The 72,089-nt window shown below is 31.8% G+C and overlaps 1 protein-coding gene across 1 annotated transcript; it reads right to left on the bottom strand.

Moving 5' to 3' along the window:
- Window positions 1–9,700: 9,700 nt before the first annotated feature.
- LOC136040739 (uncharacterized) lies at window positions 9,701–43,905 on the bottom strand. The gene is made up of 3 exons (XM_065725046.1): window positions 43,527–43,905; window positions 20,976–21,234; window positions 9,701–11,234 (listed from the first exon to the last, which is right to left on the bottom strand). The coding sequence occupies exons 1-3, from the start codon at window positions 43,899–43,901 to the stop codon at window positions 10,747–10,749; spliced, it is 1,122 nt and encodes a 373-aa protein (XP_065581118.1). The 5' UTR covers window positions 43,902–43,905; the 3' UTR covers window positions 9,701–10,746.
- Window positions 43,906–72,089: the final 28,184 nt, after the last annotated feature.

A 72,089-nucleotide genomic window follows, 5' to 3' on the forward strand; every position in this document is an offset into this window, starting at 1 on the left:
TTGCCAAAGTCTCACATTTTTGTTAAATTCTAAAGAAAAAATCCTAACATACAAGAGCCATGCAACTGTAATGAGCTGCTTGTTTGAAGCACTTCAAAGTATTAGTAAACAAATCAGGGGTGTATTATTGGGATGTCAAAAGCAAAGACAAAATAATTTTGTTCTTTTTAAATCTTAATGTTGCCCCTTTTACTCAATTCTGAGTATTTTCAGTTGAAAATTCAGTATAAAAATACTTTACAAGAAATTTTTTTACTCTATAGCCTGAAAACAAAAATATTAAGATTTCCACTTTATTTCTACTATTTATACTACTATTACTTCATTCCAGCACCAAGCCGTCTGAGGCCAACAGAGCCAACAGAGCTACCCACACTCGTCCTCAAGCAAAACTTATTCGAGACCTCCCTCTTTAACCCTCCCAGGAAGTTTCAATTGCCTTTAAATCTTTATTTAAGACATCTTCCCAGACCAGACGAGCACGACCTGCTATCCTTGAAGCCCAAAACGGTTTGCCAAAAAGGACAGTCTTCAGCAGTCCGTCATACTTCATCCGCACAACGTGACCTATCCATCTCTACATTTATATCATTATAGCCCAAAAAAATGGATTGAACCACACTTTTCGTACAGACTACTGTTTGAAATATGGTTAGTCAGTCAGGTACCCAGAAGAATCCGTAGGCAATTTCTCTGGAAAACATCTGGTAAATTTTCACCACTTCTCGTAGCACCCATGCTTCAGAGCCATATTTGACCACTGTCATCACTCAAACCTTCAATATTCTAATCTTGGTTTCTAGACTTATCTTCCTATTCTTCCAAACACTTTTTAGCTGTGAAAAAACACCCTGACCCTTAGCTATTCTACCTTTAAAGTCTTTACTGCTCCCATAGACCTTACTAATAATATTGCCAAGATAAGTGAAGCTACCAACCTGATCAATCTTTTCGTTACCCAACGTCACCTTTTCATTTCCACTTATTCCTAGCCTTAGTGACTTGGTCTTTTTAACATTAATTTTCAAACCTTTTCTAGCACCCTTAACTTTCAAAATCTCTAAAAATTCATTCATTTTGCTCATACTTTTTTCTAATATGCTTAAATCGTCAGCATAATCCAAGTCCAGGAGCGTTTTACCACCCAATTTGAGTCCATGGTCTCCAAATGCCTTTCCTCTGTTCCTCAGGATGAAGTCCACCAAAATGATCCATATAAAGGGGGATAGAAAACAACTCTTCTTAACTCCTGGTCTAATAAGAAACAAGTTTCTAACCTCATTTCCTACATTAACCGCAGCAGTACTATTCTCGTACATAGCACAAACCACTTTAATGTATTTGTCTGGTATACAATATAAGAATGAGACCTTTGTTAACGCTTTTCTATCAACAGAATCGAAACCTTGTTCATAATCGTAAAGACTAAGGACCAAAGGTGTTTGGCAACGAAGGGACTTTTCAATTATTAACCTAAGAGTGAAAACTTGGTTGACACATACTCTACCTTTTCTCAACCCGCAGTGTTATAAAAAGTTTATCTACAGCATCTTTCCGTCTAAAAAGTATCATATTATTAAGTAATTTCATACCTACAAAGACCAGACGAATGCCTCGATAATTACGAAACTCACTCTTGTCACCTTTCTTATACAGTGGTTCAATTAAAGTTTTCCTAAAATCGTTTAGATGCTTCGCCTTTTTCAGAAATCATATTCATAATCTTCAGTAGCTTATTTCTAGCCTCAGAGCCACCATGTTTAAGAAACTCATTGATCACACTATCAGCACCTGGATCATTATTATTATTTTTCGTTTTGGTACTGTCGCTAATTCTTCCTCACAAAACAAATCTTCCTTCACATCCAAGTTAGTAACTATTGAATAGATAAACTTTTAAGTGAGATATTAATGGAGAATAAACAGAATCAAACTAGTAGGAAAGAAGATTTAGACACTGGAATGGAATACACAATTACAGAAAGAAAAAGCGTTCCAACTAAATATGGAAAGAAACTCTTTATCATTATTGATTTTAGGCTAAATTGTTGATCTATTTAAACCTAAGTGTTTTGAAGAAAAAGTAACTGATCTTAAAAGAAATGAAAAAATAATATATGATTTAAAAAGTGATTGTAATAAAAATTAAGATAATAAAAATTATTTAAATTTTGGTATTGAACTATCTGCTAAATATCAAATTATTACATTTTATTGGTAGTATCGGAAAAATGGAATATAATTAAACTCTTATTTTAGAAATGAATCACACCTTTATATAACAATACCTGTTTGGATGTTAAAAATCTGATGGGAAATTATAAATATTTTGTAAATCTTCATTTAAAATGGTGTGAGCTCAATTCAAAATTGATTTCAATTTATAGGGTGATCTAGGTCGAGCTAGAACCCGTGTTCACACTGAGGAAAGTATAAATTAAGACAAAATTTGATTTTCATGGACCTTGTTTCATTCAGGATGTAGGGGTGGAAAAAGGAAAAAACGCGAAAATTTTCGATTACAATAGTACAAATTCAAAGGAAAAGGGGGTAAGTTTAATTCATTTGATGAGTGGTACAGAACCCAATTTACTTAACTACTTCCAATGTTTTGACTGGAACTGAATTTTAATTTAAACCAAAAATCTGGATAGTCCTTTAGTTTTATGGCTATCTACCTCAGTTCCACCCTAAGGTGTATGGGTGGATAATAGATAATGTCAAACAACAAGTGAAAATGACTTCATTATTGACACAATCCTGAAAATACTAACGCCAGCTTTGTCGTTCACTCCAATTCTCTGTCTTGGCTTTGTGTTCAATCGGCTTGTGGCTTGATAGAAACTTGATTTTAATTTATAGAGAGAAAATACCCCAATCTCATAAATGTCCAAAAAAGAATAAAAAACTCAATTCATAAAACTCGATTCTTATATGTAACTGGATAACCAAAATGTTTTAGCAGTTGTTTTTGCAATAGAAGACTCTGACTTCAAAAAACTCGCAAGTGAGAGTGGTACCCACAAGCAGCTTTTCACGTATGATGCACCTCACAAATTGTAAAGAAATTCTAATTTTTAGAAATGATTATGACTTTCAAGAAATATCTCCGAGAAAAATAGCTACAGCAGACTCGAGAATAGCTGGTCAAGGCTATGTACGCCGCAATTTCAAAAGGTTGTATTCCATAAACAAATGTAGTTTTAAATACAAGGATATTGTTTGGAATTCAAAGTGACATAACAGCTTAATATGTTGCTATAAATATGATGATATTGCAATCGGATAATTGATCAGATTTCACGTTTTTTCAATATTTTTAGCATTTGGTACTTCAGCAATATAGTGATCACATAATTCTAGAGAATTCAGTAATAAATTCATACTCGGAATGGGTGTTATGTGAAATTTTTTATTGCTACAATTTCTTCTCTCATCAAAAATGTACTGCTTGTCTTATGTTCTTAGTCATTTATATCCGAAAGACTGGCGCAGACTCTCTCGGATATAATATTCATATTATCTATATGATTTTTAGCTGGAAAAAGATTATGACTTGAGCTGGAAGCGAGTATTTACTAAAGAAAGCATTTATTACCATTATTGTTTATATTAATGTGACTTTTCTTATTATTTACAATTTCAGGCAATTCTGTATAAGTACTTCCCAAATAATTTGGTAATCTTGCCAATTGATGATCAATGCCATCGACTCTTTCAAGTGTAAGCCCTGTCTTGATATTTTCTCTATGACTATTGTTTTCATATTCCTGTGATTAGTATTTGGAGGGCCTTGTTCATTGTTACTATTTTTAATACTTTTTACTATTTTTAAAAGTTTTACTATTTACTATTTTTTATTTTTACTATTTTTCTATTTTACTATTTTTACCAGGAATAGCTATGATAATAGGTAGGTTCAAGCTCTTCTTTATTCTTTTAAGAATGAAATATTTAACGGGCTGTAAATTGAACTCAGTAACAATCTTTATGGTTCATTCTATTTTTGAAATCTCTAACACCACTGTCAAAAAGTGGTCCAGTTCTACCAGTTACATCTTGAATGAATTGTCAATTTTTATCGAAGTCCGTCTATTGACTTCTATTTGATTATTAAAATAGCTTTTACTTTATTCATTTCTTCATTATAATATCCAGCACTTGAAATCTGTTTTGATTTTTAAATTTTTTTAAGTTTAGTAATATATTGATGTCATAAACTATGAATTTGAATATTTAAATTCGAAATAATTTTATTTTTTTCTTTGATTTTATTTTCTAATTTTACTACTAATTCAGTTTCAATATTTAGTTATACTGCTTTCTGTATATTTCTATTTTTACATTTCGTTACCATTGAATATAGTGATAGCACATTGATATTTTGTTATTAAGATGATCATTGCTGGTATTGAATATTTTGAGGTTTTTACACTTATCTGTAAGTTATGATCTTTGGCAAATAACTACAATTCATTAGTTGCATAATTGGATAATCGATTTTTTATCTTAACGAGATTGTAATTTCGTTTTAAACAACTTTTAATCACTTTTGCAATGTCAGCCTTCTATTAGGAGATGACTTTCTTAAGAAAATTACTAATCCTATAAAATAGTCAAGCCTGAGGAATTTTGTTGCTTACTATTTACTACTCTTGAGACTTTCTTGAGAATGTAGAAATCTGTTAGTGTGTAATAATATGTTTAATAATTTAAATTTACTGAATAATTTATATCTGTAATAAAGGTCGATTTATTATATGCGATGTAAAAAGTTTACAAAAAAAATTGATTTTGAAAATGTAAGCAATGAGCAAAAACTCTGGATAAAAGGAAGTGGTTTTTTAATTGGCAAGAACAACGTAGAAAACAAACAGTTTAAACTCTATTATTCACACTTTTCAGTGAATAATGATCTATATAGTAAATTAAAAGAACATGGTTTCACTGTATAAAACCAAAATCAAAGAAATGTTGCAAAATCAAAATAGTTTTTCTTTACCCCATCCAACTTATCATTGATTTAAAATAAGACGCGTTTACAATCATAGTGTCGATGACAAGTGGCAAGATTTATTTAATATGCAGCAGTACATAGGTAAAGATTATGATTTCAACTATATTCCTACAGTCATCGACTGTCTTAGTAACTATTTGTCTTACTAACATTTAAAGGCAATATTGGCTAAGGAAACTATTAATGCTGTTATAGAAATACTTTAAAATAAAAGAACCAATGAATTTACAAATAGATAAAGGAAAAGACTTTGTTAAGATAAATGTTCAAGTATTTTGTAAGAGTCATGAAATTTATTGGTTCTCATCTGAAAGTGAATTATAAGCTCTAATTTTTGAACAGTTTAATAGAACAATCAAACAGAAATTATGGAAATATTGTACTCATTACAATACAAAACGTTGATTAGATGTGTCACCCTCTTTCGTTGACACTTTCATCAATTCTTATCATCGATCCATCAAAATGAAACCAACAGAAGCGAACAAAAAAGAAATGGAAACAAGGTCTACATAAATATATTTCATTATTTCTAAGTTCAAAAGCCATCCATAAGCAAATTCAATATTGGTGATTTGATTGGGATTTATAAAATTATGGATGTTTTTAATAAATGTTACCTGCCAAATTATACAACGGAATGTTTCAAATAGCCACAGTACAACCTTTGTAATGCATGAACTATAGGATAAAACTGGTACACTCATTATTGGTAGTTTTTACGGAAAAGAAGTCTAGAAAGTTATTCAATAAAAACTTACATTCTATAAGTGGATCCTATATATTTGAATAAATTATTATCGAGTATAGTGAAAAGTAGAGAGATAGAAAGAAATAATTTTATTGAATTTTCTTTAGAGCAAGCTAGGTTTTGGGACCACGCTGAAAAGTTGGGTGCTCCAAACGTTGAAGGAGAACATAAAAATACGAATATGATTACTGATAGGTTACATGAAAATAGCATAAATTTAAGAAGATAATTACAACGATTGGATCAATTTTCGATATATGTATTAAGTTTACAAGATAGCAGTCACGCTCACTAAATTCAAGGTATTTTACAACCAAGTAAGCCATATTACATTGCTAATGTTTATTCTGAGATAGATCTGAGATCTAGTGAGTTAGAAAAAGTCTCAGTTCGTAAAGATCTACAGAAAAAGGTTAGAATCTATCAAAGTTAACTTTTATGTTATAAAACCTTAGCAAGGAACTGGGATCTACAGGAATACAAATGATATGATTGAAAGATTATATAGTTTGCTAAGTAGCAGAGATACTGGAAATACAACTGATGTAATGAGAAATAAAGCTATTGACCTGCTTGATTCATTATTCAAAAATAAAACTATTAATGAAAACGACTAAAATACTAATTACAACAATTATTTCGTAATTTGAATTTTATGAAGGAAAGTGCTTTTCTAATAAATGATTTTGATTTTTATTAATGGTAACCAAAGTGAAATTAAGCAGTATTATACTATTAATCTGATTATGATTATTAAAACCCTGATTATGAAATAGTTTTAACTCAATATGCACAATGGTACCCATGGTATAATATTCATGATCAATTTAAAAACAGCGAGTTTGAATACAGGGAAAAAAATAATGATGAATTGGTTAACGTTGTTATTCCAAATGTGTTGCGTGATGCAGAGGGTTTATTTTATTTCATAACTTATTTCAATTCATCTTTATTTCGATGCCCGATCATTATAGCATCCGATCTAACTACAGTGCAAATTGTTGTTTCTTAGAATTTAGATTTTTTTCAGGATTTAAAAATGATGCTGAACTAAGTTTTAAATTTAATGAAGGTACTAAATTTTCTAATATTACAAGATATACTGATGAAATACATGTTCACTGCTCATTATTGGATAGCTCAATTGTGAATGGAAATGCAACTTCTCATACGATCTGGAGTCCTTCTCTAAAAACAGAACTGTGAACGCTACTCTGTTAGTTACCTATAGAAAAGCGATTTATTTCAATCAATCGAAACAAATATATCAAGGCTTTAAAACTGACTATAAATGAACAATTAGTTGGGTTAATTGATGTGAATGGAGAGAAAATTCAATATATTTTGGATTTGAAAAAAAAGTTTAATGAAAATAAATAGTAACATTTATCCATACTAAATGTCGATCACTAAGAAACAATTATTGTATGACTTGGAAGCAGGATTGGTATTTTTTTTTTTAATATCGTCAATTCTCAATTATTCAGGACATCATAAAATACAAGGCTTCCTCCATGTTTAACACTATGATTAAAACCTTGACTATGAAAATTCAAAAATAGAGCAATAGAGTATCGAAGAGACTGGATAAATTGTAGTCAAAAAGATTTAGATCATGTAAGATCCCTAAAAGATACTATTTAAAATTATAGGAAATAGTTCACTAAACTTCTATGCAATGATTTTAGAGAAGGGACATAAACTATATTCCCGGTAATGCTGTTGTTAACACCGTCAGTGAGAGTCGAAGATCCACCTGATTAAAAATATTTTAAGGGCTATTTAATATTTTCTTCTGTATATAAATGGCATTGGATCAAGTTGCTTTTCATTATAGGTCAATATCAGAAAAGCCTATTAATGATGATCGTACAACCATATATGAATCTACAAAAATTAGCAAAAACAATGTGTATATATCTCAACAATCAAATTTTATTTTCATTTTAAGAGATTTGGAATCCTGGATTTTCATATCCTTATTCAAAAATGAAAACAAACCGATTGAATGGAACAAATTTACGAAATAATGATAAAGATACTTTGACAAATAATGGATTTAATTTTGAAGAAATGCTGAATATAAATATAATGCTGAATTGAAATTATTGATTATGTTGGTATAACGACTACTGTTAAGAACTCATTAGAATTTGCAGATGACTATGGTTGAAGCGTGGCTACTAATATGTCTTAGTATGATGAAAAAACCCAATCGTTATTTCCTTTCAAGCACAAAATGTGTTTGAAAGCACTTTTATACCTGCTGAAGCTGGTGGTGGAACCATTGCAATCAAACAAAATAACGCTTTTAATAGTGATTTATTTAAAAGATTTAATAAAACCAAACAAATTTGGCTAGTAATAATTTAACGTTATCACGATTATTTGGATTTTGTCCAGATATTAATCGTACTTTTACAGATATTAAATATCAAATAATATTAAAAAGAAGTAATTTTTTCAATCTGAATATAAAATCTGAAACTCTAAATTTTAAAGATGTAATGTATTTATCATAGATATTACCAGTATTGCATCCCAGTTTACCCATAACAACTCAATTAGAATCCGGATTAACGAAGAAGGCAGAACAATTAAAAGTTAGATTAAGAAAGTGCAGCTCTTTTGAGTTAAAATGAGAAGCGTGTAATACATGCAAAAGTGATAGTAAAACGGATAAAGAATTTACATGGAGGGTAGTCATTTAACGCTATAATACAACTCAAATTGTTGTTGTGTTACAAAAATCTAAAAAAACACTTATACGCAAAACAATACGGTATTTGATCTTTTGAACACTGGTTTGAGAGTGAATGGATATAAATATTCCCAAGAAGATATGTAATTGATTTCAGTAATGCTAATGAAGATTGTTCTAATGCTTAATAACGATTTTTAGAGTGATGATATAAACATAAAAACGTTAATAGTTAAAAATTGTAAGTTGCGATGATTTTAAAACAATATTCTTAATTTTGTTTGACGTTACAAAGTGTGAGACAAATATTTATCGAAGTGGATCAACTGCTGATATAGAAATAAAACTTTTTTCTAGATAAAGTACCTGCTAATCCACATAGCATTTACTGCATTATATTTTCAGAAAGAAAGGCATTCATGGAGCTCAAGGAAAGTTAATTATATGCTAGTATATAAATTATTTTCGATTTGGAAATTCGCTTTTTAAAAATAGCAACTAATAAATGGATAAACTCTTAAGCAAAATTAAAATTGAAAATAAATATAATCGAACTATTATGAAAGAAAATCTAGAAATTGGAATGGAGTACACGATTATAGGAACCAAAATTATTAAAACTAAATACGCAGAGAAACCAGTTATCAGTTATCATTACTGATTTTAAAGACTAAATACTTCTATTTGCACCTATGTGTGTTGATTTTAAGGTAGCTGATCTTGAAAAGAAATTTCAAAAATTAGATAAATGTATGATTTTAAAGGTTATTGCAAGAAAAAATAAAGATAATAAAAATTGTTTGAATATTAGTATTGAACTATCGACTCAATATTAAACTATTAAATTTTATCGGTAGTTTCGAAAAAATTGAATATAATTAAACTTTCACATGTATTTATATATATATATATATATATATATATATATATATATATATATATATATATATATATATATATATATTTATATATATATATATATATATATATATATGTATATATATATATATATATATATATATATATATATATATATATATATATATATATATATATATATATATATATATATATATATATATATTTATATATATATATATATATATATATATATATATATATATATATATATATATATATATATATATATATATATATATATATATATATATATATATATATATATATATATATATACATATATTGTATCAAATATACCATGAAATCCATCCATAGTTTTCTTTCAAAGTATCGTTTTCCGTTCCTTTATTTTTTATTTCTTACTGTTTAAATTTCTTCTTGATTCTAATTCCCAATTTCTTCCAGTTATACTGAAGAGACTTTCTATATAATTTATATAAATTCTTTAAATGAAGTTATCTTTCAGGGTCTGAAAATCAATCGAAAAGAAAAGTTTTAACTAAAACGTTATCCTATTAAAGCCCAAAAAATAATTATGATACAGAGCAAAATTATACCAAGGATGAGTTGAGACAACTTATTAAGGAAGCAAAACCAAAAAGTAACATTAATTTCACTAATTAATATTTTCAATTATTTTCAGCTCTTTAACATTATTTTTACGAAAAAAACCATTTTAACACATCAGTGCAAAAACGGATGATAAGAAAACAAAAATGAAAATAGATAATATCAAATAATTTCGAGAGTGTTTGGCTAAGCCCTGCGTAGGAAAATCCAATCTTGTTTGTTCGGACTAACTAAAAACTTGGTTCATTTTTCTCCAATGGTCACAAAATTATAGGACAGTACAGAGGTTTGGAGTAGCTGATCCAAAGGAAGCTGTATCTTCCATAAGTTGGAAAAATAATATGAAAACAGTTAACTACCCTTGATACCCGTGACTTTTGGATCGTATTTAGTTTAAAATTATTAGTTTGTAAAGTTTAGCGTATAATTTATATAGCGTATAATATAACTTAGGATTTTGCTATTATTGGCTGCTTATGGTCGCGCAGTTTAAAATTATTTGATATTACATATTTTCATTTTTGTTTTCTTATCATCCGTTTTTGCACTGATGTGTTAAAATGTTTTTTTTCGTCAATAATAATGATGATAATTTTTCAAAATATAGGTAGTCAAATTTTGCAGCTTGAGAATAATAAAACATTATATAAGCATTTATGTGTTTTGTTTGATTATGTTTGCCTCGGATTTTGATGTTTTGTTGCAGAAATATGTTTGAAAACCATTTGTTTTCTATTTTAAGAGTCTTAAAATCATTTAAATATATTACCAAAATGAAAATTTAAGCTATTGGATTAGAAATCCCCGTGAAATCTGGTCAAAGAAGTCTACTTCAGTATAATTAATACTGGAATCGTCAAACCCAGTAAGAATTTTATAAATATCGGTAGTTGTTAACTTTTTTAAGATATTTTCATCCTTTTTTCCTGTGTAAAATTCATTCTTAATTAGCAGCCAGAAGACACTGCCCTGATATGAAATTGAATCGTAAAACGCATACTTTTTTAATTCCATAGATAATCTAAGGGCGAGTTTTTCATCACTGGAAAGATTTTTTACCTCAATTAGAAAAACAAATATAAGTATTTCATCAAATGGTATTGATGTTATAATATTTAAATCATTTCCATAGTTCTGAAGTACAATCAGGTCTATTTTTGTCATATTGGCCGCTATCAACAAAGAATACATGGGAAAACATTCCACTGCAATAGATTGTTTAAATTCTGTATGAAAATCATCTTTCTCACTTCTATAGCCGTCTAATTTGGTATCTGAAAAAGAAGTTAAAAGGAATAGATTAGCTACAATAGAAAAGTTATTTTAGGATGATTAATAGAATAAAATAAGTGCACTAAAATAAAGAGGTAGTAAGAAGAGGAGGAACGTTAAGAAAAAGAGAGATACAAAATCAAACCGTCGACTTGTTGAATAAGAAACTATTGAAAATTTAACTTTGTGCTTGTGACAAGAAAAAAGCTAAACAAATAGTAACTTGGAAAATTCGCAGAACAATTCCAAAACAATCTTACAACACTTAACTTAAGATGAAAAAGTATTTTAAGTCCTCCCGACTATACACAGTAATGCCAAAAGTAAATATTGTGGGAAGTGTGTTAGCAACGAGCAAAGCAAATCTTGACTGAAGCAGAGGCAGGATCCTCAAGAGAAATTTTACAATAACTAAAAGCCAGTTACAAGTTCCAGGAATCCTTGAAGCTAAGCCACCTTCCATTTCAAATCAATGCCTTTTACCTCAATATGCCTCAAACAATGATAGTAAACAGGTTTGTCCGGTCCTTTTTCTGATTAAAAAAATTAGTTGAATTACCTAGACCTTTGTTTCTCAAGTGGCTCCAGGGGTACACAAGGTGTCAATGAGTGGCCAATAATCTACCCTCAAGTTGTCCACCACAAAAATGTCGTCATTCACTGAAAAGGTACTCATCTCTAGGGTTATTCTGCCACGTTTGTAGGTTCACCGGATCGTCTTCATTGGTTTTCCTTCTTGAAAGACACCTTCTGGTTAGCAGTGGAGGAGCATTTTAGGTAGTCTATCACCCGACATAGAGAGGATACGTTCAAGGTGCCACCGGCTTCTATGCCTCACAATGGAGATGATGTCAGGGTGGCAGGTGAGAATACGGCCCTCAGGCTGATATCTAGGATTCAGCAAAGACTATTTTGTTCGAGGGTGGTAAGATGTTTCTCTTGTCCATCATTAGGCCTTAAGAATTCCAAATTGTAACTTAGAACAGAAAAAATATTGCTCTAAAACAGTCTAAGTTTCACCTTCTTTGAGTATACTAGGAATTTCCAGACTTGTTGGAGTGTCTGAAGTGGTGTGGTAGCTCGGGTTGATCTGGTGCGAGATTCTTTTCCATATTCCCACTGAAAGTTACAGCACTGCCTAAATCCTGAAATTTTGACTCCCATTCGATGTTATTATCTTCTAGTTGGATTCTAATTGGTGAACTACTGATAGACGTAGGCTTAGTTTTAGAGCAGTGAAGTGTCTTGAAAACTACTCAGATATCTTCGACAAGATTGTTCAGGAGTTCCTAATGTCTGGCTTTTCGGTTTCTATAAACCTAACATCGTCCGCAAAATTATTGTCCTGGAGAAGCTGTCCTGAAATTCAGATTCGATGTCAATTTATCTGTTTTAAAATCTAGTTTATAACTTGGACAAAGAAAAGAAATGAGAGAAAAGGTCTTGCTTGACAACATTCATCTTTTGGGATTTTAGTGTTTGCTGCAATCAGGGATTTTAACAGAACATTCCATCTCTTCGTACAAGGTGACTTTTAGACACACTAGCTTCTCAAGGATGCTTTAGTCCCATGATACTCTCCGTGACGTTTGAGGTTTCACTGGGTAATACAGTTTTTCAAAGTCCGAAAAGATTGTGTTCAAATGTTGTTCCATTTATTACATTTTTCCAGCCTAGTTTTTAGAGTATAGCACATATCGGAAGAGGATCTTTTTGACCGGAATCCATTTTTTCTTCATGCAAGTGGGAGTCAAATGCAGTTTGGAGTCTTCCTGGAATTATGGTCAAGAGAATCTTTGCCATAATTGAGACATGATTGATACCTCTATAGTTTCCGTATTCCTTCAATTTCCCTTTCTCGAAGAGCATGACTATAGTTTCTTTTCTCTATTCATTAAGGAATCTCTTGGTCTAGCACAGGAGTGAGAAGAAGGATAGCAAAATTTTCAAGGTTCTTCTAAGGACAGACTTGATCTTTTCTGCTGAAACTTGGTCTGTACCAGGAGCCCCCATTTATTTAGCAATCCAAAGTATCTCTTTGTTTGTAGACTTGTCGTCACTGTTGCTGAAATTGACAATTGTCTGGTTAGGTATATCAGGAGAAACTTCAGGTTCGGGTTGATTTAAAAGAATTTTTAAATCACTAGCTAATTGTTCCATTTTTTCTTCTAAATCTGTAAGGAGCCTCACTCGTTCATTCTTCACTGGGCATTTTTGTAGACTTCAGTTGCCTCTTTTCTCTTTGGAAAGGCAATACACTTTTCCATTTTTTCCCCGGTAAGCTGCTGCTTTGGCTTGAAAAGCCTTTTAGTTCGTATATTACCATGTATTAGACCTGTCATTTTTCTTCGCTTTCTTATCAGCTTCGTTTTACACCAAGCTATAGGTTAACACCAAATGACCATCTCTCACAGTAAAATGTTGCTTCAATTTGTAGTAATTTGTTATAAAATACCAGGTCTTAGTGGATACCGGCTGTAGGTAAACTAATTTTCAAAGCCTAAGGTATTTCTCATCTAAATCTTTGTAGTTTGGCCGATCGTACCCCAGGCTTCCCTGAAGTTTTCAGAGAGTTTAATGAGGGCTTCGTATTAATTGAAAATCTCTATATTGAATGAAGATCCAACTACCGTGTCATTTGCTTTTTTAAGCTAAGACTTCTGAGAATGTGCGTCCTCTGTTTCTAATTGTTTGCTTCCATATAAATTTTAGTCTGGTGACCACCAGCTTATGATTTGAACCAAATTCAATGCTTCTGAGTTAGGAAATGGTTATTTTTTTTGCTGTATCCAGAGGTCTAAGTGTGTCTGTGGAAATTATATGTTAAAAGAGCGTACCACCAATTAGTAAATCGTTTTGCTTGGCAAAGCTGAAAAGTCAAAATATACTTTTGTATACAATGCCAATTACGTGATGTCCCATTGTTCGAGAGCAGTAGGATTTATCTTGGCCAAGTTTGACATTAAGGTCCTATCCAACACTTGAAAAGCCTTTTAGTTCGTATATTACCATGTATTAGACCTGCCATTTTTCTTTGCTTTCTAATCAGCTTCTTTTTACGCCAAGCTATAGGTTAACACTAACTGACCATCTCCCACAGTAAAATATTTCTTCAATTTGTTGTAATTTGTTATAATATACCAGGTCTTAGTGGATACCGGCTGTAGGTTAACTAATTTGTAAAGCCCAAGGTATTTCTTAGCTAATCTATGTACTCTGGCCAACTGTATCCCAGGCTTCCCTGATGTTTTCAGGGAGTTTAATGAGGGCTTCGTATTTACTGAAAATCTCTATATTGAATGAAGATCCAACTACCGTGTCACTTGCTTTTTTAAGCTAAGACTTCTGAGAATGTACTTCTTCTGTTTCTAATTGTTTGCTTCCCTATAATTTCTAGTGTGGTGACTACCAGCTCATGATTTGAACCAACTTCAATGCTTCTGAGACAGGAAATGGTTATTTTTTTTGCTGTGTCCAGAGGTCTAAGTGTGTGTGTGGAAATTATATGTTGAAAGGCGTACCGCCAATTAGTAAATTGTTTTGCTTGACAAAGCTGAAAAGTCAAGCTATACTTTTGTTTACAATACCAATTACATGATGTCCCATTGATCAAGAGCAGTAGGAGATATCTTGTCCAAGTTTCACATTAAGGTCCTATCCAACACACAAGATGTCATGGAGGTGGGTGGGATCAGTCATGGATTGAAGGTGATTATAGAACTCATTTTAAATTGTATAATCTGCATCATTTTCAGGTGCAAAGTATGAAATCACTTAAAATTTCGTATGGTTGGAAGCAAATCTTTTATACAAAATTCTTGCATTGACTACCTTCCATGAATAAAGGCCGTTTGTAACTTTTGGACCTAATTTTGCTGCTGCTCTGGCAAAGTTATTCATATCCTTTCAGCACTATAGGACTTTGAAAACTGTGCTGTCAGTGCTAATTTTCTTCTTGCCCGAGCCTTTCCATCTAGCTTCGGAGAGATTGACTTTGGAAAATTCAAATTATCACCTTCAACAAGAACTTACTCGGTTTTTGACAATGCTGATACGGTTGTATAATCTTTACTGTTTTTTTCACGTCCAAAAATGTTTTTTCGCGGGGCGTACTTAAGTTCTCCTTAGATCGAGAGCCTTACATCCGAAACTTATCATTGAAGTTTATTTAGTTTTATTTGCTTTACAAGGACAGCTTGCTAAACCAATACCAGATCCTCAACCAGCAATTAGCTTTTTTCTCTCGTAAACGTCTATTTATTGTCTCATAAAATGCTATAAACTTGAGTTTTCATATTTTGGGCAAATGTGATTAATTAAACTGCTTAACAAATCAGTTTTGTCATTCTTTTATTTTCTTGTTGCTGTGGTGTCGTTGCTATTTACTTTTAACTTTCTACGGAAACTAAGGGTTAGTTGTTTACGGTAAATACTCCTATTATGGCGTCCATTGTAATAATTTAAGTTTTTGTTATCGGAGGTGGCTAGAACTTGACCTGTGTTCATTTTCTCTAGGGATAACTTTCCGTATAACTTTGAATTGTATTTAGGGTTTGTACAACTACTATCCGACACCACGCAAACTTGTCTTGTAAATGTTTTTAATTTTGCTATGGTATTATATTTATTATTAGTTTACAAAAATCTCACATTTTCTTATTACGTCGGGTAACTAAGATATTTGCGGCAGCTTCCTCTCCTCTTCTGCTAGTCACCAAAGATAAATTCATGAGACTACTGACACACCTTAAATGTGCAAGTTTTGATGATGATTCGAACAAACAATATAGATAATTTGGGTGAATATAGAAATAGATGGCGTCGATGAAAGAATAAAAAAGAAAACTCAGTGTCAATATTATCAGGAAGCTAAAACACACCACTTCACAGTAAAAGATAGTAACTAATCAAACAAGTGAAATTATTTTTTCAATATAGTAAATCAGCTACTCATCGATACAAATAAAAACAAGTCAGCCACAGTATTGATTTACGGCAACTATTGACCACGGCAACTACAACTAAAACACTTTCACCAATATAACTCTTGTTATTCTGATTTCTGCAAGAATAACTAAAACAACGATGCCTGCAAGTGCTGCAAGTATTTCCACTGCGATAACTAGTATTACTGCAACCACTACCATTGAGACTGCGTAAACTGTGATTAATAATGTTTGATTTACTACTGTGACCACTGCATTAACTGCTATTAATACTATAATTGCAGCCAATTGCTTCTATGAAATCGAAGTCATCCAAAAAAAAGTCATCAGAGTATTTTTACTGGTCAATTTTGGATTACCTATAATGATTTTGTTTGCTTCCAAAAGATAATAAGATAAACAGTTTTTCAGTAATTTATATAAGGAAAAAAGTAACAGTAAATGATGTTAAGTAAAATGCTACGACTAACATAACCTCTGACTACTATTTTTACTATGAATATTAATACAATAAATGTTAAAATTTTGGCTAATACGACTGCAATTAATACTGATATAGCTACTACTACTGTGACTACTACTTTAATGACTGCTAGAAGTGTTACTGCTGTTATTTTTACTACTATTTCTAGAACAAAGATGACAATTACTATTCTGATGACTTTTTACTGCAATTCCCTCTAAGAATATAAATACTAGCTGAAAAGATTGTTAATGACAACATTAAATTGATTAGTTTTCAAAGTGGTAATTATTGCCGAGGTTAAAATTATGAGATAGCCATTTTTCAAAATAGTCCATATATTATGTAAAAATGCTTCCTGGTTGAAACTACCCGTAGATGGGGAAGGTGTCTTAAGCTTAAGGGGAAACAAAACCCATTCCTTTTAAGGAATGGGTGGCCGTATTTTATCTCCAAGAGACTTCTTTGATTGGAAATTGAAAGTAATAGTTCCCTTTTTAACAATCAAGAATTATTGGTGGATAATTATCTCCCCCATACCCTCTTTTCCACAAATACATCCAATAGAAATCTTGATATAGTAATTTTGTTCGAAATAATCTAAAAATCATATAGCAATGCCTTGAGGTTTGACAAAGTCCCAGAAAACCCAGGCGCGAGGGTCAAAAATTATGTTTCGAGGGCTTAAACGTTTGTTGTGAAATAGATAGTCGCTTAAACTTTATAAGGAGGCTCATTTAATTAAAAATTGAAAATTCTAGTTCATTTTTCGAAATTCATAGGTGATCCAAGGGTAGCCAGCCTCATCCTTTTTTCCCCAAAATACACCTAATCAATATTTTGAAACTCATTTTTTTTTTAAATAATCTACATGTCAAAACTATATAATTTAGAGGTTGCAAAACTCCCCAAAACCCCCATGATAATTACTTCACCATTCATAAAATTCTCATTTTTAACATTTATAGTAGTTTTGGAAGTGGTGGTCGTATCAGCTCTAGAGAGCGCTCATTCCATTAGAAATGGAAAATTTCTAGTTCTTTTCTTAAGAGTAAAAAGCGATTAAAGGGCAACCAGTCCCATTTTCCCCACCCTATTTTTTCTCCAAATGCATTCTTTCATAATTTTTGATTTTTTTTTCAAATATTTCAAAAGCCAAATAGCTATGCTTCTGGGATTGACACTCTCCCACCAGCAAGGTGAAAATGCTGTATTTTAAAAAATTTACTTATTGCTGATTTCATACTATGATTTGCTGATTTTTTGGGCAACTTCGATTTACGGATTAAGCACTGTAAGCTCTACAAATTGCTTGATGTTAATTTATTACTTGGATCCTTTGATACTTAATTCTTTTCTTTACTGTGATACTTTTTTATTTAAATATGTTACTTTGATACTAGTTTTGATACTTTGATGAAAATATAATGCTTAAATATAGTTCGATTTTGAAATGGAGAATATTGAAAAACAAAAAAAACATACCAAAAATTGAAGAGAAATTTTGAATCGAGAACTTTTCGAAAAGAAATACTTTTAAAAAAAAAGTAAAAGCCATATTAAGCTGAAGATTAGCAGAAACAAAAACCAACAGTACTTCAAAGTCAAAACGACCAGACTTTAGTAATAAAGTGAAAAAACTTTCGATGTGAGGTATTTTTATTTATCGTATGCTTTATTTGCATATTCAGTTTAAATTTATCGTATTATGAGATCTAATATTGATTTACATTAATGTTTTTTGTATGTTTGTTTGTAATGATTGTTCATATAAGTGGTGTTCATTTTGGACTTCATTTAATATTGAATACCAAGAAAGTTTTGTATGTTTTAGGCTAGATTTTTATACTGAATTTAAGTTTTACTCTTTTTAAGAATTATTTATTTATCTATTTTAGTGCCTGACTTATGTTTGTTTATCATTATTGTTTATTGATTTCTATTTATCTATTTCATTTATTTTTTTATACTAGCTTCTAGACCTTTTTAGTTTTAATTACTAAATGTCTATAATTATGTTTATTTTAGGTTTAATATGGCCTTAAACTTTTTTGGAACTCTTTTTTTGGATTTTGTCATTTAATACCTTAAAATGACAAAAAATCATATAATTTTTTTTTTTTGGGGGGGGGGGGATCAATATTCAGCTGAATTTATTTGTTTGTTTTGTTTGTTACTACTGTTTTTTTTGGTCAACTTAGACGATACCACTATAAAAAAAAACTGGGGCTAAACCAGAAAATGACTCACAAAAAAATTCAGAGTTTTTGTTAATACCTAGCATAAATTTACAAATCAAAAGTGTTGTGTTCTGCCATTTGAACACAAGCAATTTTACAACAAAGAGGACACTAATTAAAGAAAAGTCAATATGTCGCTATAAGATAAATAGTTTTCAGACTGTATTCATGCTTCAATTAATCAGGCTGACTAACTGAAATTCTCAAAACTGATTATGAGTGGAGCACAATTGACCATCAGCTATGATGAAGAAGGGGCAGGGAGTAAATATGTTGGCAGTGGTGGTTGGGGTGAATACCTCAAAGAGAAAATTTAAAGGACAAAAATTCCAGACTATCTTTAAGCCTTCAAGCAAATACAAAATTAATTTTGGGGAATATGGACTGGGTGAAAAAATTAATTTCATGTTTCTCTTCTTCACAGTTAATTTCTCTGGATCTACAGCTTGGATATTTGTGCTTCGGGTTAATACCAGCCCTTACTTTGCAAAAAAATTTATTTGGCATAGAACATTAAATTCACATACCAATTGGCATATAGGAGAGGAAAGTGCAAAATGATATCAAGATAATTTCTCAAGAAAACACTAGAATGTGGGGTTGGCCGATGCTATCTCAGTCTTTCTTTAAAGGTATCTCATTTACTATTTACGATATGTGTTTGTTGTGGATTGTTCTTTCTAATTGGTGTGCATTAGAGAAATCCCTAAAAAGCTAATTTTGTGCAATGAATCTACTTTTAAAACCAAAGAAATGGTGATCCAATAAGAAATATTACATTTAATACTTCAATATTAATATTTATATATTATTTAAAAAGAAACATGCGATGAAAGGCTTTTTCTCCAAATATTGCTGCACAAAAAATAAAATGAAAGAGCAACACTATGGCTTATGAGATACAATGAACCAGAGGGGATAACCTTTTGTCATCCCCTCGCTCTTGATACCAAGTTTTCGGTTGAAATTACTTCTCATTTAACTTCTATAGCCTTTGTTTTATGTAGAAAAATTGAAACAGCTTGAGAAAAGATATATAATAAACATTCCATTTTTCTGCTAAAATATTGATCACTTCGTTAAAAAAATTCCTTCTATAATCTAAATATGGAGTTCATCTCCAAGTGATTTTCTATTATCAGAAGAAGTTTAAAGTAGCATAATTTTCTGTTATGATTTGATCATGATATAATTTGTTTATAAATCAGCCTTATCTAGAGGAATAGAGGAATAGAGAAAAATCTATTTCTCTGTGTTTCAAAGTCACTAGATCCTTATGAAATTAAATATAAAACACTATTTTTTTTCAACTGAAAGTAAGGAGCGACATTAAAACTTAAAACGAACAGAAATTACTCCGTATACGAAAGGGGCTGTTCCCTCCTCAAAGCCCCTCTCTTTACGCTAAGGTTTGACTCTTTCTCTCAACTCTATTTTTTAAAATAGTATAAAACTTTAGCGTAAAAAGTAAACCGTTATTTTCCGGGAAAATATATTATTCATTCCATCCTGCTGAAAGCTTAATGCACTTGCAGTAATCAAAGGTAAAAATTGCAAGACATTACTTGAATGCCTCTCTTTGAGTTTTTCAGAGAAGATTTCAAGACTTCTAGATACTAAATGAACTATTTACCTATACTTTTAATTTATTTTTTTACAAAAAAAGCTTGTTCAGTCCCTGAAAATAATACATAGGAATTACTTAATGTAAACTAACATTTCATATTCCAATATGATTTGTGTAAGTATCTTTGCTGAAGTCCTTTAAATTCTTACCAGAATCTTTATTTCAGCACCTTAAAAATTAAAACCGAGATTTTTGACAGTTTTGCACACATATGTTTATGAGAAAGATTTTTAATGTTGAAAGTATTAGGTTACAAATCAGGTCTCTCTTAACTGATTAAAAAGTGACAGGTGGTATTTATAAGAATCCAAACTAGTAAAAAGGTCTTAATGAATCTTATAAGAAAAAAACTTAACCATTCAATCAGCTATGTTCTTCTGATTGCGCATGATTCTACTCTTCGATCAGAGGAGCAATTTAAATAAATCTATAAATAATAAATAAATAAGTAAAAACCGTTAACTTACGTTTTTTTCTATAGCCAGTGTAAATATTTCCTTCAATGATTTTAACTGGTGCTACAAGTTTTACCATTGGAGTAGCTGTAGGACTCACACAGGCACGAATTGCATATGCCTTACGATGCATTTCTAGTATGTTTAAAAGAAGATGAGGGTCAAACTCTATTAATAATCCCGTCCAATTAAGAAACTTTTCAAGATGTAATGTAGATGAATATGTCTTTCCATCTAATGCTCGATATTCAAAGAATTTTCGTTGCCCTATCTGAAAAAGGAAAATTGCACTTCTTCAGCTTTCATATTGTAATTAGCTGCATAAAATTCAATATAAATAAATTGCCATAGTTTTTAAATATAACGGTATTTTTCTGAAATTTAAAATATCACTGGCTGACTAAATTAACAACAAGACTCTCCTGTCCAATTCTATATATGTATATATATATATATATATATATATATATATATATATATATATATATATATATATATATATATATATATATATATATATATATGTATATATATATATATATATATATATATATATATATATATATATATATATATATATATATATATATATATATATATATATATATATATATATATATATATATATATATATATATATATATATATATATATATTTTTCAAAAGTGTATTTTCAAAAGTCCAGATGTTGAAATAACCCGCAGTTTTTAGACAGAAATGGCTAAAACAACAAACCTCTAAAACAAGATATAAAATAGCACCAAGTGATGCTGAAAGCTCTTCAAAAGATTCAAGCATGACATATGTTACTGTCAATGTGCAAAATCAGTTTAATGTCAAAATCTACAGGTGAATATCCCAAATTCCTATTTCTCTCCTTGTTCTCAATAGATTTACGAATCAACTTTTTCAGTCATATGTAAGTTTTGATGGTAAAAGTTAGATTGGGTAGGGTTAGGCTTATTTGGTTGGGTTAAATTAGGTTTTATCTCTGAGAAATGTGTTAATATTCTTACGTAGCCTGTCACCATCAAACCTTGTATAAAACTAAAAATGTTGACAGGCGACAGTGACTAAATCCAAGGAGAAAAAATGTAGTTTGGATACATTATTTATATACATAATGTATATATATATATATATATATATATATATATATATATATATATATATATATATATATATATATATATATATATACATATACATATATATATATATATATATATATATATATATATATATATATATATATATATATATATATATATAAATAAATAAATATATATATATATATATATATATATATATATATATATATACATATATATATATATATATATATATATATATATATATATATATATATATATATATATATATATATATTATATATGTATATATATGTATATATATGTATATGTATATATATATATATATATATATATATATATATATATATATATATATATATATATATATATATATATATATATATATAGATATATATATATATAAATATATAGAAATATATAGAAATATATTTTATATAAATATATACATATATATATATATATATATATATATATATATATATATATATATATATATATATATATATATATATATATATATATATATATATATATATATATAAATAAATAAATATATATATATATATATATATATATATATATATATATATATATATATATATATATATTATATATGTATATATATGTATATATATGTATATGTATATATATATATATATATATATATATATATATATATATATATATATATATATATATATATATATATATATATATATATATATATATATATATATATATATATACATATAAATATATATATATATATATATATTGAATTGCATCCTTGCACCATTGAATTTTACAAGATGTCTGCGAAATCTTACACTTTTTTCTTTCTTCCACGGTTAACATTATATTTATTACTAGTAACAATGAGTAATATCACTTTGTTAGTTGTAATTTTGCTTTCTACCAAGGTAATAGTCTTCTAAAATTTTATAGGTTTTTGCAATAATATTAACCTCTTAGAGATTTTTGGTAAATCTGGTGTAAATGCATGTAATTGTATTTTATATAGCTTCAAGCATAGTGACCGGCAAAGCTTCTCTGCATATTCGAGACTATTGGCTGAGGTATTTAAATTAATAAACTAAGTTTTAAGCCATTCTGAAGGACTTTCCCCATGAACTTTGGCTTTGAAGAACCCAATTAAAGTGTCTCTGTCTTTTACTCCCTTATTTTTAATTTACTTAAAATATTGTAAGGCACTGTACCTTAATCTGGAAGCACAGCATTTTAGAGCTTTCTGTCTCAGCTTGGTTTTCCGTCTGCAGTCCGATGTAGCTACGCAATGAGGATATATGTCTATTTTTTGGGGGAAAAATGGCACTAGAAGATTTTGTCAGGAGTAAGACTAGTGACCTCTATCATTACCCAATGTGAGGTAGGTTACAATTAAGGGTAACCAAAATTAAGAGAGACGTGGTTATTGAGTATGGAGAAATGATAAATATTAAGTATTGATTTGTTTTAAAATATTTTAAGCAAACAACTATACCATGTTTAAGACAAAAAGGCCAAACAGATAATAGTGACAGCACATAAAGTAAAGCATTACTAAGATAACAAAGTACACTCATATAAACCCAATGCATTACAACAAATCCAGTGAATATGAAACTTTATAGGACCAAAGGTTAAGAATATCTAAGATATGCGTGTCAAGTTACTATAAATATTGCCAAAAAAATATATGCCTGAACCACGTATTCCCTTTCAAGCAGGAAAGTGGCATTTCAAAACATTCTACTTTATCTAATTATCCTGTAGTCTAATTATCTTATCATCCTAGTCAAATTGGCTATTTCACAACTCCTTACCCCAGTAAAATGGTGTATTTTAATTTTTTTTTTATTGAAGGCAGTTTCTGACTTGAACGGTCTTCCTACTACACATAACTTTTTTGTTAGCTTCAAAACACCTATTCTAATTGGCATTGACTTTTATAAGAAAACGATAAAAAGATAAAAGACCAGAGATAAAAGCTTGACAACATTGAAACAAAAACAAAACAAAAATGAGGATATCAGCAAATAATTCAGGGATATTTCAGATACAATAAAAAACTTTTGTTTCAAGTCAAATAATACTCCAACACTAATTACAATGAGACATGACGATAATGATAAATCTTAAAAGGTTTATGTTGAATCACTGCAAAAAAATATTAAATAACCAATTAAAAACAAGTAAACTGTAGAACTGGGAGGATTTTTTTATTTAGACAGTGAGAAAAGTTACAAAAGGTTATCTAATTAAAAGTATTAATGTCGAAAATACCAATTACAAAATTGATGTAAATTTTAGCTGTTCAACTACTGGACATCTTACCCTACAGAGAGTTTCAATGAAAATCAATAGCTACGCAAAACTACTAACATCTCCTTATGCTATTTTTACGTCTTATAGAAATGACCTCTTAACTATTTTATGGTTAAAAAGTTCTTTGGTCCCTTATATTTCAGCAAGAAGAGAAAAGGGTATACTAGCCCCATCCAATAAGCACGCATTGTAGTTCTGAATGAAAAATAAGTGCAGTAGTGATGTAGATCCCAAGATAAGATATTGACAACAGCAAGATAAGACAACAACAGCAAAAAGGACAATTTTTTGACTGGGCAGAAAAAAACCGTAATATATACTTAAAGGGCAGGTTGTCCAAGCTGGTAAAGCGATTGACTAATCATATGCTGTAATCAAAAAGTTCAACTCTCATAATTACCTTGTCTAGCAATTGATGATGCCAATGCGATCGGACCTGGCGTCAAGATCAAGGAATAAGAAGCCCAAGAGTTTTCCCAAATCAAAACACCCTGCAGGGTTTGACTCAAAGCCAAGGTTGATGTGATATCACCAACACCAAAAACACAATAAAAATGAATTTTACCCTAATGGAGGAATTTTGCAAGAAACTTCTAAATTTTATTTTTATTCAATTTTTAGTTTATGTATATTATTTTAATTTATTTGTTTAAAACCAATAAAGAATTTATTGAAATAATTAAAAAATACGATTGAAAATGCATTTCAGCCTGGGGGCTGTTATCCATTTTCCTTACCCTACCGAATAATTTAATCATTTTATATGATAGATTAATTATTTATGCTATTTCCTTATCCACATTTTAGGTTTATATCAATAAAAATATTTAATAAATTGATAATAAAATAATAACCAGCTTCTGTAATAGAGCTCAACTAAACAAGTCAGAAACGATTGCATACGGGCTTCTGATGCGTGTTTGAATTTACTCTGGGAATTCTTTTATTGAATGAAGGATTCTTGGGAAAAAATTCAAATACGTGTCAGAAACCTGTAAACAGTCGTGTCTGACCTGTTTAATACAGCCCTATTACAGAAGCTGTTTTCTTAAATAAACATTTATACAGAATATTCAGCTGTTGCAAAAGAATCTTGAGGTAGCGACACGTTATTTAGTTTGACGACATAGGAGTAACATGTGTTGAGCATAGACTTAATAAAAGGAAGGTTTGTATTTTTAAAATTTTGGAGAATATAGTTCAGAAATATCTTTTATGTCTTGCGTAATTCATTTTTCGTTTAATCATTTTATTATTAATCAATTCATCTGATTTATGCATAGTAAGTAATTCTAAATAGAAAGAATAAGTAGTTTTATAAGCAGCCTATATTTCTGCTGTTCTTAGATCCTTTTCAAGTATTTCAATCAGAACTGCCCAAAAACTTAAAGAGGCAAGGTGTAACTTAGCAAATGCAGTTAAATCTTAAGCACTAAATATAAATTTGGAAATTAAAAAAATATTACCAACATTTACATAATGTCTACAACTTCTACAATAAACAAACAATCGCTTTTATAGTTTTACTTTTATTTATATTTGAAAATTGACTTAAATAAAATTCAGTGGATATTTTCCCCTAAATCTTCTTTTTATATAATCAACACAAAAATGACCAAAATTCGCATGTTTAAAATTTTAGACTGGAGTAGAATGACAGGCAATTTGGCTATTTAAAACATTTAAATAGTTGACGATATCATTTCCAGGTTGGAAAAAAAAATCATAAAAGTCCACAAATAAGTACATGGGATCATTGAAATAACAAGTCCAATGAGTCCCAGGTGATCCAACACAGTCATAATTGATTACACCACATAACTTTTTCATTATTTTACTTAGCAAGCTATCTTGGGCCATAAAATCTCGAAAATAAGGAATATGACCAAATTCATTCAACCTTCAAACAGCCACTTCTAAGTCAAATCCACAAATTTGTGTGTACTTGGCAATTTTGTACCTCTTCCTTTCGATAAGGTCCCTGATAACACTAGACCTACACCTTTAGTGTTTAAAGAATCAGTAACTTTATCAACAATTTTCTCTCCAGCATATGTACCTAATGCAGCTGCATCACTTGTAACAGCGGCTTAAGCTATTGCAGTGGCCAATGGTATTAAAAGTTGAAGTAAGCCACCATTTTGAATTGGTTGATAATAGATAGAATTATATAAACATCTTTATTATTTTTTTTCTTGCTCAATGTGTTCTTGTTTTTAAGAAACAATTTAACAGGTTCCTTACCAACAATACTATTTTCAGTTCGAATTCGGCAAATTTCTTTTTTCTTGAAACATATGTTTATTTTACATTTTGAAGAGGATTTAAGCAAGTTGTGTATTCAATTAAATCAGTTTTTTTACTGATCTATAGTTTATCAAGATAAGATATTTACAATAGTATTTACGATAGTAATTGTAAAGTATTTGTTTGTAGGAAAAAATCCATATCGCATCCTTTATTTTTAGTTTTTTTTTTCCATCCTAGTCACCTGTCCCTTTTGAAGTAAAAGTTTAACGGTTTTTCGTTCATTCAATTTTGTAAGCGTTATTTGCACTTTACATTTTCGTTTACATCAAAATATATTCGAAAATTTCTAAAAATGTAGATAACTGCATAAAGTACTTCGAGCATAACAATAAATTAGAAAATCTAATGGCTTTTCAACCTTTTGTTGGGTATGCAACATTTCCAATTCTACTAGTTTCTTTATTAATATCTTTTTTTTACTTTTAAGGTATTTTTCACTAATAGTTTTTTGTTATAACTTTAGTCAATATATTGTCTGGTCAATGATAAATATTAGTTAATCTCTTAGTCTCCTCACTTAAACACTGATCTTTACATTTGGAATTGTTTAATATAACTTTTATATTTTGTAAATTCAAAGTATATTTCTCTGATTTTGGATACACTCGATTAGATAATCATTTTAATTGTAAATCAGGATTACCACAATCATCAAGTAATCTGCTTTCGTTACTCGTATACGTCTGATATTTACTTCCTAAGCTTCCAATTTTTTTTTATTTAGTATACAAAAACCTTGTAAAGTGAACATCAAAGTTTTTGTTTACTTGAGGGATCCATTATTTCTTTTCAAAACAATTAGTAAAAAACATGATTTTTTGCTGATTCATTAAACTAGTTGATGTTTTCTTTTTTTTCAAGTCCAAACATAGTTTTTTTTCTACTATCAGTATCTTTTGGATTAAAGTGCTAGAAAAATTCGAAACAGTAAAAGTTTAATTGTATAATTTAAGGTGTATCAAAATAGGGGTGAGAGATATAGATTATTGATGTTTTTCGTTTTCTACTTCTCACAAATAAATCTTCAGTTTTTTTCTTTTTTCTGTAATAAAATCGTCAAAAATATTTAAAGTTTAATACTTGGGATCTATGTCATCTACACCAATAATATCACTTGTTATAACAACTTAAAACCACTCATCCAGGTAATTTTTTCTTAGAAGAAAATCATGTTAATCATTAAATCTTTATGTTTATTTTCTTTCAGATCTTTAGCATTAAGAATATTTTTTTAAATGTAAGTATTTATAAACCAGATTGAAGGATAAGTTGGTTCTACCATATCTATAGTTTTAAAAAATAAATAGTTGAAATGGGCATTGAGGTGCTAGCTAATGGCATTGCTGCTTTTAATGTTACTTTTTCATCCATTTTTAGGTAAAAATCTTTTTCGGCAAAATTCAACAAGGAAGCTTATAGCTTTGAAGCTTATAGATTTGAAGCTTAATGCTTTGAAGCCTATAGCCTTGAAGATTATAGCTTTGAAGCTTGTAGCTTAAACTTTGAAGCTTAGAGCTTACAGCTTTGAAACTTATAGCTTTAAACTTATAGCTATAGCGTTGAAGCTTATACCTTTGAAGCCTGTAGCTTTTAACTTCGAAGCCTATAGCTGAATTTCATGGATTGTAGATTATAAGTGAACTTCAGGAATTATAGCTTATAACTTCAAGGGATTAAGTCCCCACAGTAGGGTGTTCACTTAATTTTTGTTTTTCTAAGAACATTCTATGTAGTTTGCTCTTAAAGAATACTGAGCTTCTGAAAATATTTCCAGTTTTTTGCGAATAATACATTCTTATAAGTCTGAAAAGCTATTTTATTTTAAATAATATTCGTTTTGATATCTCTTAATATTTTTGCTTTGGTTTCATCGTCAGCCTCTTTTAATTAAGCATACACTTTTGATCTTAAACTTATAAATTCAAACAATATTGTTCTAGATACATGACTATTCATAATATCTATCACTTTTTAATTGACTGCAGTGAAGATATAAGGGTTACCTTTTTTATAATATGAAATATCAAATTTTTCTATAAGGTCAGCTTTAGTGTCTTCATAAAAAATCCTCCGTTCAAATATTATAGATAAAGCTATCCCTATAGAACACAAGTAAATGTTTTCACTATATTTTGGTTCCATTTATTCATATGGAAGTTCATACATCAGTAACTTAGATCTATCTGATGCAGCAAGCCTACTAGGTTTATCTAGAATTAGTTCTGACTTGGCCATTCTGACTACCAAGGAGTTCTCACTAAGGATTATGTTCGATCTAAGAATATGTTTTTCAATTGTTTTTTGTCTTTGTTCATCACTAGCGACTATTTAAAAATTTGCTCTTTTTCTAAATTTTTCCATGGTGTTCCCAAATCTAACATTTTTCATGAGTTCAAAAATATCTTTCTGGAAATCATTCATTCCATTTTGTATTAATTTATTATTATCATTAATAAATTCTATTCGATTAATTGACTTAATAAATTTTAGTACTCTATGTACTTTTTTTAATGCTAATGCATGTTTTAAATAAAATTTTAAATTCGTATAATAAACAACATAATCTATTTTACTTTTTGAAGTTTTACTTAATTTATATTAAAAATACTCAGGATTTAGTGGTAAATCTTTATTTAAATTTTGTAAATCTCTTGGATATTCTAAATCAACTTCGTAACTGGCTCTTATATTATCCTAATTCTTTTCTGATGTAATCTTTAAATGTTTGGTAAAAATTGGACATGTTGTTTTCTTTTAGATGGTCAAATATACTAATTAAGATTAATTCTTTTTCAGCTAAACTTGGTGAAATCCGCCAACCATACAAACTATTACTATCTAAATACATTAAATAATTTGAAGATATTTTTTGATTAAAGTTTTTCATATGTACTATTTGGCTTCAGTATATCCCTTCATACACTGAGATATACCTGCTCTTATTCCTTTTTGAATAACTTATGCATATCTTCGTCAGAAAATAATAAAATTTCAGCTTTAGATTGTTTGAGAAAAACTTCTCATATTAGTCCTGGTGCTGAAAAGAAGTGAAGTGTATCTATTTTATAATTATTTAAACATCCATTTCTAGAATATTCAAAAGCATCTTATTAAATTAAAACTTCACATTTTAGTTATGATATAGAGTAATCTTAGTGTTTTACATTGAAAAATTTCCAAATAGATTTCGATCTTATATATTTTTTTCAGAAACATTTTTCCTTGTCGATCTAGTATAAAACTTGCCTATTGAAGGTAATTTTGTATCACTTCTCTTTTCATAGCTATAAGTAAATTCATAGGGATAAATACCTTTTTTATTATTTGTTTGTTTTTTAAAGTATTTTCCAATACATCAGAAGTATGTTTAAAATTATCTCTTAAATAATTCCAATCTATTTTATATTCACTTATTCTTAAATTTTCAGAAAGCTGGTCTAACGATGATCCCATAAAATGGAGTCAATCTATGGAACGCATTTCATATTGCCTTTCATTAACAATTAGTGTTTTGTAAAACAATGTAAAACTCTCTGCTGAATCAAAAATACCACTATCAGGTACTAATTCTATAAGAAATATATGTGAGTCATAATTTAAAAGATTATGCATAAAAGTGGGGATATATTTAGGAATTGTAAAGCTTTTCATACGTTCTGCATGAGTAAACCCACTTAAATTACCAGTTTTATGTTCATGCTCCAAACGAAAATTATTGTCTTCTATTTCCTTTTCATGAATGTGACAGCTTTTAATATTTTTTTTGTTCCATTTTTCTCTTACTTGCTTATGTTGTAAGACCCTGATGTCTCTTTTATTTTTATATTCATTTGCTATTTTTGTACATACATCTGTTATGGCAGTTAAAAATTGCCCACAAGCATCATCACCAAAGCATCCGTAACATCTATTTTGTGTTGTATCAAAAGAATAACATACTTGGAATCTCTAAACCAATGGCTTTTGCTCTGCTAATTTAATTGTCATTTCACCTTTCTTTTGATTAGATTTTTAATCATGCGATTCAAAATCAGCTAAAAATACAGCAAGGTAGTTTTACTTGTTTGGCTATACTTTAAAATTAAATTTTAGATTCTGGTATTGAAATAATGATGTTTCTTCCAAAAAATACATATATAGAAATTTTTTTACCCATTTTTAGTTATTTGAGATGCAAATACTCTACCTAAATCTTTAATTAAACAACATAATAATTATCAAAATAGAGTAAATTGATCACATGTTTATCCGTTTTTCCATTGATCTTAGTCTTAGGAGTATGAGCTCTAACTACTTTTTACACAAATTTCAACTAAGCCAATTTCATTATTAAATTTGTTTTCAAATTGTAAATATCTTGAATAAAAATAGGAAAATTGGTATTTTCTCTAAATTTGATTTTATTTTCATAAGGTTTATATTTTAATAGTCTATCAACATTTCTATCTTTTGCTTGGTGAATATAAGTGAGTATTGACCAAAAAAGCATTTACTATCACTTTTTTTTAATCTAAGGTTTGCTTTTATTTTTACAAAATCAGTTAATTGTTTATAATTACCTCCGATATAATTTGGTAATTATGTCATTTTATAATCTTTTCCATTGACATTTAAAATTCTAGGCACGATCTTGGTGTGTCCTTTATGATTGATGTATTTATAATCCTGTAGTTACTATTTCGATGGCTTTGATCGATATCGCTATTTTCAGTAAAAATCCACTGTAAGCTATGATAATGAATAGGTTTGAGTTTATTATTATTTTTCTGAGAGTAGATTATTACATGTGTTGTAAATTAAATTCTGTATTTATCTCTATCATTCATTCTGTTTTTTAAATCCCTTACAAGAGAGTCAAAAGTGGTCCAAACTCTGTTCCTTTTGAATTCATTGAAATATTAACAATAAGATAACTTTTTCTAGTACATTGAATGCTTGGAATTTATCGTGTTCTTCTCTTTTAGACATATATTCTGGGATATCTGGAGCCTCTCTTGTTTTTTCTTATATATAAATATACTTGGAATGTCAATAATGCGTTAATTTTTAACACTAATCCATCTAATACTTGGATTATTTTCTTTTTCTTCTATTTTAAACATATACTCTGGGATATCTGTTTGGAATTTATCGTGTTCTTCTCTTTTAGACATATATTCTGGGATATCTGGAGCCTCTCTTGTTTTTTCTTATATATAAATATACTTGGAATGTCAATATTGCGTTAATTTTTAACACTAATCCATCGAATACTTGGATTATTTTCTTTTTCTTCTATTTTAAACATATGCTCTGGGATATCTGGAACTTCCTTGTTTTGCCTATTTATATATAAATAGAAATATCAATATTCTCTTCTTTTTAACACTCGCTCTACCAGTTATATCTCGATTGAATTACGGATTTTGATCAAAAGCCTTCTTATTGATTACAATTTTATTATTACAATAACTTTTTATTTTATTTTTTACTTCATCATAGTTTCCAGCACTTGGATTTGTTTTGATTAAGAAAAATTGAGTTCAGTGATAACTTTATTTCGTACACTATCAAATTGAAGTTTATATCTGAAATATTATTATTCGTTTCTTCGATTTCTTTTTCTAATTTTACTATTAACTCAGCTTCAATATTTTATTCTATTTTTTCATATTGTCCTTTTCTCTTTTTACACTTCGTTACCATTGAATATAGTGATTGCACATTGATATTTTATTATTAAGATGATTATTTATAATATTGAATATTTCAAGTTTTTTGCCAATAGTCTTTAAAATAATTATCTTTGGCAAATGACAGCTATTCATTAATTGAATAATGATATAATTGCTTACCTGTTTTGACTAATTTTGTAAACAAAATTAACCACTGCTGTAATAACTGCCATTTATCAGGAGCTGATTTTATTCAACACAAAATTTAAAATCTTAATAAATAGTCAAACCTGGGGAGTTTTATTCCTTGCTATTTTTGCTCTTTAGACTTTCTTGAGAACATAAAAATCTGTTAGTTTGTATTAATATATTTAATAATTTGAATTTGTTTAATAGTTTAAATCTGTAATAAATGGAAATTTATTGCCTGCAATGTAAAAAGGTTACTGTAACCGAGTGCCAATGTATTTGCAAATTTTATGGTTGTAAAAAAATGTTTTTTTTCAAGAAAGCAATCAATCAGCAAAAATCCTGGATAAAAGGAAATGGTGTTTATAATGGCAAGAGTAGTGTAAAAGACAAACCTTTAAAAATATGTTGTTCAAACTTCGCTGAGTTTGATTATTTAGATAGAAAATTGTAAGGATATGGTTTTAGTCTATTAAAAACTAAAATCAAAAGAAGTGTTAAAAATAAAAACAGTTGTTTCTTACGTCATCCAACTTATCATACATTTAAAGAAGACATGTTTACATTCGTAGCATCAATGACCAGTAGTAAGCAGATTTTTGTTGACATGCAGCAGTATAAAAGTGAAAATAATTATTTGAATTATATTTTTAAGGTCAGCGTTCGCTTTTGTAAATATACTTTTTACATTTCGTACAGGGATAAAACGGGTAAGGAAATTTTTAATACCTTTACAGACTTATTCAAAAATAGAAAACCTAAAAAATTGCAAACAGATAAAGGTGATGCTTTTCTTATGGAAAAGGTTCAAGTATTTTTAAGAATCGTAAATTTCAATGTTTCTCATCTAACCATGAATTGAAAGCTAGAATTTTTGAACGTTCTAATCAAAATATAAAAGATATATTATTGAAATATTTTACATGCAACAACGCCAAGCGTTGAATAAATGTATTAAACTCTTTCCTTGACAATTATAGCAATTCATATCACCAATCCATCAAAATGAAACCAATAGAAGTGAGTAAAAAAGAAAATGATACAAGATCTACATTAATCTATTTACTGATTTCAAGGTTCGGAGACCATCCAAAAACAAATTTAATATTTTTTTGGGGATAGATTTAATAGAAGTACGGGTGTTTCTGATAAAGGTTACCTACTAAATTATAAAGATTACCCACCTTTTTTGTGCTCCAATCGGTAATGTAGTATGTAAAAATACGAATATGATTACTTATAAATCACATGAAAATGACATAAATTTAAGAAGACAGTTACAATACTTGGATCAATTTTGAGCAACACTTTAAGTTTACAAGCAAGCATTCCAGCTAACTTAAATCATTTTTTTTTTACCTCCAAATAAGACAAATTTCATTGCTAATGTTGATTCTGGGATAGATGATGAAATTTTGAGAGATCTGAGTAAGGGCTATGATCCTAAGGGATCCTATTTTGAAAGGCCTAGTTTTATCTAGACAATTATCAATGTTTAAAAGAGGCGATAGATGAATCAGGAATAATTAATCAAAGATACACAGGAAAGATGAAATGTATGAGACCTAGTAAATTAAAAAAAAGGGTCAGTTAAAAAAATCTTGTGAAGAAGGTTAAAAGCAACTAAAGATAACTTTCATGTTATACAACTTCAGCAAAGATGTGGAATTTATATGAATGCAAATAATATGATTAAAAAATTATATAGTTTGCTTGGTAGAAGTGCTGTTGGAAATTAATCTGATGAAATAAGAAATGAAGCTATTGACCCACTTGATTCATCATCAAAAAATAAATTGATTAAAATAATACTACTTACAACAACTATGTCATAATATGAATTTTATAAAAAAAATAATATTCTAATAAATGGTTTTGATTTTTTTTAGCGGTAACAAAAAAGATATCGAACAGTCTTATACAAGTAATCCGATCATGTTAGATAATAGCATTGATTATGCAACTGCTTTAACTCAATTTACCCTAAAGTACTGAAGGTATAATATTAGCGATCAATTTAAAAACAATATGTTTGAATACAGGGAAAAAAATAAGGATGGACGTGTTGCTATACCCAATGGATTGTATGATGAAGAGTATGATGAAATTCATTTGGAAAGATAATTATAAATTTCTTATTAATTGTTTTATTTTAGGATTTAAAAATGAAGCTGACCAAAGTAATAGATATAATAAAAGCACTTATCCAAAAATCGCTGATGATTGTGATCCAAAGAGCAAGTTCCAATGTGAATCCACCCTGCATATTTCAGAAGTTTTGATAGACAATCCAATAAGGTTAAAGATAATGGGATAAAGAAAGCAAGTGTCCCCACAAAAAAATGGATAAAACCCCTTTGCGGGCCGCAATATGAAATTGAAACCTGATGCTAAAGCAATATTGCGTGACGGATGTGAAAAGTGGCTATGCTTTTCATGTATTGAAATGACAGAATCCAGGTACAACCTTATAAATAAATTAAGTGTTGGATCATCATTCTCCTGCTATTGCCCCTTTGGTTAGCCGACCCCACGAGAAAAAGTGCTACCGCTGAGGATGTAAACACGAGTTTGAAAGAGCAAATTGATTGCCTAAAAATTGAACTGATCGCAGAGATGACTACAATGGTTGATTCAGTCGCTGAAAGTCTTGCAGAAATTGAAATAAAACTGTTAAAAAAGTGCAACAAAGCTGACATGGAAACACAAGTCATATACTTCGTCGGAGAAGAACTAAAAGTGTTGAAGGAAACTCTAACAAACGAATTGCATGCCGAGCTCACAGCAATTACTAAGGCTCACAAATCGGAAGCCCGCGAAGAAGTGAGAGACGAAATAAGAAGAGACCTTGATAGGCAGCGACGAAGGCTAAATATCATAGCTCATGGAATTCCCGAGCTAGAGTGGGGTACATTCATTTATTTCTAGTATTACAAGAAATGTTGATAAAATACATATTCACTGCTCAATACTGGATAGCTGAATTGTAAGAGGGAACACAACCTCGGATATAATCTGGAGTTTTACTTTAAAAACAGAACCTGGAACGATTCTCTGTTAGACTCCTATAGAAAGTTAGTATTTTCCAATCAATAGAAACGAATATGTCAACGCGCTAAAAATTAATATTACTGATCAATTAGGTATACTAATTGATCTGAGTGGAGTGAAAATTGAATTTTGTTTTGGGTCTTAAAAAGTTTAATGAAATTATTTAACAAAATCTATCTATAATAAATGTGGATCAATAAGAAACAACTATTATATACAAGACAGTATGGTAGCAGGATTGGTAGTTTCTTTAAAAATACTGTCAATAGTCAATTATTCAAGACGTTCATAAAAAGTATTAAAGATAAAGCTTGTTCCATGCATAACATTATGATTAAACCTCTACTGGAATTATTTAAAAATAGCGTGATTGAACATGGAAAAGATTTTGTAGATTATGATCAAAGAAAATTAAATAATGTGAGATCTCTAAGAGATTTAAATTCAAGTAATATAGAGATATTTTAATAAATATATTTATGATCAGAGGAAAGGCTTATTGGAGGCAATAATTTTAGGGAACGGACTTGAACTACATCCCTGGCGATGCTTTTGTTGATACCCTCAGTGACAATCAAAATCAAATTACTGTTTGAAAATCCTTGAAAATTTATTTATTTTTTTCTTCTGCATATAAATGGCAGTCAATCAAGTTCTTGCTTCTTATTGGAAAATATTTAAAAAGATTTTTACTAATGATTCTACAACCAAATTGGAGAAAACTATGCGAATTTATCTCAACAATTAAATTATGATGTCATTTCCAAAGTTGTGGAATCTTGGATTCTTTCAAGTGATAGTTACTTTAAGCGAAAGGTAAAATAACATCATTGGATGGAATTAATATGCGAAATAAAAATGAAGCTAATTTAAAAACTATTGTATTAAATTTGTTTAGAAATGCTGAGTAGATTATAAATGTAAAATATACTGAAATTTTTGATTATGTAGGTATAATGACTGCTCTTAAGAATTTATTAGAATTTTCAGAAGACCATAGTCAAAGCTCACCTACTAATATGTTTAGGTATGAACAAAAAATCCGATCTATTGATTCGTTTAAAACAGATACTGAGTTTGAAAATACTTTTACATCTGTTGCAGTAGGTGATGAAACTATTAAAATAAAAAAACAACATTTTTAAGATTGGATTATTTAAAAGATTGAATAAAACCAAAGAAAGTCGGGTAGTTAAAATAAATTTACCATTATCATGATTATTTGGATTTTGTCAAGATATCAATCGTTTTTTCGTGTTTCAAATTATATCAGAAAAGAATGATATTTTCGGTATAAATGCAATACATTTATCATTGATGTTACCAGGATTACATCCCAGTTTACCAGAAGTGATTCAATTGGAAGATATATTTGCGAAGAAGGTGGAACAATTAAAAGCTGGATTAGGAAAGGGCAACTCATTTTAATTAAGATTTAATGCATGTAACACGTGTAAAAATGGTTAATAAAATAGATAGAGAATTGACATGGAGGGTAGTCAGTGAATGATATAATACAACTAAAATTGTTTTTGTGGTCCTTAAATCTGAGAGAGATAACACTTATACGCAAAGCTTTATAGTATTTGACCAAAAATTAAGAATATTTAACGAATTAACGTAAACATTTGACTTTAAAATTTCAGAATAATGAGTCACAGGCAAACGAAAGGAAATGCTTTAAAATATTTTGATTCAATAAGAGAAAAAGAACCAAAATAAAATTAATACTCCAATAAATTCCTTCACAACAAGGTTTATTGAGAAAAGTCGTTCAAAAGACTTGAAACTGAAATAGCTACGTTTAACGCCTCAACCAGTATATGCAAATATGCAGACAGGAATTGTCGGTCAGTATGCTTAAAATTAGGCAAAAGGAAAAGTGACGAAAAAATGCAGATTGTATAATTTCATGCATTTACGCAAGGGCGCCTGAAAAACCCTATAAATCTGAAAATCTCGAGCAGGCTCTTACCTTGGTCGAAACGAAGGCACAAACCGATGAAGCAATGAAATAACTCTGATCATATACCAATAATTGGCAGAGAATACCATGATAATGTTATTTACGAAAGCATGTGAAATTCGGGGAACTACGTTTGAAGCGACGGCATTACGAAAGCAGTGGCAGTGAAACAAAACACAGAGTTTAATATCATGAATTTACGTCACGGTTCCTTAGAAAAGCTTCTAAAACTAATAATATAGCGATAAATCTCGAGCAGGCTATTACTTCAGTAGAAAAGCAGGCAAAAACCATATGAAGCGATGAAAAAATGTTTGTCATATATCAAATATATCATTATAAATACCATTTTAATGTTATTTTTGAACGTCTGTGAGATTTAGGGAGACAGTGCTTAAGGCTATGAGGTTTGCGTATGGCCGAGGGTCATTATCTAAGAAAGTAACCGTCTCATGTCACAGTATTATATTTTTAAAGGCTTGGAGCTTCAAATACTGTGGGCAGTCATCACTTCTTCCTACAAGCAATAATAGAGCTAATGACAACAAGTGAAAAGTATATAGAAAACGTATAGACTCTGATGAGATGCCAAATTACAAGATTTTATAAAAAAAAGGCTCAGTTTCTATTACTCTGGCAGACTTAATTGCTGAAAGGCACGATATCACACCAAATACAAAATAGAGGTTTCAAGTGCAATATATTAATCTGTGTCCACCACAAAGTAGAAAATAACCTGGAAAGACATGGACCATACATTGTTCTTGAATTTTTACCAAACTTACTGACAGTATGTCATTCAGCAGGGCAAACAAATAATACCGAAGAATCCTGGGAAAGCGTAAGAAATTTGTATAAAATAACAGTGACTTTTTCAACGTGGACGCCAGCCTATTTTTGCTTTGGCAGCCTGACTGTTGCCAAAACTGAACCTTTCTAATTAGTCCCCACATAATTTAAAATCTTGTAACATAGAGAGAATTAATGATTTTCTGATTCTGCTTTATTTCAAAATTGAGTATTCTAAAATTTTAGTGTTTTTAATGGATAAAGCTGCTTCAAAATCTCTATTTAGAGAGACAGTTCTTAGAAAATATACTCATAATATACAGAGGTGAATTAGAAGACATAAAAATACACTGTCTTCTCTTATAGATCACAAACTGACAATTTTTGGAGAAATTTTCCTAGATTTAGTACATGGAATACGAAAATAATGATAAAAGCATTAATATCTGAGCAGCTGACAATTTTCTTGTATCCTAGAAGTAGATACAATAAGAAATTATGGAATTTTATTGGATAAAAAACAAATAATGTTACTATAACAAAATCGAACACAACGGATAGACAAGTTTGAGTGGCGTTCGACAATAGTCATTATAACCCCGAAAATATTTTCAAATTAGACTGGGGAATAACGCAACAAGGCGAAACCATGGCTCAATTCTTAGCAACGTCAAGTACAACTAACTAAATTTTTTATCTATCGACGCCATATTAAGAGGATATACCTCAAAAGACTACCCTCGTCCAGAGTCAAATCATAGAAATTAATGAAGGGATTGCCTTTTATTGGAATTATTCAGTCTAAGTAATGACAAAGTAAAAACAAATAAGACAAACATTGGAATGGCAGAAAATATTCCAAATAGAGTATTAAACTCAAAGCAGTCCATAATTAAGTATTAATAGTGCAAGTAAATAGCAAATAGCGAAGAAATCACAGTAACTACAGAATTTTTAAATGACAAAAAATTTATTCGTTAAAACAGTTTGAGTTAGATCATTAACCAGAAAATATTAAAACCTAAGTTTGAAATATTTTTTAGGTTTACAAATGGGCATCGACAAGACATAGAGCAGATTACAGATTAAGACACCTCATTACACACAGAATACCAAACCATGGGCAAATAATTAAAAAGAACCCAAATAATCCATCATACAACTTAAAATCTTGGACAACCAAATCAAAGATATGGAAAAAGAGGAAGTAAATAAAGAATATGTCAGAGGATGGTGTTTTCCACTAGTAGTATTAAGTAAGAAAGAGAGAACATCAAGAAGCTGTGTAGACTTTAGGACGCTAAATGCAATCATAATAAAAGATTTTGTAAAGTTATGTAGGATAGATATGATCTTTGATTCACTAGCAGGGAAAAAATACTTCACAAGTTTTAATCTTTTAACCGAACTTTGACAAATTGCGTAAGACCCAGTAATTTAGCTCAAAGTAAACGTAATTTTGCACGATGGAAGGCCGCTGTTGTTTGAACACATGCGTTTATGCTTATTTTTTGTCCCAATTACATTAGCCGAATTATTACTTTAGTAATAAAGGGATAAGAACAAGAGAAAAACATAGTGTTCGGGACAAATAGAATAACAAATATAGTATGCTATTTCGACGACGTGATATTAAATACAGAGAAAAAAGAATTTCATTTAAATAGTCTAAGGAGAATCCTAGCAAAATTCAAATAAGCAGGTCTAAGGGTGAAACCTAAACCACTACTAGCTATAGTACTAAGATCAGTCATCCTTGAATACTTGATAAATCAAAAACCAATTTCACCCAATCCTAAAAAATCGACAATTATATAGCGGTTAAAGCAACCGTCTGATATATTAGTCTTTGGAAATTTTATTATTTCATGAGATAGGTCAAGGATAAATGGCTAAACCTGTAACTGATCTTGTAAAATGATCGAGTTGATTTGACTGCCTATCAATGCAATAGAAGCCTTTGAGACCCTTAAAAAAATTACCTAATGCACAGGTAATTAGATTATCGATGTGACAGCATACAGCATTTGAGGAGTGTTATGGAATAAAGACCCTGATTGCTAAGAATTAATCTTAAAATATGCTAGCCACATCTTGACTGAGGCCGATAGAAAATATTTGACGTATGACAGATAATTTTTACTGCCATATTGTAAAACAAACATTTTATGCTTTCCAAATATATATATATATATATATATATATATATATATATATATATATATATATATATATATATATATATATATATATATATATATATATATAATTCCCTCAAGGTTTGTTTTCTGTACATATACCAGGTCTCAAATTTTTATTTTCTTGTATTATTACTTCTTTCTTTGTATTTTTCCTTTTGGACTGCCTCGACATTTTAGTTCTGCTTTACTTCTTCAATAGTTTTCTTCACATGACATTATCATCTTCTATTTATATAGTTTAATTTTGGAAAAAGTCTTATCGCTTCCGATTAAATCGTTACAAATTCTTGGGTTTCTAAAATGCTGAAAAGGAATTGTATATCGTTCAAAATTCACAAGAATAACATGTCAAGAAGCAAAGGCTTCGTAAATGTTGAAGGCAGTTGCTTGGTCCTTTTTTTACGTGAATGCTAAGTTACTTCAATGCTAAGCTATTATGCTTACTTTCAAATCACGCTTGTGATGTAATGTGAGGTAAACAAGCATTTTGTTCAGAGATATTTTGTTATTTTGTCATTTGCTCTAAAACAAAGACCACTATCAGATAGAGGGATTTTGAAGAAAATATCGCGTTCTAATAGTATTAAGTTTACTAGAGTTATCACTATCTTGCTTGCCTTGTCATTCCCAATTGAAAAAGCGTACGGATGTGAATTAGAATGATCTACGTCCATTAACACATACATATTTCCTTTTTCAGTCTTTTGATTTCCTGTGTTGTCTAACTGTCCATTGATTATAAATCCAAATGTAACTCATGGTGCTAAAACGTGATCAAAGACAAGAACTGTTTAACCTCTTCTGCCTCCATCACAGAGAAAAAATCCCCTTCCCCAAACCTTTCCCCATCCTTTGTCAAGCAGTAACTAAAAGTTTCATTCCTTAACGTTACCTTATTCCTTACTGTTAAACTTACTTACTGTTAATTCCTTACTGTTAAAATATAACTCAATCCTTCTTTGAAGGTCAATATCAAAAGTCTGTTTTTTGTTTATCAACAACACTGCCTGAGAATTTTAAATTCATGGATCGTAATTTCTCAAAAATATATCAAGTTCAGTTTTGATTTTCTAATTACGTGTGATGTCTTTCAATTCACCGTGCTACTTTGTACAAAATATCATGTTTAAATCTCTCAGAAGTTTACACTGCAAAAATATTTGCATAGATTGGACACTGAAATTGTTTACACTCTTCTCACCCAAACGTGGGATCCGAAAGCCTCCCTCTGTATTCTCCTCTGTTCTCTATTAAACATTATCTGAAAGTGCCAAATTCACCAATAAATATACTTTCTACTTATGACAAAATCAAATGCATAGTCCTAGATATACAGAGTACCCTTTGATCTAATCACTTTTCCCTTCTTTCAATTAAAGTAATTGGTCATCAGTCCAATTTCTCCATGCCTTGCCTGAACGTTTTATTTTGTTTTACTAAGCTATCCTTGAGACGTGTAGATAATCGCAGATTTCGTTTGCCTGTAGTATTTTTTATGTAAATACTTAAAACCCATGTTTATTTCAGACCTGACAATATCAAAGTCTAAGAATATGGGCCAAATGAATAGTCCTTAAGAGACATTCTAATCAGAATCATAAATGAACAGTGAAAGATTTACAGAATTCATAGGCAAACCCCAGGGTCCAAGGAAATAGGGACTTGATTGACAATGAAGGCCCATTTGCTAGACCTTAAAAACTTTTAAAATGGATCTTTTAGTATTTTGACCCAATACCGTTAGACTTAGAGGAGGATAGGAAACCTAGAACTGATTTTTATTTTTCCTTTCACCCTTGTCTAATTACCTAGGTAAAAAATTTCAAGCTAAATAGGTACAAACGAAATTTTCCATTTTTACGATCCCCTTTTTCGAGGCCATGTAGTGTGTCTGCATCCTTGGTTTCTATTTTATAAATTTGGTTACTTTTGTTCCGTAAATTATTTTGCCCTTTTTTTTATTCCTTAATCTTTGTTTTGTGTAATAAAATCTTTGATCTTTTTCGTCCAGAAAATAACACCTGAAATCTTCAAACTAAAAATAAACACAACGTAAAGCAAGGATATTATTACACTACTAAATCTACGTTTGAACAATGGGAGGCTTGAATTGTTCATTACTTCCACCGTAGGATCTTTAATGGTCATGTTATTACCATGATATACGACTTTTCGATTGTTGGACCAATAAATATATGCTTTTGGATTACTTAAAAAAAAAACAGATATCTCGGAATCGTGATCATATGTCATTTCAAATTATATTAAGCAGCCCAAAAGGGGCTGAAAGATAAATATTTGCCCTATAATCACTTTGTAGCTGTGAAATTTGTACTAAAGTAGCCCAATTGCATTCAAAAGAGCCCTTCAATAGGCTTTATGATAGTCTTTTTTGTAAAAAGTTACCAGGAATAAAGATATTTTCGGCAAGTAAAAAAAATATACATTGATTTTTTAGAAAATTTTTTATGCACACAAGTGCATCAGAAAACCCATCACACGTGCATCCGATGCACACACGTGCTTCAGATGCACACACGTGCATGTGAAAAATGAAATTCACTTTTCCTCCGCTCTTTTACCATCTAGCTACTTGTTTTTTGCCACTCTAATTTGATTTAACATTTCTTATGGTTTAATAATTGATAACATGATTTTGTTTTATTTCATCTAACTTCAAATATATCTTAATTTTAAAGACTCTTTACATAACATTTGATTTAACAGTTTTTAAATAATTACTTAAATCTTTGAGAAGTTATAAACATCTTGGAGACTCTAGAAAATATTTCTTTTGTTTTGTATCTTTCATGTAAGCAGAGAAATAGTATGTGACCAGTTTAATCAAACTCTTCACTACAAACCTTAAGACTCTTCAAACTTAATATTTAGTTTTAACTAAAAGAAACACTTTCCAACAGAAAAATCCTTAAGGATATAAACAATTAATAGATCTAGTATACCTTAGGAACATAGGTTTCAATCAAAATGAGTGCATCGACCCATGGAGAATTAATGTTGGCGATTAAGCTCTGGAATGAATTTGATGTTTCTATAGATAATCCGATGTTTATTCCTGTAAATTTTTCAATTTTTTGATATGGTGAATCTGATGGATAAAACAGTCTTTTGTTCCTTAGGTACTCTATAAGACGAGCTTCTTTTGAATCAGCTTTTTCCACAAGCAGCTGTTCAAATAAAAGGCTTGAGTAAGAAGTAAAGTACATTTCTTGAATTCGAAAATTTGATGCCCACAGAAAAGATATGGTAATAATTATTACAAAAAGCACAAATATTCTTAACTTCAATTTTTTTGATTTTCTCAAGCTAATACACATCTTGAAAGATACTTTTAAAAATCTCTGTTTATTCCTACATGCTAAATAGCGTCCTAAATAGTATATAAAATCCGGTTTTATGTTAGCGATTAACTCACTGGTTTAACTTCTTTTATTTACTGAAGTTGGACTAAGAAACATTCAATAATAATTAACATTCCATGTTAAATATCTACATAAGAAAACTGAAGTGAAAAGATGGAAATTAAAACGAACAAAAGTTAAAACAAATAATAAAACAATATTAAAAAGAGCTAAATAAATATGCCCTAAATATGTTCTTTTCACCTTTCATTCTACCAATAAGTCATACTGTTAGTGAGATAGATACATCTTGAGATTTATTAGAACTTAAAAAAGCCAAAAGGTGACCAACTGTTTTTTATCCAAATTTTACAAAATTCAATGTATTATGAAATAGTAAAAAGAAAAAAATATAGTTTATTTGTCTAATTAGGTGAATTGAAACTTTTAAGGTGAATTGAAGAATTTTCTTGTAGATGAAACCCTTTTTGTTGTTCAAAAATGAAAAGGAATTATTTCGAATCTTCTCAAGATATATTTTTTTTGGATAAGTTTTCAAAAATACCAACATCATCCTTGCCTTTTGGCTGACCATTAGTTTCAAATTACTGGTCTTGCTAAATTGTTTGGACTGCTATTTATCAACTTTGCTCTTTTAGTGGTCTGGATTAAAGTTAACATAAAATCTAAGAAATAATTATATGTTTTGGGAACAGAAGCTATTTGTGCATCGAATGTCAAATTAGTATGACACGTGGTATTATAATGTGAATTTAAAATAAAACTTAATCAAACAAAAGGAAACAGGCTAAAACTTAACCCCAAAAGAAATTATTTTATGTATTAAAGGTTGAATACACCCTGCTCTTTGAACTCAGATCTGCTGAATACAGATATAATCTTGTAGCTGAAATACCATTTCTGTTTTAATGAAATTATAATTAATATAGATAATGTATAACAGCTTTATGTGGGATTGGATGATATAGATGTAACTTGCTTACATTATAATTGATAGATCAATAAAAACTATTTTAATAAAACTTTAAGACAACAATCCTTTGAAAACTGGAAAACAAACAAACAGAAGCCAAAACGAACAATGAAGGCAGATTGAAGCAAACTGTTCGTGATGACAAGATTTAAGTATAGAGCCACTGGGATAATAAGTAACTGAACCTCTAAAAAAATAAACTCTAAATATGTATACCAAAGGATCTGTAAAAATATTCGCTGATTCTGCCGATTCAAAAGAAATAAGTTTCATTCAGTTTAGTGCTATCCCTCAAAGAACATCAGAATGGAAATGTTTTCTGATCTCAAATAAATGAGATAGGGAAACAACCACTAAAAAAAATAGAATCTTAACAAAAATTTAACCATCTGATTCAGCGCATCAAAGAGCTCTACTTAAGAGAGATTCAAACTCCAATCGGCCAAAGTGGGTAAGTTTTATTGTTTGACAGGAGAATCATCTCAGATACGTGTTTATTTGTTTTTTCCCAGGAGTAATCATAACAACGAAGTAGTCATAGAATTTTGGGAAATGGCTCATTTTTAGGAAACCATATAGCTCCAGTACCCTTTTAAAGTGACAAAAAAGACTGAATGGCAACTGGATCCGATCCAACGCTCTTTTTTCTGAAATCGTCAAAACAAAGTTTTGAGATAGACATTTTGTTCAGTGTAGTTTAAGGGCCCAGTAATAATACCTTTGGAAAAAATAAGACCCTCAAAGCCCATTAGGAGAGGTTCTTAAATTAAAAAAAGTGTCCATAGCTATTCAATAGTTTTTGTTATTGGACAGTATGCAAACATTTCTTGGGTATGGGTGGACGACAAATTTTCTGTTGAAAAATTGCAGACAGGGAAAATTTTCCAAGGGAGGAAAGTTTCCGTGGGTTGATTTTTCCAGTGAAGATTTTTCACCGGGCGGCTTTGCCAAAATTCCCATACATGAACCTTTTTATATGGCTTGCTTTGTCTTTGCCAACTCAAATTTACGTGTGAAGACTGTATTATATAGATGACGTTTCCATCGTGAGGAAGATTTTACCGTGGAAGTTTAGTCGGTCTTCCTGGTAATATTTAAAAATACGATCATAAACAAGAAGATAATCAATTTTTTTAAACTAAAGGCAAGGAAAAATGTTAAAAATTATAACAAACAAAAATGATTATGTATATGAAGGGTATTAAATCATGTCCAACACCTCACTCTTTTACTATTTTGAATTTCGTCCCAGTTCCTTAAGAATGACTCCTGAAACACAGGTATGGTTTCATGAAAACGATAGGAAGCGTTTTTAAAATTATTAAAGATCTTTAGCGTGAAGAGCAAGGTGTTGACAAGGGGGCAACACCCCTCACAAATGTAAAAATTTGTGCTTGTCTTAAGTTTATATGTTGCTCCTTACTTTGATTTAATTTCTTTTTAATTAATATAATAGCAACAGAAATCATTATGTGTCTCTACCTAAAAGTCATTCTAAGGCTTAGTTCCAGTATTTAGCATTTGCCCTTCATATTTTGTAAGGAACTTTCTGGAATGCAAATCTAAACATGTTTTCAAAATGCTATGAAAAATGAGCTTTCTAATTAAAAAATTTTACGAGAATTGGGACTTATTTTTATTTTTTCATCTACAGTGGGACCGATGTGTCATCATTTGAAATATTCTCGGAAAAAAAAACAATGATTTCCTAGCACAATATGTAATAGAAATTTTCCATGTGTCTGAGCTGAAATACCTCACCAATTTAATCAAACATCTTTCTTTGTTGAAAACAATATAAATTTGGTTCTCAGTCTGAATTCATTTAATTATGTAAAAATATTATTGTTTTGTTGGGAAAAAACTATACTTCAATTACTTAGTACAAAAGGTACTTCACATGGAATAAATCTAGTGTCCACCTACACGACGCAATTTTCATTACAACTTGTGAACTGGCAAATTTGGATTTGAGCAACACACAGGTCTTCCTTAATTCATTAAGCTCAAATAAAGCAAAAAAAAATCAAATTCAACAAAGCAAAACAATAATTGTCAGTGGGACCATAAATAGACACCTCCTCCTTCACGGCCAAGTCAAGTTAGAAAAAGGCTTGAAATTTGTCTCAACGCAAAGCCGAAGGAGCCCTGAAACAAACCAAAAACAATAATTGTCATAATACACTTGATAATGACACCTCCTCCCGCCGAGCTAGGACAAGTTAAAAAAGAGCGAATGGTTTGTTGGAACAGAAAACTATGGAAAACAAATTGACACAGGATAAGGAAACATAAAAAGTCTAAATTTGTCAAGCAAAAGCAGGATATTCAAGTCTGTCCATTTAAAATAGATGCTCAACATAGCCAATAGATTGAGCCCAGCATGTAAAACTGAAAAACATAATTTCTGTTTAAATTTCTCAATAGGAAAATAAAGAACCTTTATATCTCAAAAATATGTAAAACTTTCAAATTTCTACTTATCCTGGACATTAAATTCCACAATTCAACAAGTCAAATAGTCGATATTTAAGTTTGATTATTTTTTTCAAAAGTCCGTTATTGTCTTAGTTTTAATCTTCTAAATTTAAAATCTCAAAATCTTGATATAGCAGATATTTCACTAATATTCACATCCCCAAGAATCTATTTTTTTCCAGTTCAATGACTGAAAGAGTGTACATTTATAAAATTTCTATAAATCTCAAAGTTACAAAACTGGTCGTATTTAAGTTCATTTTAGAGCACAACAAAGCGCTTTCATTTCAAGATACGATTTTATCATAGTTTCTGATCCCCAAAATTGTACTTTGTATTTTTTTATAGGCCAAAGTTATTACGTATCAAGGACTTGGCTTATTTTAATGTTTCCGAATTATTAAGTTTAATTATCCATTTTCAACAGCAAAGACGCTTTTCACTTCACTGAAACCCTTTACAAAACTACTTCTTCACTACTAAGGCTTATAATTTTTCCTAATTTATCAGCTTGACGCAATTTATCTTCAAAAGTCAAATAAGCAACTGAGTTCCCTGGTTTTTAGGCTTTAGATTCCAAAAATATAGCCTCCCATATCAAGATTCTTAGCAAGTGTTTCATGTTTGAAATTATTCAGTTATGAATAATAATTGAAACTCAACCTACCCAGACCGTTGACACACCTTGCCGAAACCACCGCTTAATCCCTTAACATTAATATCTTTTTTTTTCTGATACTGTATGGTTCTTACTCTTAGCAAAGAGGTTATAACCAAGCTAGGCTTGCTGCAAGCTCTTTAATAGCCTTACTAGAATTTTCTTTTTTCGTTTGACTTTATTTAGATATTAATGATATATAATCCTACTAATATCTAAGAAACATCTAAATTCTCTTTCTTGATGTAAAATAGTCTAATTGCCTTTGAAGAACTTCATATTACCACTTCGACTCTATCTAATATTTTGTCGTTTTTAAAGTTTCCTGTAGCTTGACTTTTTGTTGAATATTTGCGTTTAGTTTTTGCATTTAAGGAATGTCTAAGTTGTATTTTTGATTCTTGTTAACAATTTATTCTACTTTCTGCTTGTAGTTGTGCTCGCTGATTTTCCTTTATTTGTCGTGTTAAAATTCAATTCTTGAGCCAAAAAACCTGAAGCTCTTGAGTGATGGTGCCTGGTCCGAGTTTTATTGTGTATTATGTTACTCACATCTTGTTTTTTTAGTTAGACATCTCCTTAGCACCAGTATTGGTTTATTTTGTCGATCAGAAGGAGACATCTCTATTTAGTTGTCTACGACAATTGCTTCTTTTTATTTGTGTTGATTCAAAAAATTTGCAGTTTTGGTTGAAAATGAGTGTTCAGAACTTCATTTTGAGATTCGAGTTGCTGGCTTCAAGTCCTTTCGTCTTATTAAAGTTATAGAAAAATGTAAATTTGTATATTCTTTCATGTTTTGAATATACTGAACTAGTTTAATTAAATTGAATTGTGTTTCACTGAGTTTGTTTTGCAAATTGTCGTTTTAAAATGTCTCGTTTTGTGGTTTTCCCTAAGTTGATTGACTCTCTACTGATCTTGTCAGTAACACAACTTTTATGTTGTAAAAGAAAATACAAAAGTCTAAGGAAATTTGGAATGTATATTTGGTTTCTAAGCAAATCACAAAGGATTTAATTTTTTTTTTAGTAGTTTTGCAAGGATTAAGAGTCTTTTCTGCTTAAGCTAAGGTGAAGTATAATAAAACAGGAAGATATTCCTCCTAGATGATTAAAGAGCTTTGGTGGAGACTGGTTTAGTGTTTTGGGGTTCTAGGGAGGGTTAGGTATTAATGAAATTGAGAGTGAATTTGAAAATAATATACTCATACCTTTACAAAGAGGAATCACACTGAAATTAATGGATTCACCTTCTTTTTGGGGATTAAGTATTGATGTGTTGGCTGCCAGGATGCACAAACTTATGGTGTTTTAAACTGGAAATGGATGTTAATAGTATTTGTAATTTTGTGGGAAAGGAATTAATATTGAATACGCAAGAAGTGACTCAAGAAAATATAGGAACTTGTATAAATTTAAAAAGGCGTTTAACAATATTTTAAATTGATATTTAAGAATGCAAGTAATAAAGAATAAAAATTGAGAAGAGGATGAAGAAAGGACTATAATGTTTTCCAAAATAATTGCCAGTTTCCCTTATTAGGACAATGTTGTTCAAGACTGAAAGCCTGTTCTACTGCTAATAACAACTCAACGCAGTTTCAAGCTACCCGAGGCTAACAAAGTTAATTACGCTCCTCCTCAATCCAAACCAATTCCAAGGCCTCTTCTTTATGTTGTCCCCGGAATTTTCATTTTCCCTTACATCTTTCTTTACAACATTCTCCCACCTAAACTTGATACAAGCTGCTCTCCATTCAGTCCTAGATGGTTAGTCGAAAAGGAAAATCTTGGGAAAAAGATAAACTGTTCTGGGTACCCTACTGACTGACCATATTTAAAACAATAAGCTGTACGAAAAATGTTGTTCAATCTTGCTTTCTACGAAGATATAAAGAGGGGCTTAGAATTTATTTTGATTTAGGAGGAGCGTACGTAGCTTTGTTAGCGTCAGATGGCTTATTACTACTTTGTGTTGTAAGCAGTAGTATAAGCGGTAATAAAATAGATGTTATTGGTAAATCAACAAGTGAATTTGTATTTAAATTTGGAAATAGATTGAGAATAGTTCAATTTCTTTTCTGTTCTCTATCGCTTATATTTAACTTGCTTTCCTTTTTTTTTTATTTTTTATTAAATTTTCCTTGCAACAACTATCAACACGAGATAGAAAATTTTCCATAAGCGAGTTACTAAGACAAGCCTATAGGGGTGATGTCCTGAGGGGATATTTCCAAATAGAATATACACTAGAAGGATTTAAAATATGGTTTTCCGTCTTGAACAAAATTGTCCAAATAAAGGAACAAACAGACTTCGATATTGGAAAACATCCTAGTCATTTCTTCATTCTCTTCTAATTTTTTTATTATTTATTACCTATATTCTTAAATATAAATTTAAAAGCATGCCAAAAGCCTTTTTAAATTTATACAATTTACTATGTTCTATTTAACGACCTCTGGTGAATTGTATATTAATTTCTTTCCAACAAAATATCAAATACTAATAACATCTATTTTCAGTTTTCAACATCATAGGTCTGTGCATCCTGGCAGCCCACTCTTTAATACTTAATCCCAAAAAAGAAGGCAAATGAATTAGTGCCTGTTACTTTCCTTTTTTGTCAGAGTGTGAGTCTGATTTTATTTTAGTACGCTCTCAATTTTTTTGGTAATCGACCCTCCCTAGAGCCCCAATACACCAAACCAGTTTCAACCAAAAGCTCTTTAATCATCTAAAAAGAATATATCCCTTTTTTGATAGACATCTACCCATCTTAAATGGAAAAGACGCCTAATCCTCCCAAAACTACTAAAAAATCTTAATTAGAATCCCTTTTATTTCTTTTTAAACCTAATATACATTCAATCTATCTTTCGATTATTGTTTTCTCTCTTTACTACCCTTAGAAGTAGTATCAATGCCAAAATCATTAGAGTCAATCAACTTACGCAAGACCATAAGACGAGACATTTAAAAAAAATAATATTCAAACAAACACAGTGAAACAGAAATGAATTTAATTAAACTAGTTCAAGATATTGACAGTATAAAAGTCAATAAACAAATTGGTAAATTTCGATAATTTTAATAAAACAAAAGGACTTAAAGCCAGTTACTCGTATCTTCAAATGAAGTTCTGAAAGCTCTTTTTCAACCAAAGCTAGAAAACATTTGAATCAACACAAATAAAAAGAAAGCAATTATCATAGACCATTCAATAGAGACGTCTCCTTCCGATCAATAAAAAATAATAACAAAGCTAAGAACATGTCTCACTGAAAAAAAGCGAGATTTGAATAACCACCACGTAATAAAAACTCAACCCAGGCACCATCTCTGTATAAATTCAAGTTTCTCTACTCAAAGTTAGAATTTCAATACGACAAATAGAGGAGACTCAACAAATACAACTGGAAGCAGAAAGTATTCCAGATTTTTAACCAGAAACAGACAATATAACTTAAACATTACTTAAATGCAAAAACTAAACACAAATATTTAACAAAAACATTAGCAGCTTGAAAGTTGCCTGTAAATTGAAAAACCACGAAATATTTAAATAAAGTGCTAATGGGAAGTCCCTCAAAAACGATTAGACCATTTTACATCAAGAAAAACCATCTAGATTTTTCACTGATCTTCGAAGGATTAGAAATCATTAATATTTAAATAAAGTCAAAATAATTTAGAAAATTCTAGTAGGGTGCTGTACTAAGGAAATTCTGGTAAGGAAAATATTGCTTGCATTAAGCCTGGTTTGGTCTCAATCTCCTGGCTAAGATTAGGATTCACACAATGTCAAAAAAAAGAAGATATTAAAGTTAAGGAACTAAGTGCTGGGTACGGGTGAGGTATGTCGACGGTCTGGGTAGATTGAGTTTTCATTAACATTTAACATCGAATAATGCCGAAGATGTGATATTTGCTGAGAAACTTGATATGAGAGGCCTTATACTATGAATATAACCCTAAAAAGTAGGGAGCTCAGATACTTATTTGACTTCTGAAAACACAAGTCCTCAAGCTGGTAAAGTAGGAAAAATTGTAAGCCTTAGTAATTGGGAAGCTGTTTTGTAAAGGGTTTATGTGAAGTGAAAAGCATCTCTGTTGTTGAAACAAGAAAATTAAAGCTTGAGAATTCGAGAATAATAAAAGAACCCGGGTCTTTGATGCATAATACCTTTTGGCTATTAAAATGTGCAAATTACAATTTTAGGGACCAGAAACTATGATAAAAATTTTTCTCATAAGGAAAACGCTTTGATGTCCTCTAATATGAACTTAAAGACGAACAGTTTTTTAACTTAGAGACTTATAGAAATTTTTAAAATGTGTGATCTTTCAGTCGTTGAACTTGGCAAAATTAGATTCTTAGGAATATGAATATTATTGAAATTCCTGAAATATCAATAGTTTGAGATATAAAATTTGGAAAATTAAAACTATGACAATTACGAACATTTTAATAAAATAATCAAACTTAAATATCTGCTATTTGATATCTTGAACTGTAGAATTTAATGTCCAGGATGTGTAGAAATTTGAAAGTTTTATATTTTTTTAGATATAAAGGCTCTTTATTTTCCTATTGAAAAATTTAAACTGAACTTAGTTTTTGTTGTAGTACATGCTGGGCTCAATCTACTGGCTATGTTGAGCATCTATTTGGAATGGAGAGACTTAAATATATTCCTTTTGCATGCCCAGTTTGGACATTTTATGTTTTCTTATCCTGTGTCAATTTGTTTTCTGTTGTTTTCTGTTCAAAAAAACCATTTAGTCTTTTTAGCTTGTCCTAGTTTTTATGTTGAGACAGATTCCAAGCCCGTTTCTAATTTGACTTGGCCGTTTGGGAGCAGGTGCCATCTTCAGGCCCTACTGACAATTATTGTTTTCCTTTGTTTGATTTGATGTCTTACGGGGTTTTAGATGAAAAAGGATCATTCAGAATTTTCTCTGTAAAAAATGAATGGCTTTATTTTCAGCATTTTTGCTATATTTGAACTTAATGAATTGAGGAAGACCTGTTTGCTATCTAATTCATATTGGCAAATTCAACACTTGTGATAAAAATTGCGTCCGTTCGGTTGACATCAGTTTTTTCCATGTAAAGTACCTTTTGTTCTTCATACGTGATATATCTGATACTCTACAAAATATGCTCTACCCGTTTTTAGAACTAAAGTCGAAGATTCGTAATTTCTATCTCTTCTGAATTCTAATTTGTCTCATTTGCTCTTGATTTTACACATAGGTGGATATTTTTGGTTGAATTTATCCGTGGAAATATCACAAAGAAGATTTTCGAAAAGGAACTACCCTTAATTTTGTTCTTCCTGAGATACCGTTTTCGTAGGATATTATCCCGGATGATATTTCTGAAAAGAATATTCCGCGAAGAACAAGCTGGTCAATCGTTTTTTTAAACTACGTTTTTTTCCAGGACTTGTGGGAATTTATAAATACTATTTAGCTATCGTCCCTACAAAAACAATTATATTTTTTATATAATGAAAATGCATTCGAGTTGAGAACCAATCTATATATATATATATATATATATATATATATATATATATATATATATATATATATATATATATATATATATATAAATATATATATATATATATATATATATATATATTTATATAAATAAGTTGTATGTTTGTTTGTTTTTATGCATATGATGTCATTGTAAGTATATAATGCTTTATATATGACGTCATTATAAGTATATAAGGGGACGAGTCAAAGAGAAATTTTATTATAAATCCTACAATGGCAGAAGAAACAGCCGAGGAAACTGCTCAAAGAGTTAATTTAAAGATAAATTTCAGTATAAATCCTATAATGGCAAAAAAAACAGCCGAGGAATTATCTAAAAGAGTTAATGCCATAAGGCTTGCGGCTAATAGAAAAAGTAAGAAAAGAAAGTGTGCCGAGGAATCACAAGAACAGCCTGAAAACAGGCTTACGTTTCAAAGACAAATTACTAAAGAAAATCACGCCGAAGAATCACAAGAACAACGTGAAAAAAGGCTCGCGGCTCAAAGAGAAATTACCAAAAAAATCGTGCCGAAGAATAACAAGAAAAACGTGGAAACAGGCTTCAGGCTCAAAGAGATAATGCCGAAAGAAAGCGTGCCGAGGAATCACAAGAGCAACTTAAAATTTATCGCCTGGCATTCTGATACAGCCCAGTCGATGATTGTAGCTTGAGTAGATGTGTTCAAATCAGGACTATTTATAAAATTTGTCCCTATTGCAAGGTCTTAAAATTTAATGGTGAAACAATGGGAATGTGTTACGCGTCAGGAAAAGTTAAATTCCTCAACTGGCTGCAGCATCAGAGCCATTGAAAATTTTGCTTACTGGAAATCCGTCAGAGTATAAGCGTTTCTTATCAAACATCCGAAAATATAACTTATGTTTCGAAGTGACGTCGTTTGGTGCCCAAATCGAAAATCAAGATCAATTTTTGCCAACTTTCAAAGTAAAAGGGCAAATTTATAGAGCAGGGTCCCTTCTATCATTCTCAGGTGAGAATCATAAGTTCTTGCAACTCTACTTCATTAGTGATAGCAATTCTTATTTTAATGCAAGTTGCAAAATTTCTCCCGACGAGGAAAGGTCTATCGTTTCCCAATTGAAACATCTATCCCATGAAAGCAATGATTTATTGCGCTTGTTCAAAACACCAATTGATGTGATGCCTACTGATACGCACAAAATTGTTGTTTCCGCTGACAAAAAGCCTAATGGTGATTATTTGCGTAGATACAAAGCTCCAACTATCGACGAAGTAGCAATCGTTATGGTCGTTGATCAGTTTTTACCTCGAGATATTATTCTTCATAAGCGAAACTCTCAGTTGGTAAGAATTGCTGAAAATAATCGATGCTACGATGCCCTACAATATCCTATCATTTTTTGGAATGGAGCCAAGCGCTTCCACTTTAATAATAAATTGATAGATCCATCCACTAAAAAAAACGAATTTTTATTCCTAGTATATATAGACTATAGACTAATGATTCGTCCCAATGACGAAAATTATATTTTAAAATGCCGTCAATTATTTCACCAATACATCGTTAATATGTATGCAAAGATTTAATCAGAATGTCTTCTATTTATCCGTCTGAATCATACCAAGCTTTGCTCTGAACAATACATTCATTTGCGAGATACATTTGTAAATTACGGTGTACCTCTAACGTTGGAAGGTTAACGATTTTACTTTCGTCATATGCTGGCAGTCCGCGTCATATATTTGATTCTGCTCAAGATGCTATTACTTAAGTTCGTCTCTATGGTCGTCCAGATTTATTTATTATATTTACTTTTAATCAATCTTGGGATGATATACAGCAGCTTTTACTTCAAGGACAATCGGTGGTTCATAGACATAATATTACGGCCCGTGTCTTTCAGCAAAAGTTGAAATCACTGATAAACTACATAGTAAAACTTAAAGTGTTTGGGTCAGTGCAATGCTGGATGTACTCAGTGGAATGGCAAAACGAGGATTGCCAAACGCATATATTTTAATCCGGCATAATGATTTCCACTGAAATACCTGATGAAAATGTTGATAAGGGCTAATATGAAATTGTGGTAAAAAATATGATAGCATGGCCAAAGGAAGGTAAACAAAGCAATTTCCTCGACTTTTAGTACCCAAAACGATTACCGGCAACGATGGTTACCACAATATAGAAGAAGATCTACTGAAAATGGCGGTAAAACAGCAATAATAAAGAAGCATAACGGTACCACCATCGAAGTAGAAAGCCAGTGGGTTGTTCCATAATCACCTTTATTATCAAAAACATTTAATGCTCACATAAACGTTGAACACTCTATTTCCGTAAAGGCAATTAAATACATAATTAAATACGTCAACAAAGGCAGCGACGTGACATTTTCGATACATGAACGAAGTCCAGCTGTTGTTCACTTAGCGGTACATTTACATAATGGACAACGTATTAGTTTTTGGAATACAAAGCGCAACAAAGAGCCCTGAATCCACCAGATACAACGTTAACTTCTTTCTTTACGTTATGCCAAAATGTTTATTTTGCAAAAAATACTGCTGTATACTGAAGTGCCTTCGTATTACACGTGGAATGCTAAAAAGAAATCATTTGAACGTCGAAAACAGGGTAATTCAGTCGACGACCAACCTACCATCTTCAAAGATACAACGATAGGAAGACACTACACCATTCATCCCAATCAACATGAACGTTTCTTTCTCCGCCTGCTTTTGGTGAATGTTCCCGGTCCGACGTCCTTTGAGTATTTGTTAACTGTAAACAGTACTATACATGACAGTTATAGCACTGAATGCCGAGCGCTGAATTTATTTGAGAATGACCAACACTGGGATAACTGCATCAATGACGCGTGCGAAACGTCAACTCAAAGTCAAATTTGTGTATTGTTTGGAATTATACTAACTTCGTGCTATCCTTCAGCTCCTACAGAGTTATTGGAGTAATATAAATCGAGAATGGCCGAGGATATACTCCATCGAAAATCATTAGAAACGTTAGATATGACCTTTGATTTTACATAAGAAATTTATAATTACACTATAGTTATTATTGAAGATTAATGCGTATGTATGGTAAACAAACCTCTTCAGGATTTGGGAATGCCTTCACCTAATCGTTACGCTGCTGTTTTGACATGTGTGAAATTGGATCAATTCGATCAAAAAATGACATAGCGTTGGCAATTGCGTCGTCCAGAATAGCCACAACGTTGCTGCCTGGTGGAAAAACTGCTCATTCTGCTTTGAAATTGCCATTGAATTCGCATTGTACAGATACTCTCTCGTGCAATATTTCCAAATCATCTGGGATGGGTAAAGTATTGCAGCAATGCAAACTTATTATTTTGGATGAGTGCACAATGGCACACAAAAAATTGCTCGAGGCTCTGGAGCCACCATTAAGAGATTTGCAAGGAAATTATAAACCCTTTGGCAGCACATCTATATTGCTTGCGGGAGATTTCAGGCAAACATTACCTATAATACATAGATCAACCCCTGCGGACGAAATTAATGCTTGCCTGAAAGATTCTAATTTATGGGCACACGTAAAGACATTAAAATTAACTATAAATATTCGTGTCCGATTGTATCTGGCAAACATTACCTATAATACCTAGATCAACCCCTGCGGACGAAATGAATGCTTGCCTGAAAAATTCTAATTTATGGGCACACGTAAAGACATTAAAATTAACTATATATATGCGCGTCCAATTGTAAACGATGACTCTGATGAATTATTTTCAGATCAATTGCTGGCAATTGGAAACGGAAAGCTCCCAGTAGACTCAATTTTAGGATATACAACTGCCTGCTGAATTCTGCAATGTAGTGACGTTCAAAAATGAATTGGTTGAAAAGGTATTTCCGAGTATTTTAACCAATTATAAAAATCACAAATGGCTCAGAGAACGAGCGATATTGGCAGCCAATAATAAAGACGTCCACGAAATGAATATTATTTTCTTCTGAGCAAGATTCGAGACCAGGAAGTAATTTACAAGTCAGTCGACACAGTTCTGGAACCAAATGAAGCGGTTAATTATCCATCTGAATTTCTAAATTCCCTGGATTTCCCAGGGTTTCAACCACACGGGCTACAACTAAAAATAGGTGTACCAATAATACTGTTACGAAATATTAACCCACCAAAGCTTTGCAATGGCAAGCGACATGCCGTAAAAAAACAAAGGAAAACGTAATAGAGGCAACAATCTTGACAGGGCCTTTTAAGGGTGGGGCTGTTCTTATTCTTCTCATTCCTACGATTCCAATGGATCTGCCTTTTCAATTCAGAAGATTACAATTCCCAATTCTATTAGTATTTGCAATCACCATCAACAAAGCTCAAGGGCTTCACGAAGTAACAGTGAGAGTATTGGCCATATCGTATTGATATCCAAAACTGCTATCTCAATAGCTGCGCAGGGGAACAGTGAGAGTAATTTTCCGGTAACAGGGAAATTGTTGGCAAGGTCGTATTGACATCATCAACTGGTGCACGAGGTAACATATAGATTATTGACCAGGTAACAGTGAGAGTATTAGCCAGATCATATAGACATCAAAAATTGCTACTCGAGGTAATAGTGAGAGTATTGGCCAAGCAACAGTGAGAGTATTACTCAGATGACATTGAGAGTATAGACAAGATTGAATTAGCATATTAATCAACTACTACATGAGGTAACAGTGAGAGTATTGGCCTGATTGTATGGACATCATCAACTGCTAAAAGAGATAAAAGTATGAGTATTGGCAAGTTCGTCTTGACATAATCAACTGCTGCACGAGGTAATAGTAAGATTATTTGCCTGGTAACCATGAGAGTATCGGTTAGATGGCTTTGAAATCATCAACTACTAAACAACGCAACAGTAAGACTATTGAACAGATAACAGTGAGAGTGTTGGCCAGGGAGCAGTGAGAATATTGATCAGGTGACAGTGAGAGTATAGGCAAGATCAAATTAACATCATTAACTGCTACAAGAGGTAGGAGTGAAACTATTGGCTTGATCGTATTGACATCATCAGCTGCTTCACGAGATAACAGTGAGAGTATTGGCCACATTGCATTGATATCATTATTTGCCACAAGAGGTAACAGTGAGAGTATTGGCAAGATTGTATTGAAATCATCAACTATTACACGAGGTAACAGTAAGACTATACGCGGGGTAACAGTAAGAGTATTGGTTTGATCATTTTAACATCATCAACTACTAAACGAGGTTAAAGTTGGAGTATTGCCCAAGTAACAGTAAAAGTATTGGTCAGGTAACAGTGCGAGTATTTTCCAGATAGTATTCACATTAGTATTCACACTAGAGCTGGGTCGACTCAGAGCTGAGCTTACAGAGTCACACCACTGACCCTCGTTCCAAACTTACAAACTGGTCATAACTGGGACTGAACCCGTGTCCCTTGGACAAAGAATTCCACCGCCAGCGTGCCAACCACTCAGCCATGATGGCCAATTATTGGCCAGGTAACAGTGAGAGTATTGCTCAGGTAACACTGGTTAACCTAATCAAATGCAACACGACTTAACAGTCTGATTATTAACTAGATCAAATTGACATCATCAACTACCATACGTAGTAGCAGTGAGAGTGTTGTTGAGGTGACAGTGAGTGTATTGGCCAGATGGTATTTGCATCATCAACTGTTTAACCAGATAACAGTGAAAACATTGGCAGGATCGTATTGACATCACCAACAATTGCTACAAAAGCTAACAGTGAAAGCATTGGCAAGATCATATTTAATTCATCAACTGCTATACAAGGTAACAGTGAGATTATTGGCTAGGTTACAGTGAGAGTATTGGCTTCATTGTATTGACATTATGAAATACTCCAAAAGATTAGAGTGGGAGTATTGGCCAGACAACAGTGAGAGTATTTGTCAGGTAACAGTAAGAGTATTGGCCAGATCGTGTTGACATAATCAATCGCGATGCAAGATTACAGTGAGAGTTTCTGAAAGGTAAAAGTGAGAGCATTGGCAAGATTGTATTGACAACACTGAACATCATTGCTCTTTTAGCCCTGCTTTCTCTACTTTGTATGTACTCTTTAACGCATCAGAGTTTTTGCCAGTTAATTCTGATAATGGTTAGCGTTATTTGGATATATTTCTTGTCCTTTCAATGGCATTTGATCGCGTTCAATCACAGTGTCCTTCTGTCTAAACTATCTTTATATATTGGACATGGAGCCCCTCTAGAATAGAAAAGGTTTTACATCTCAGGGATATCTCAGTATGTTTTGGCTAATTTAATTCTTCGTATACTGTGCCAAAATTAAAAGGTGTTTCACAAGACTCTCTGCTTGAACTAATTTTGTTCTTAATTTACATTAAGGATCTTGCTGATGACCTTCATCTTCATGTGTACACTATTCTTTTTTTGACAACAGTGAATTTTACATTGATGCGATGATCCGGCCATCTGCCACTTTTGTAGCTCAAGGTCTTCTTCATAAGCAAAAGAATTGGTGCTGATTATGACTGGTATGACTAGCAAAACAGCCAGAAGAGTTCCATTGTACATTTCGATGGTTATGAGTGGTATAACGGGTAAACCAGCGAGAATAGTTCCATTGTACATTTCGTTACCTCTTTTCGTATTACTGACCTTCAGGATACAATCATCCTGACTATTGCAAACGATATCATAAATACCTCCAAATTATTGCAAGATTTATAAAATATTTTGAAGAAAGATATTTCAATTAAGACAGATATACTTTCCCGCTTTGCAGAGTTAAAGAGGATTGTTTAGTACATTGCTTAAGCCGGTGCCAAGGGCTCTCGACGATAAGGGAAGGGAAATTTGGAAATATAAGTTGATACTTCCAGGTGTCTAAGACAGTACGTCACATCAGCTTATTTGTAGAGGTGTAAGGTATCTGGAAATATTTTTCAGTAAAAACAAATAATAATAACAAATAAATAATTTAAAAAAAAGAAATCTCAGTACAAATTAAATGTAATGTTTTATTTATGTCCTTTTCCGAGTGTTAAGCGTTCTTTTCAATGAAATTGTTTTCAAGTTTTAAGTACTAACTAGTTGGTGGGGGAGGTTTGCGGCCCCACCAAGCCCCCCCCCCCCCAGGCGCGTAAGTTGTTACGTGCCATATTGGTTACGCACCAATGTAGTTGTGTCCCTATGTGCCACCTGTGAATATATATAATATATATATATATATATATATATATATATATATATATGTTTGTGTGTGTGTGTGCGTTTTTACCACATTCTTTGCTGTCCCGTTGTCTGTGCATATACAAAGCCTTATATACTTATAATGACTTCACATGCAAACCCTCTTTTTACAAACAAACAAACATGAATACATACAACTTTTTTTTATAAAGACAGATAGATAAATAGATATACATATACACTATAAATTAACTATGTGAAACTTGCGAATATACAACAGTCTTCGCTGTCCAATTGTCTGTGCATATAAATAGATTGTCAGGTTTACCGATCCTCAAACATGCAACATACAATTGTCCAAGGGAAAAGCAATCTGTATACCACATTTTTCTACTGATTGCCCTTGAGCTTTGTTGATAATGATTACAAATGCTAATCGAATTGGGAATTGCAATCTTTTAAATTGAAAAGGCAAATCCGTCGGAATCATGGGAATGGAAGGAAAAAGAACAGCCTCACCCTCAAAAGGCCCTGTCAAGATTTTTGCCTCTGTTACGTTTTCCATCGTTTTTTTACAGCAAATCGTGTGCCATTGCAAAGCTTTGTTGGGTTGATATTTTGTAACAGTATTATTTGTACGCCTATTTTTAGTTGCAGCGCGTGTAGTGGAAACCCTGGGAGACCCAAGGAATTTAAAAATTCAGATGGATAATTAACCGCTTCATTTGGTTCCAGTACTGTGTCAACTGACTTTTAAATTACTTTCTGGTCTCGAATCTTGGTCAAAATAATATTATTGATTTCGTGGACGTCTTTATTCTTGGCTGCCAATATCGCTCGTTCTCTGAGCCATTTATGATTTTTATAATTGGTTATAATACTCGGAAATACTTTTTCAACCAATTCATTATTGGACTTCACTAAATTACAGAATTCAGCAGGCAGTTGTATACCTCCAGTAATTGAGTCTACTGGGAGCTTTCCATTTCCAGTTGCCAGTAATTGATCTGAAAATATTTAACCAGAGACATCGTTTTGCAATATTACAACTGCATCTCGCAAATGAACGTATTGTTCAGAGCGGAGCTTAACCTGATTCATACAGATAAATAGCAAAAGTTCTTATTCAATATTTGCATACATATCAACGATGTACTGGTGAAACAATTGACGGCATTTTAAGATATAATTTTCGTCTTTGGGACGAATCATTGGTCCCTGAATTTCTTAGTATTCCATTAGCACTGCATTTCTAATCCGTTTGCTTGTTAGTGGATGGATCTATCATTTAATTATTAAAGTGATAGCCGTCGGCTCCATCCCAAAAATTGATTCGTCAATAGTTGGGGTATTGTATCTACGCACATGTTCACCATTAGGCGTTTTGTCAGTGGAAATAACAATTTTATGCGTATCAGTAGGCATCATATTGATTGCTGTTTGGAACGGACGCACTAAATCATTGTTTTCGTGGAAACGATATTGCAATTGGGAAACGATAGACCTTTCACCGTCTGGAGAGATTGTGCAACGTGCATTCAATTCTGAATCGCTATCACTTATGAAATACAGTTGTAAAAAGTTATGATTCTCACCTGAGAATTGTAGAAGGGACCCTGCTCCATGATAAATTTGCCCTTTTACTTTGGAAGTAGGCATAAATTTATCTTGATTTTCGAGTTGGGCACCAAACGACGTCATTTGGAAAAATGAGTTATATTTTCGAATGTTTGTAAAAAACACTTAGATTCTGACGTAGTTCCAGTATGCAAAATCGTCAATGGCTCTGGTGGTAAGGCCAGTTGAGGAAGTTTAACTTTTCCTGAGGCATAACATATTCCCACTGCTTTACCATTAAATTTTTAGGCCTTGCAATAGGGGCAAATTTTAGACATAGGCCCGATTTGTACACATCTACTCAAGCTCTAATCATCGACTGGGCTGTATCAACATGCCAGGCAACAATTTTCAGGTTACTCTTGTGATTCCTCAACACTCTTTCTTTTGGCATTATCTCTTTGAGCCTCAAGCCTGTTTACACATTGTTCTTGTGATTCCTCGGCACGCTTTCTTTTGATAATTTCTCTTTGAGCCGCAAACTTGTTTTAACGTTGTTCTTGTGATTACTCGGCAAGATTTCATTTGGTCATTTCTCTTTGAGCCGCGAGCCTGTTTTCACGTTGTTCTTGTGATTCCTCGGCGCAATTTTTTTGCTAATTTCTCTTTGAGACGCAAGCCTATTTTCACGCTGTTCTTGTGATTCTTCAGCACGCTTTCTTTTCTTACTTTTTCTATTAGCTGCAAGCCTTTTGGCAATAATTCTTTGAGCAGCTTCCTCGACTGTTTTTTCTGCTATTGTAGGATTTATACTAATATTTTTCTTTGAATTAACTCTTTGAGCAACTTCCTCGGCTGTTTCTTCTACCATTGTAGGATTTCTACTAAAAATTTTCTTTGAATCATCCCCTTATATAATTATAATGACGTCATATTCAAAGTCATATGCAAATGCTTTTATAATACTTATATTTATATATATACTAGTTGGTGGGGCGCTTCACGCACCCCCAAGCCCTCCCGCGCGCGTAAGTCGTTACGCGCCATATTAGTTACGCGCCATTGTAGTTGTGTCCCTGTGTCCCACCTGTGAATATAGATAGATTTATATATGTGTTTTAAACTACGTAAAAATTGCGAATATACAACATTCTTGGCTTTCCCACTACTGGGAGCTTTCCGTTTCCAATTGCCAGCAATTGATCTGAAAATATTTGACCAGAGTCATCGTTTTGCAATCGGACACGCATATTTGTAGTTAATTTTAATATTTTTACGCGTGCCCATAAATTAGAATTTTTTAGGCAAGCATTCATTTCATCTGCAGGAGTTAAACTACGTAAAAATTGCGAATATACAACATTCTTGGCTTTCCCATTTTCTGTGCACATACAAAGCCGTATGTACTAATAATGACGTCATATACAAACGCTCTTTTTACAAACAAACAAACATGCATACACACAACTCGTTCTTATATAGATAGATAGATAGATAGATAGAATACAAATGAACTGCGTAAAACTTGCGAATATACAACATTCTTCGCTGTCCAATTGTCGCTGCATATAAATAGATTGTCAGGTTTACCGACCCTCGAACATGCAACGTACAATTGTCCATGGGACAAGCAATCAGTATTAAGATCTATACCACATTTTTCTAATGATTGACCTTGAGCTTTGTTAATGGTGATTGCAAATGCTAATCGAATTGGGAATCACAATCTTTTAAATTGAAAAGGCAGATCCGTTGGAATCATGGGAATGCGAGGAATAAGAACAGCCTCACCCTCAAAAGGCCCTGTCAAGATTGTGGCCTTTATTAGGTTTCCCATAGTTTTAGCACGTGTGGTGGAAACCCTGAAAGATCTGTGGAATTTAAAAATTCAGATGGATAATTAACCGCTTCATTTGGTTCCAAAACTTTGTCGACTGACTTGTAAAGGACTGCCTGGTCTCGAATCTTGGTCAAAACAATATTGTTGATTTCGTGGACGTCTATATTTTTGGGTGCGAGAATCGCTCTTTCACTTAGCCATTTATTATTTTTATAATTTTTTAGAATATTTGGAAATACTTTTTCAATCAATTCATTTTTGGACGTCACTAAATTACAGAAATCAGCAGGTAGTTTTATACGTCCTGAAATTGAGTCTACTGGGAGCTTTCCGTTTCCAATTGCCAGCAATTGATCTGAAAATGTTTGACCAGAGTCATCGTTTTGCAATCGGACACGCATATTTGTAGTTAATTTTAATATTTTTACGTGTGCCCATAAATTAGAATTTTTCAGGCAAGCATTCATTTCGTCTCCAGGAGTTGATCTAGGTATTATAGGTAATGTTTGCCTGAAATCTCCCGCAAGCAATATTAATGTGCTGCCAAAGGGTTTCGACTTCCCTCTCAAATCTTTCAAGCATTGATCCAGAGCCTCGAGCGATTTTTTGTGTGCCATTGTGCACTCATCCCAAATAATAAATTTGCATTGCTGCAATAATTTACCCATCCCAGATGATTTGGAAATATTTCACGTGGGAATTTCTGTAGAATGCAAATTCAGAGGCAATTTCAAAGCGGAATGAGCAGTTCTTCCACCAGGCAGCAATGTTGCGGCTATTCCGGACGACGCAATTGCCAACGCTATATCATTTTTTGATCGAATTGATGCCAGAATCAGTTTTATCACAAACGTTTTACCAGTACCTCCTGGCGCATCCAAAAAGAAAATTTCTCCAACATTGTTATCGACACAATGCATTATCGTATCATAAATGTCTTTTTATTCCGCCGTTAACTTGGAAATGTTATTTTGTACATATGACAATAGATCACTCGTACTGTAACTTTGTTCACGATCCAATTCTACACATGTCAAAACAGCAGCGATACGGTTAGGTGAAGGCATTCCCAAATCCTGAAGAGGTTTGTTTGCCATACGTACGCACAAATCTTCTATAATAACTAAAGTATAGTTATAAATTTCTGATGTAAAATCAAAAGTCATATCTGACGTCTCTAACTGTTTTCGATGGAGTATATCTTCGGACATTTTTGACTCATATTTTTCCCAAAACTCTGTAGGAGCTGTTTGAGAGCAAGTTGTTAAAATGATGCCACACAATGCACGAATTTGACTTGGGGTTGACGTTTCGCACGCGTCATTGATGCAGTTATCCCAGTGTTGGTCATTCTCCAATAAATTCAGAGCTTGGCATATACTACGGTAAGTTTCATGTATAGTACCGTTTACAGTTCTCAAATACTCAAAGGATCTCGGACCGGGTACATTCACCAAAAGCAGGCGTAGAAAAAAGCATTCATGTTGATTGGGGTGAACGGTGTAGAGTCTTCCTATCGTGGTATCTTTGAAGATGGTAGGTTGGCCGTCGACTGACTTACCCTGTTTTTGACGTTCAAATACTTTATTTTTTTTAGTTTTTTTGTAGTTTTTACCTTTTTTAGTTTTTTTCTTCTTTTGTATTAATGCTAAAGCCAAGGTTCAAACCTGGAGCCTTTCGGACCTAGAACCTGAAACATAACGCTTTACCAACTCAGCTACTTCGGCTTGAATACATTCGTTTTGAGCAGCTTCCTCGGGTGTTGCCATTGTAGGTTATTCAGTCATTTTACAATTAGAAATTTCTCTTTCAACGGTCTTCTTAAAATTAAAAATTTGTCTTTGAACGATATTTTTAAATACCTGTGTCCTGGTCGTCATTTATATTCCCTGTGTCCCGTTCGTCATTTGTGTCCCGGTATCCCAGTCTGTAATTTCTCTTTGAGTGTCCCGGTCGTTATTTATATTCCCTCTGTCCCGGTCGTCATTTGTGTCCCGGTCTGTAATTTCTCTTTGAGTGTTTTTTCTTTTTAGTATTTTTCAGTTTTTTACATTTTTTCTTTTTTCAGTTTTCTTTTTCTTCTTTATTTTTCAGCTTCACTATGAAATACATATCGCCGAACCTTTGTTTTTTTTAACTAAAATCTGGTAGGCATTGATGACCTTATCCAAGTCAAAATCCCAAACCCAATCATCATCGCAATCATTTTCAGTTTTGATATGTTTTGACTCTCGCTGTCCAGGTGGATCTTCATCTAACTGCGCGGTTTTGCGTTCTTTAGCCTCAAGCCTGTTTCCTTGCTGTTCTTTTGATTCCTCGGCACGCTTTTTTTTCTGACTTTCTCTATCAGCAGCAAGTTTTTTGGCATAGACTCATTGAGCATCTTTTTTGGCATTAAGTTCATCAGTCATTTTAAACTTAAACATTAATAGATTTCCCTGTATGTTTTGTTTTGACTCTCGCTGTCCAGGTGGATCTTGATCTAACTGCGCAGTTTTGCGTTCTTTAGCCTCAAGCCTGTTTCCTTGCTGTTCTTTTGATTCCTCGGCACGCTTTTTTTTCTGACTTTCTCTATCAGCAGCAAGTTTTTTGGCATAGACTCATTGAGCATCTTTTTTGGCATTAAGTTCATCAGTCATTTTAAACTTAAACATTAATAGATTTCTACGTGAACATATATGTCTTAAATATCTTTAATGACGTCTTCGTCAAAGCAAAAATGACGACAACTAACTTCATGACGTCAGTCGACACAGAAACATGACGTCACCTGACAGACACACAGACAGACAACTTATTTTTATATATATCTTCTATATATATATAAAAATAAGTTGTCTGTGTGTGGATCTGTGGATCTGTGGATCCAGTGACGTCATGTTTCGGCTGACGTCATGAAATTAGTTGCCATCATTTTTGCTTTGAAGGTGACGTCATTCAAGTTATATAAGACATATGTTATATAAGATATATAGTTATATATATAGATATATAGTTATATAAGATATATGCTGCTGATAGAGAAAGTCAGAAAAGAAAGCGTGCCGAGGAACTACCAGAGCAACGCGAAAGCAGACTTGCTGCTAAAAGAGAAAGTGAAAAAAGAAGGCGTGCCGAGGAATCAAAAGACCAGCAGGGAAACAGGCTTGAGGCTGATAGAGAAAGAAAGAACAGAAAGCATGCTGAGGAACTACCAGAGCAACGCAGAAGCAGACTTGCTGCTAAAAGAGAAAGTGAAAAAAGAAGGCGTGCCGAGGAACTACCAGAGCAACGCAGAAGCAGACTTGCTGCTAAAAGAGAAAGTGAAAAAAGAAGGCGTGCCGAGGAATCAAAAGACCAGCAGGGAAACAGGCTTGCTGCTGATAGAGAAAGTAAGAAAAGAAAGCGTGCCGAGGAATCAGAGCAATCTGAAAGTTATCGCCTGGCATTCAGGTACAACCCAGTCGATGATTATAGCTTGAGTAGATGTGTTCAAATCGGGACAATGTCTAAAATTTGTCCCTATTGCAAGGCCTTGAAATTCAATGGTGAAACAATGGGAATGTGTTGCGCCTCAGGAAAAGTTAAACTTCCTCTATTGGCTGCACCACCAGAGCCATTGAAGACTTTCCTTACTGGAACTACGTCAGAATCTAAGCGTTTTTTGTCAAAAATCAGACAATACAACTCATGTTTCCAAATGACGTCGTTTGGAGCCCAAATCGAAAATCCAGATCAATTTATGTCTACTTTCAAAGTAAAAGGGCAAATTTATCATAAAGCAGGGTCCCTTCTACCATTCTCAGGCGAGAATCATAAATTTTTACAATTGTACTTCATCAGTGATAGAAATTCTGAATTGAATGCACGTTGCGAAATTTCTCCCAACGTTGAAAGGACAATCGTTTCCCAATTGCAACATCTTTTCCACGAAAATAATAAGTTAGTGCGTCTGTTCAAAACAGCCATCGATTTGATGCCTACTGATACTCATAAAATTGTTATTTCCGCTGACAAAACGCCTCCTGGCCAACATGTGCGTAGATACAATGCTCCGACTATCGACGAAGTGGCAATCGTTATGGTCGGTGATCAGTTTTTACCTCGAGATATTATTCTACATAAGCGAAACGCTCAGTTGTTAAGAATTGCTGAAACTCATCGATGCTACGATGCCCTACAATATCCTATCATTTTTTGGGATGGAGCCGACGGCTATCAATTTAATATTAAATTGATGAATCCAGCCACTAACAAAGAAATGAATAAGAAATGCAGTGCAATGCATTATTATTCCTATAGACTAATGATTCGGCAGGATGAAGAAAATTCTATTTTAAAATGCCGTGAATTGTTTCACCAATTTGTCTTGGATATGTATGCTAAAATTGAATCAGAACGTTTGCTATATATCCGCCTGAATCAGACCAAGCTCCGCTCTGAACAATACATTCATTTGCGAGATGCAGTTATAAATGACGGTAATACCACAAACGTTGGAAGATTAACAATTTTACCTTCGTCATATGCTGGCAGTCCCCGTCATATGCATGAATATGCTCAAGATGCTATTGCGTATGTTCGTCTCTATGGTCGTCCAGATTTATTTATTACATTTACATGTAATCAATCTTGGGACGAGATACTGCAGCTTTTACTTCAAGGACAATCGGCGGTTCATAGGCATGACATTACGGCACGTGTCTTCCGGCAAAAGTTGAAATCACTGATAAACTACCTTGTAAAACATGAAGTGTTTGGGTCAGTGCGATGCTGGATGTACTCAGTGGAATGGCAAAAACGAGGTTTGCCACACGCACATATACTAATCTGGCTACATAAAAAAATTACTTCAAACGAAATTGATGGTTTGATTTCCGCTTAAATACCTGATAAAAATGTCGATAAGGGGTTACATGATATTATTGTAAAAAATATGATACATGGACCTTGCGGTGCACTGAACGAAAATTCACCATGCATGGCCAAAGGAAGGTGCACAAAGCAATATCCTCGACTTTTAGTACCCAAAACAATTACTGGCAATGATGGTTACCCACAATATAGAAGAAGATCTACTGAAGATGGCGGTAAAACAGCAATAATAACGAAGCGTAACGGTACCACCATCGAAGTAGATAACCAGTGGGTTGTTCCATATTCCCCTTTATTATCAAAAACATTTAATGCACACATAAACGTTGAATACTGTAACTCCGTAAAGGCAATCAAATACATATGTAAATACGTCAACAAAGACAGTGACATGGCAGTTTTTGGCTTGCAGTCCGAAATCAAAGATTTCGATGAAATCGTAGAATATCAGGCTGGAAGATACATAAGCAGTAATGAAGCTGTTTGGCGAATTCTTTCATTTCCGATACATGAACGTAGTCCAGCTGTTGTTCACTTAGCGGTACATTTAAAGAATGGTCAACGTGTTTATTTCACGGAAACCAACGTGCAACAAAGAGTCCTGTATCCACCGGATACAACATTAACAGCTTTTTTTCGCTTTGCAAAAATGATTCTTTTGCAAAAAAACTGCTGTATACTGAAGTGCCTTCGTATTACACATGGAATACTAAAAATAAAGTATTTGAACGTCGAAAACAGGGTAAGTCAGTCGACGGCCAACCTACCATCTTCAAAGATACCACGATAGGAAGACTCTACACCGTTCACCCCAATCAACATGAATGCTTCTTTCTACGCCTGCATTTGGTGAATGTACCCGGTCCGACATCCTTTGAGATTTTGAGGACTGTAAGTGGTACTATACATGACACTTACCGTAGTGCATGCCAAGCTCTGAATTTATTGGAGAATGACCAACACTGGGATAACTGCATCAATGACGCGTGCGAAACGTCAACCCCAAGTCAAATTCGTGCATTGTTTGGCATCATTTTAACAACTTGCTCTCCATCAGCTCCTACAGATTTATGGGAAAAATATAAGTCAAAAATGTCCAAAGATATACTTCATCGAAAACAGTTAGAGACGTCAGACATGACTTTTGATTTTACATCAGAAATTTATAACTACACTTTAGTTGTTATAGAAGATTTTTGCATAAGTATGGCAAACAAACCTCTTCAGGGTTTGGGAATACCTTCACCTAACCGTATCGCTGCTGTTTCGACATGTGTAGAATTGGATCGTGAACAAAGTTACAGTACGAGTGATCTATTGTCGTATGTACAAAATAACATTTCCAAGTTAACGTCGGAACAAAAAGACATTTATGATACGATAATGCATTGTGTCGATAACAACGTTGGAGAAATTTTCTTTTTGGATGCGCCAGGAGGTACTGGTAAAACGTTTGTGATAAAACTGATTCTGGCATCAATTCGATCTAAAAATGATATAGCGTTGGCAATTGCGTCGTCCGGAATAGCCGCAACATTGCTGCCTGGTGGAAGAACTGCTCATTCCGCTTTGAAATTGCCTCTGAACTTGCATTCTACAGAAACTCCCACGTGCAATATTTCCAAATCATCTGGGATGGGTAAAGTATTGCAGCAATTCAAACTTATTATTTGGGATGAGTGCACAATGGCACACAAAAAATCGCTCGAGGCTCTGGATCAATGCTTGAAAGATTTGCGAGGGAAGTCGAAACCATTTGGCAGCACCTTAATATTGCTTGCGGGAGATTTCAGGCAAACATTACCTATAATACCTAGATCAACTCCTGCAGACGAAATGAATGCTTGCCTGAAAAATTCTAATTTATGGGCACACGTAAAAACATTAAAATTAACTACAAATATGCGTGTCCGATTGCAAAACGATGACTGTGGTCAAACATTTTCAGATCAATTGCTGGCAATGGGAAACGGAAAGCTCCCAGTAGACTCAATTTCAGGACGTATACAACTACCTGCTGATTTCTGTAATTTAGTGACGTCCAAAAATGAATTGATTGAAAAAGTATTTCCAAATATTCTAAAAAATTATAAAAATAATAAATGGCTAAGTGAAAGAGCGATTCTCGCACCCAAAAATATAGACGTCCACGAAATCAACAATATTGTTTTGACCAAGATTCAAGACCAGGCAGTCCTTTACAAGTCAGTCGACACAGTTTTGGAACCAAATGAAGCGGTTAATTATCCATCTGAATTTTTAAATTCCATAGATCTTTCAGGGTTTCCACCACACGTGCTACAACTAAAAATAGGCGTACCAATAATACTTTTAAGAAATATCAATCCACCAAAGCTTTGCAATGGCACTCGACTTTCCGTAAAAAAAATAATGGAAAACCTAATAGAGGCCACAATCTTGACAGGGCCTTTTGAGGGTGAGGCTGTTCTTATTCCTCGCATTCCCATGATTCCAACAGATCTGCCTTTTCAATAAAAAATTGCAATTCCCAATTCGATTAGCATTTGCAATCACCATTAACAAAGCTCAAGGTCAATCATTAGAAAAATGTGGTATAGATCTTAATACTGATTGTTTTTCCCATGGACAATTGTACGTTGTATGTTCGAGGGTCGGTAAACCTGACAATCTATTTATATGCAGCGACAATTGGACAGCGGAGAATGTTGTATATTCGCAAGTTTTACGCAGTCAATTTGTATTGTATCTATCTATCTATCTATCTATATAAAAACGAGTTGTGTGTATGCATGTTTGTTTGTTTGTAAAAAAAGTGTTTGCATATGACGTCATTATTAGTACATACGGCTTTGTATATGCACAGACAATGGGAAAGCAGAGAATGTTGTATATTCGCAATTTTTACGTAGTTTGAAACACATATATAAATCTATCTATATTCACAGGTTGGACACAGGGACACAACTACAATGGCGCGTAACTAATATGGCGCGTAACGACTTACGCGCGCAGGGGGGGGCTTGGGGGGCGCGAAGCGCCCCACCAACTAGG

The sequence above is a fragment of the Artemia franciscana genome, chromosome 21 (assembly GCF_032884065.1).
Source record: "Artemia franciscana chromosome 21, ASM3288406v1, whole genome shotgun sequence".
Classification (NCBI taxonomy): Eukaryota; Metazoa; Arthropoda; class Branchiopoda; order Anostraca; family Artemiidae; genus Artemia; species Artemia franciscana.

What these genes read in the sequence shown, in the direction of transcription:
- LOC136040739 (XM_065725046.1), bottom strand. Translation starts at nt 43,901, where the DNA reads ATGTGTATTAGCTTGAGAAAATCAAAAAAATTGAAGTTAAGAATATTT. An exon ending in TTGAAACCTATGTTCCTAAG is followed by an intron (nt 21,235 to 43,526) that starts GTATACTAGATC and finishes TTCCTTTTTCAG; the next exon opens with ATAGGGCAACGAAAATTCTT. An exon ending in CACTGGCTATAGAAAAAAAC is followed by an intron (nt 11,235 to 20,975) that starts GTAAGTTAACGG and finishes CTTCTTTTTCAG; the next exon opens with ATACCAAATTAGACGGCTAT.